Genomic DNA, 72,089 nt, shown 5'->3' with positions numbered 1-72,089 from the left:
TCTTGGTGGGCCTGAAGATTGTTTTGACCCCATACTTGGCCAGAACATTCCCAATACGGTTCGTGACTTTATTAATGATTCCAGTAGGTGACCATTGTTGCTCTGACTTCTGGCTTCTTTTCTTCTTTGATGGAGGGCTCGAACAAATTCCTTGCTGGTATATTCGTTTTTCATGAAGGCTGACCATAGGTGATTTAGTTCATCTTGCAAGCAAGCCGGCTTGCAGATTTTGTTCTCTCTGTCCACCAAGGTTTTCATAACACCTCTTTTTTTGCCTAGGATGATGGTTTGATTCTTTGTGGAGGTATCGATCCATGTGAGTGTTCTTTCTATATACCTTGTGGCCCAGCGTCTCATCCAACTGTTTTATTACCGACACATCCAGGAAACTGAGTTGACCGTTGCTCTCTTTCTCCATCGTAAACTGTATCTTCGGGTTAATACTGTTCAGCTGCACCAAGAAGACATCCAAGCTCATCTTCACCATGAGTCCACACTACACACGTGTCATCAACATAGCAGTACCATTTAGCGGGCTTTTTACTGGCAGTCTGCAGCGCTCGCTGTTTGAAGATCTCCATAAATAAATTGGCAATAGCTAAGCTGAGAGGGCTTCTCATTGCCACCCCAAAAACTCGTCGTCGTACTTAATCAAGAATGATGACACCTTCCTAAGATAGGCATACCATCGGCATCACATGACGAATGGTGGTGCCCTCTATGCGCTCCATAAATGAGAGACAAAACGTTAGGTGGAAATGTTATACATGACCACAGCCTCTCAGCCCGGAAGTTTCAACTGAAGACAAAACCAGCCGTGAAAGCCTACATTGTATGATTAAACGCCTCTACGGGGAGGAAATGTCAGTTTTGGTTTGTCGACTGGAGGGACTGCGCAAGAAGAAAGCTCGAACAATGATGTACGCTTACTTTCCTGCTACACTGCCGAAGTTTCTGAAGGCGAGGAAAATGTTTCACTAGGCGCAAGCAAAATGTATTTACAGCCACATAGAACTAGTGATGCTATGAGAATGAATTCACCAGATGTGGCGAGAACTAGTCGAAACTAGCAGTAAACTGCTATATCTCCATTTATATATCAGTAACATAATGCAGTGTTATGACTGGAATAATGTGGACTGTCTAACGTTCAGGATTATGGAGCACAGTGCAGAAATAGCAACTAGTAGGCAGAAGAGGAAATTCTATGGCCTACAGAAAGGTAGAAGTGAAACATCAGTCACTGGCAACTCTCGAACTGTGGTTAACATGTCTGGGAGAGAATTAACAAAAGAGGAACATTCAGTTCTATCGAAAGGAGGCAACTTTGCAGTCACGCTACTAAAGGTTCCTACGGAGGACATTATAGCGAATGTGGAGGCAGGAATCCTTTTGTTATCATCACATTCTACGGATGAAATCAGGACAGAAACAGCCAGAATATTATACCAAGCGAAACCACCTACCAACAATTTGTCTCAAGCGGAAAGGAGGGTATTGAGGGAGATCAATGCAGATAAGAGCATTATTGTACTTGCAGCTGATAAAGGAAATGCTACGGTTTTGCTGAACACCGAATATTATCATAAGAAGATTAGTGACCTTTTGGATACCACTACATGTAAAAAGCTTCAGAAGGATCCTACAACCAAAATTTTGAGAAATACCAGTCAACTGGTAAAACAATCTTCTCTTTCTTCGGATGATTAAAAACAACTCTGCAAAATGGTAGCTTATCCATCCAGACAATATGGACCCCCAAAGCACTTAAACCACAGGTCCCGTTGAGACCAATTGTGAGTGCTATAGGATCTCCAACACAAGAGGTGGCCAGATATATGCCTGCTTGCTGCAACCATACATTGGCAGGACGGACAGTTACATTTTCAGCAAATTTTATTGAACAACTGAAGGAGATTAACGTCAGCCCAAGTGATATTCTTGTGAGTTTCGATGTAGTGTCATTGTTTACCATGGTGCCTGTAAACGAAGCTATTTCATATATAGCAGATATTTTTCCAACTGACGTAGTGACTTTATTTAAACACTGCCTGACAACAACTTATTTCCAGTACAACAATGAGTTTTACTAACAGATCGACGGGGTGGCGATGGGAAGCCCTCTCAGTCCAGCTGTTGCCAATTTATTTATGGAGATCTTCGAACAGCGAGCGCTGCAGACTGCCGTCAAAAGCCAGCTAAATAGTACCGCTATGTTGATGACACATTTGTAATGTGACTCGTGGTGAAGAAGAGCTGGATTGTCTTCTTGGTGCACCTGAACAGCATTAACTCGAAGATACAGTTTATGATGGAGAAGGAGAGGAACGGTCAACTCAATTTCCTGGATGTGTCGGTAATTAAACGGGTGGATGGGATGCTGGGCCACAAGGTATGTAGAAAGAACACTCACACAGATCGATACCTCCACAAATAATCAAACCATCATCCTAGGCAAAAAATAGGTGTCATGAAAACCTTGGTGGACAGAGAGAACAAAATCTGCGAGCCAGCTTGCTTACAAGATGAACTAAAACACTTATGGTGAGCCTTCATGAAAAACGAATATACCAGCAAGGAATTTCATCAAGCCCTCCATCAAAGAAGAAAAGAAGCCAGATGTCCAGAGCAACAATGGTCACCTACTGGAAAACTTCTCCTACCATTCATTAATAAAGTCACGGACCGTATCGGGAAAGTTCTGGCCAAGTATGGGACCGAAACAATCTTCAGACCCACCAAGAAGATTAAGTAATATTTAAGAACTGCAAAAGATGCCCGACCCCCCTAGCAACACCTGGGGTATACAAAATTCCATGCAGTTGTGGACAATTACATATTGGAACAATGAAAAAGAAGTGTAAACACCCACTTAGCCTGAACATAAAAGAAACTTGCTTAAGACACATCGAATAATCAGCCGTAGCTGAGAATGTTTTTCGAGATGGGAACCACGAAATTAAATTTAATGAGACAAGCGTTTTAGCACGAACATCCATTATCATGCACACATGTATAGAGAAGCAATAGAGATTCACAAACACCATAATAATTTTAATAGAAAAGAGGAAGTTTTGAAGTTGGACAAAATGTGGATGTCGATGTTGCGCCAGCAGAATGACAATCGATTACTCTTAATCAAGAATGATGACACCTTCCAAAGATAGGCATACCGTCGGCATCATGCGATGAATGGTGGTGCGCTCCATAAATGCGAGAGTACCTGGAGCCTCAGTGGCAGTAGCCGGACGACCTCAGAAGATGTCTCCCACAGATGGAGACGAAACGTTAGGTGGAAATTTTATACATATATACGGCCTCTCACCCGGAAGTTTCAACTGAAGATGAAAATTTCTTATTCAGGAGTGGTAAGAAGAGGCAAATAATTTGACAAAGTTATGTACAAAATCTGAAGAGCCACAAAAGGTTGAAGTATGTTACAAGAAGTTTGTTTTTGTGTAGATTTATGAAAAATATTATTGGGGAAGGTGGTGGAGGGAGGGGGGTGTGGGGGGGAAGAGAGATCCGTGTTTAACCTCTTGCCGACAGTGAGATCATTAGAGACTGGCATAGGCTGAGATTGGAGAAGGGTACAGACGGAAATTAGCCTTGCCGTTTTGAAGGATTCATCCCGTCATTTGCCTTAAGTGATTTATGGAAATCGCAGAAAAGCTAAATCAGGATGGTCAGATGCAGGTTTGAACCATCGTCCTCCCAAATGTGAGTCCGGTGTGCCAACCACTGTGCTGCCTCATTCAGTTGGTCGTAAGACAGTGATGCTTGGTTTGTTAAATCATACCTAGCAGAAATCACAATAGTGCATGATTGTGAATAATATACTGCCTGTTGGCTTCTGTCTCAGTTTCTTTGGCCGATGTTCATCTGATGATTTTTCTGACGTTTCACCAGCAAATTTCACCCTCCATTGCTGGTGGTGGATTGGAGCCGACCTCGCGGCTGCCGACTATGTGTACCTGGCATGCAAACGTCCAAGGGCTTCTCTGCAGTCATTTCCAGTGCAGTTCTCCTCTTGCTACCTGCAACAGTTGTTCACTGCAGCACGGGAAGCTAGGATTTGTTTATCTTGAGGTTTTATTCTTTCTTGTTGAAGCTTTTCTCATGTTTGTGTATTTCTATAGCTGTCCGAACAGGTGGGTGTGATGGCCCTTCTCTACAGACAGAACTTTCACGTCGGCGAATTTTACTAGGCGGTTAGTCAGTCACAGTGCATGCTCTGCCACAGCCGATTTCTCCACCTGCCCCAACTTGCAATGACACTTATGTTCTGTGATCCTGGTGGTGATTGATTGTCCACTTATTCCATCACAATCTTTCTTGCATGTGCATGGTATGCATTATATTCCTGACATTGCAAGTGGATTCCTTCTATCCTCTGCCGATCCGACACTCTCTTTGATCTTCTTTGTTGGTTTTTAAGTAGTCTTTATGACGTGTTTGTGCAATATACGGCCAATTCTGTCTGTCACTCTGGGAATGTATGGCAGAAAGACTGTACCTAACATTTCTTTTTTTGATGTGTCACTTTGCCGAGTGTTTGACTCTGTTATATAACTTGTGGAGTATCCATTGTGCCTCAGAATACTTTCCAGGTGTTGCATTTCGCATCTGACGTTCTGCGACTCACATATTCGTCTTGCTCGCATTACGAACTTTCTTTTCTGGCTCAGGTGGTGATTTGACAGTTTGTGTGTGACGGTTTCCGATAAATGCTGTGTCCCATGTTTTCACCAAGCGTTGTGACCAGCACATCTAGAAATGGTAGTTTTTGTGCTTTCCTACTTCAATGGTAAGTTTTAGCATGGAAGCTGTTCTAGTGTCGTAGGAAGTCACTTAGGTGTTCCTTGGAAACTGACACTCATGGACCAATACCTGCACAAACTATTAAATCACCACCTGAGCCAGAAAAGAGGCATGATTAATACGCTTGTAACATGAACAAGACAAATATGTGAACCGCAGCCGCGAGATGCAACACCTGGAAAGTGTTCTGAGGAGCAATGGGTACTCCACAAGTTATATTAAAAGTATAACAGAGTCAAAGACTCGGTGAAGTGACATCAGAAAAAGAAATGTCAGGTGCACCCTTTCTGCCCTACATTCCCACAGTGAAGGACAGAATCAGCCATATATTGCACAAACACGTCATAAAGACTGTTTATAAACCAACAACAAACACGCCATAAAGACTGTTTATAAACCAACAAAGAAGATCAAAGAGTGTCTTAGATCAGCGAAGGATAAAAGGGAACCACTTGCAATGTCGGGAATATGCCGCATACCATGCACATGTGGAAAAGTTTATTTTGGAATGAATGGACAATCAATCAACACCAGGATCACAGAACATAAGTGTTGTTGCAGGTTGGGACAGGTGGAGAAATCGGCCATAGCAGATCACTTGCTGTGGAGACCGATCACATAACAAAATTCGCCAACATGGAAGTTCTGGCTGTAGAAAGGAGCGATCACTCCCGCTTGTTCAGAGAAGCTATAGAAATACGCAAACACGAAAATAGCTTCAACAAGAAAGAAGAAAGGCTCAAGATACACAGAACCTGGCTCCCCATGCTGCAGTGAACGACCATTGCAGGTAGCAACCACACCAGAAATAACTATGGAGAAGCCCTTGGACGTTGGTTTGCCAGGTACATAGAGTCTGCGGTCGCGAGCTTGGCACCAGTCCACCACCAGAAATGGAGGGTGAAACTTTGACAATGTCAGCCACTTGTGCTAGCAAAACACCAAGAAAAATCATAAGACGAATGTCGGCCAAAGAATCTGAGACAGAAGCCAATAGGCAGTTCGTCAAGACGTGGCCACGAAAGCCTTAACAGTTTTGTATGATTGTGAGTGATATACTTCTTTTCCATTGATTAGCAAGCAATTGTGTATGTTAACGATGGTGGTTAAAGACACACGTCATGTGCATAATGCATTCTGAATAGTCACAAGTGGGAGGGGGGGGAATCTCACCAGCATCAATGCCGACAAAGTGAAATTTGACACCAAAAGATATTTATGTATATTGGAAGGGGGGCAGGGGAGGGGGGGGGGGGGGGGGGGGAAGAGAGAGAGAGAGAGAGAGAGAGAGAGAGAGAGAGAGAGAGAGAGAGAGAGAGAGAGAGAGAGCGCTAACAGCCTGTCTGAATAATAGAGTGGATTTTGGACAATAAGTAGGATCCATGGGTGTACCACGTGAAGTTCAGTAAATGTAATTCCTCTTGGACAGCATGTTGTATATTTGACTGAGTGCAGTATTGCTTCGCAGCATTTGGTGCCCAAGAAGCTGTATTCTGTTGACTGCCTTGCCTTAAACATCTATCCAACCCATTAGTGATTAACCCACCATGAGATCAAGCTCTTTGAGATTTGTACCAAATTTTTATCCAGAAAGATAATTGTTTTCTTCTAAACACTTGCACCCCTCAGTTTCTGAACCTTGACTAGAGCCTCCTCTTTCTTTCTGATCTTTTCCAAAAGAAGCAGCAGAGGCAGAGCAGAGGGTTGCCGGTGTATGTCATAACGCACACACTCCAATGAAGCACTGCGAAGAACCCAGCAGAGGTGCACAGCAGGGAGTCAAGCTGGGCAGGCCTCTGACATTGTCCAAGAAGCATAGTTTACCCCCCCCCCCTTTCTCTCTCTCTCTCTCTCTCTCTCTCTCTCTCTCTCTCTCTCTCTCTCTCCCCCCCCCCCCTCCTCTCTCTCTGTCACACCCGTTGTCTGCATTCTCGGTGCGTGTCAGTTGTACTGTCTGAGTGTGCTGAGCTTTCAGAAGCAATGTGTGCGTCTGTAACCACAGTTCACTTTCATTGTTAATATAAAAAGCATTTAATGATGGAATATGTGATTCATTCAGTTAAGGTAACCTAACATTTTATATGATAGCAGTCATCTGTACTACATAAGACGTAAGTTAAAGGAAGAAATATGTTCGAAGATAGCAAAGGAATTGTATTAATTGTTGTTTACTTATTTTATTTGGAACTTTTCAAACTATGAACATAAACAAGACAACCAACTTGGTCATCACTTCAGTATCATTGAGCTTTTTTCCTTTTTTAAAAAAACTGTTAGCTGCCTTTGGACTAACACTTCTAGAATTTTTCTCTCTTGAGAAAAGCTTCAGTGCACTGTACCTATGTTGAGCGTGTGTGAGATGATGCTCAGAACTCAGTGGTCTCATTTCCTCCTCAGCGAAATCACATTATGCATTGTTTTAAGTCCTCAAATAATGACGTAGTACACGTGTAACTGTCACTATTCTATCTTCAGTCCCCAGCTCACATTCAAAGGGTCTTCTTAACAAACGAAATCTGGAGCTCAGTATACCAAATGCACATTCCACTGACAAGCACGAGAAAGCCTGTATTAAAAACTTTATTTTTCCAATTATCAGTGATTTTACATTCAAGGTAGGGTCACAAAGCTTTAAGAATCAAAACCCCTCATCACCTACAAAAATTTAAGGAGAGTTATATTTTGTTGCTCAGAAAGTGGTTTACCATGTGAGGTACACAGGGTCCTATAAGTCATCTGTTTTCCTAATAGAATTTGAAAAATTTTTTGCATCACTAAATCTGCCCATTGAACCCAATTCTATTTAGTAAATGTATAATATAGCCATTATCAACACTGAGTGATGCTATTTATAACAGTGGTTCCCTCACTGAACATTTTTCCCGTCAACATCTCCAAGACAACTGTAAAATTCTCGAAGACAACTGTAAAATTGCAGCTTCCTTTCAAACTCGGAGTGCTGTACTGTGCAAGCACTATGTGCTGAACTGCAGAGGGCCTGCTGCTCTGCCGTGCTTTTCTGCGTGTAGTGTGCAGTGAACCAGAGCTGCTGCTTCTCTTGAGCAGTCCTTTTATCTCCATGTATGAACATCTCTATCTCACTGATCGTGTTTTTAAATGCAATGTTCTCAGTTGTCCCCTCACTTCCTTACCTATGTTTTGCTCTTAAAATGTTTTGTAGAAAAATTTCAGTAGTTCTTTCTTCTCCGCTATTTCTTGTAGAACCATCTCCTTTGTTTATGTCAGCCCAATCTGCTTCTTGTAACTCTCCTCCAGAACCACAATTCTGCACTTTGAGGTGAGTTTAATCTTGAGTTCTTACAAAAAAACACACGAGACTGCTTACATCTCTGAGAAACTATTGTGTGCAATCTTGGTAGCTGCACTGGATCATAAGTTTACTATAGATGAGTTCTTGCACTGCGCCAGAAAGCAAACATTGTGGATATCCTGTGCAGTGTCACAGAAATATTTTCAGCAGTGGAAGAAATGATTGCAGAAGTATGTGGGCTCAAATGGATCCTGAAAACAACCATTACCACCAGTACTGCATGTGTTTGGCAAATAATTTTGTAGCACATTTATTTTCTCCCCTCATCAGGTCTTGTACACAGCATTTTTTCTTTTGCTCGGCATTGGGCAATACCTCGACGTGACATGGACTCAAGTCGGAAATTCCCTGCAGAAGTATTGAGCTATGTTGCCTCTATAGCCATCCATAATTGCAAAAGTGTTGCTGGTGCAGGATTTTGTGCATGAATTAACCTCTCAATTATATCCCATAAATATATTTAATGGGATTCATGTTGGGCCATCTGGGTGGTCAAATCACTCTGTCGAATTGTCCAGAATGTTGTTCAAACCAATCACGAACAGTTGTGGCCTGGTAACATGGTGCATGTCATCCATAAAAATTCCATCGTTATTTAGGAACATGAAGTCCATGAAAGGCTGAAAATGGTCTCCCAAGTAGCCAATTAACTATTTACAGTCAATGATCAGTTCAGTTGAACCAGAGGACCAAGTCCATTCCATGTAAACATAGCCCACACCATTATGGAATCACCACCTGCATAAAGCCTTTGTGACAACTTGGGTCCTTGGCTTCATGGGGTCTGTGCCACACTTGGACACTACCATCAATTCTTACCAATGAAAATCGGGGCTCATCTGACCAGGCCACAGTTTTCCAGTTGTGTAGGATCCCCAATATGGTCAAGAGCCTAGGAGAGGTGCTGCAAGCAATGTGGTATTAACAAAGGCACTCACATCAGTCATCTGTTTATGCAGCCCATTAATGACAAATTTCGCCACACTGTCCTAATGTACAGGTTTGTCGTACATCCCACATCGATTTCCACAGTTATTTCATGCAGTGTTGCTTGTGTGTTAGCACTGACAACTTTACACAAATGCCACTACTCTCAGTTGATAAGTGATGGCCATTGGCCACTATGTTGTTTGTGGTGAGAGCTAATGCCTGAAATCTGGTATTCTCAGCACACCATCTGTATATGTGCATATAGCTATGCCACGACTTTTGTCACAATTAATCCAGTGGTAGTTACACTACACTACATTTTTGGTTTCACTTCTTATAATATTTTACCTCAGATATCTGTGAGTATAACAAAGACAAAAATTTATATTAGTGATTGTTGCCCTGTTCGGACTGAGCTAGAGATTTAATGGAGTGTCTTATTTGTGAAATGACACCTTTTCAAAATATTATCTGTCGCATAATAAATATTGCCTAGGGCTTGGTCTCTTACCAGTATTTGCTTAGTGACATTTAGCCTGTACAAGTTTCAGGGAAGGCAACAGGAATTTGACCTAGTCTGAGGATTTTGAAGACTCCAGAAGCCCAAACAAGACAGACACACGAGAAAAACTGTTTCACAGTATTTATTGCAAATGATTTGATAAAAACCTGAATCATTTTTAAGTGCAGAATTTTGTTTGAATCCTTTTCCTTTATTGAAAATTTCAATGCAGTACTTGCCATTGCTTTTAATCATCATCAGTAACCCATCTAGATGAAGTTGAGACGTAGGTCATGAATAAAAACTGGAAGGTAAGCTGTGTGTGCTTAGTCAAGTCTTTTTTATGGTTTCTTTCTTCAGATTATTGAGTGCACTAATCTGGACAGATCCAGGATTCCTGTAATCACCCAAACTGAAATACAGGTGGAAGTAATGTAACCGCTTGGACCTAGAGTTTAGCTTAGGATTTGTGCAGTTTTGGTCAGCCACAGACTGCATATCTCACATTTTTTCTTTTCTCGATGAATCATGAGATGCTATTGTCCTTTGTGATTATTCTCTTCTGTAAAAGCAAACCAATAAACGCACAATACATTCAGTGTTTAGGACAATCACTTCACATCTTAAATTACTCTCCAAATTGTATGCAGCAGAGCAGGTCTGTTCACTGATCTGCTCATGTGAGCTGGCTCAAGGCAACATATGGTGCAGAAAGGAGTGGCGAGGAGAGGGAGGAATTGCAACATGATAGCTCTGCAATGAGTCTTCAATTCTGCAACCAATAATCTCCATGTTCCACGGAGGTGTATCGCTTCATGGTGGCTCCTTAGTGCGTTTTATAGCAAATGTATTTTCTAAAACTGTTGTATTAATTAGAAATAACAACAAAATGAAGAAACCATTGATATTTCAATGAAGTGAAGAACATGGGGCAGCTAAGTAGGAAACATGGTATTTCTTACAATTGGTGCAGCCTTATGATTAATGTCATTTTAGGATGAAATTTAAATTGACAAACCTGTATTTAATGGGCATTATATTTAAACATTAAACATAGAAACACAGGATGTCAATGAATATTGCTTTTCTACTATTCACTAAAGCATCAATGTCTTGTATCACTTTTTGAACATTATTAAGTTGAAACCTGTCAGTATGCTTCTGTGGGCAGATTCTGTTCTCTTCATTGTGGAAGTAAGTTGCTTGTCAAAGAATGTAAATCAAAACATTGACATAATCGCAGCTACAAACTTCTAAAGTCATAGAAATTTACGTTGAGAAAAATTCTTATAAACATTTTTTGAGACTAATTTCATTAAGGAACTTACAACGCAATATAGGTCCATAAGTTATAGCTATAGCTCAGTTTCCATATCTTTACTATCAAGTGAGAAGACACTGAACTTTTCATTTAATATTTCAAAATCATGAAAATGAATCTCAAATTTGTGGAGATGACCAATGAACATATTTTGATGTTATTTAAAATTTTACTCCTTTTCCCATAGTTAAACATAGCAACTTGGAAAAAAACGAGCTATGATCTCATTACCTTGCTGTCTATTCCACAAACAGAGTTTCATCTTAATGGCCTGAGTCATACATCTTTGAAATTAATACGAGGGTCGTTCAATAAGTAATGCCCCACTTTTTTTAAAAAAAAAATCCATTCATTCATATATACAGAAAGAGCTCCATGATCAGCCTTGCTGACACATAAGTTGCTAACATGGTATCAACTACGATGACTTGCACCAGGCAACCTGTCAACCCAACGGGAGGCTAGCCACACCCAGATTTCATTTATTTCCCTTGCACTACATAATGACACATGGCTGCTCCATTCATGGGTGGCGAGTGAGCACGAGTGCTCTTGTTCGCCTAGATGCATCATCAACAGGCCTGCACTAGGCCTCACTCATATTTATGCAGCATGCCATCTAGGGATGTTGTGTAACACTTCCTAGTGATACGAAATTATGCCTGGGGCTTGAAAGTGGCTAAAGATGACTTCTTTCTCTATTTGGTACAGAAAGTGCCCACACCATTACCTTGTTGGCTACAAATGGATGAACAAGTGACAGGATTCGAAAATCCTCAAGAAGTACTTGCAGGTGTGTCTGGCGGAAGAATATCTCAACACAGGACATTGCCTACAGAATTCTCAAAAACGGTAAGTGCTGTGTCGTCCACAGCGCGGGTAAAAACACCACTGGCACAAAGATGCGAGTTGGTGACAGTGCCATGGAGATTCGCCACTTGTGCGGGTTCCACCAGTGCCATGGGCAGTGCTGATGATGAAGATGTTGACTTCGCCTCAGCCAATTGACGGCCGAGTACAATTTGCCAATGACCGGATGACAATGGGCAGAAGCCTACTCAAAAGATAGAACAGCAGCTCTTGTCCACTTTGTTATAAATAATTGTCCAGGGCTAACTTAGACAGGGAACGTCCTTCAGTGAACTCTTAGAAGTGAACAGACTATTACTGTATATTGCATTTGCTATGTACTGTGGAGTTTACGTAACATTATTTACACTAGCCATTGAGGGTATCTTTTGTGTTATACAGGGTGATTCAAAAAGAATACCACAACTTTAAAAATGTGTATTTAATGAAAGAAACATAATATAACCTTCTGTTATACATCATTACAAAGAGTATTTAAAAAGGTTTTTTTTCCACTCAAAAACAAGTTCAGAGATGTTCAATATGGCCCCCTCCAGACACTCGAGCAATATCAACCCGATACTCCAACTCGTTCCACACTCTCTGTAGCATATCAGGCGTAACAGTTTGGATAGCTGCTGTTATTTCTCGTTTCAAATCATCAATGGTGGCTGGGAGAGGTGGCCGAAACACCATATCCTTAACATACCCCCATAAGAAAAAATCGCAGGGGGTAAGATCAGGGCTTCTTGGAGGCCAGTGATGAAGTGCTCTGTCACGGGCTGCCTGGCGGCCGGTCCATCACCTCGGGTAGTTGACGTTCAGGTTTCATAACTAACCTTTTTCGTAGGACTCTCCATACAGTTGATTGTGGAATTTGCAGCTCTCTGCTAGCTCTGCGAGTCGATTTTCCTGGGCTGCGAACAAATGCAGCAAGCATGTAGCACGCATCCAGCAAGGATGCGTGCTACATTTTCATCACTCGTTCTCGGCCGTCCAGAACTTTTCCCTTTGCACAAACACCCATTCTCTGTAAACTGTTTATACCAACGTTTAATACACCACCTATCAGGAGGTTTAACACCATACTTCGTTTGAAATGCACGCTGAACAACTGTCGTCGATTCACTTCTGCCGTACTCAATAACACAAAAAGCTTTCTGTTGAGTGGTCGCCTACTTAATATCAACTGACGCTGACGCCTAGTCAACAGCGCCTCAAGCGAACAAATGTACAACTAAATGAAACTTTATAGCTCCCTTAATTCGCCGACAGATGGTGCTTAGCTCTGCCTTTTGTCGTTGCAGAGTTTTAAATACCTAAAGTTGTGGTATTCTTTTTGAATCACCCTGTATTACATGCAGTGATGCAGACTTCATTATTCGACAAGTCACAAAGGTAAGTAAACCTTTTTAACTCATTTGTGTGACTTTGTTACTAATTTGTTGGAGTGTTGTAGAACCTTCATTCTCCTATCCTGTTACCTGACGCTGAGGCATAGCTGTGCAATAGTGGCAGGGAGAAACTGTCTTAGCAGTGTACTGCACCATAAGCCATTTCACAAACTCTGCCTACCATAATATAACAGGGGCACCTTGGCCTCCACAGCAGTAGCAATGAGGCCTTTATAAAAGTAGTGACGAGAGTTTGGAAAAATAAGGAACACAGTCTAGCATATTCCCATTTATACGAGGGCAGTTCAATAAGTAATGCAACACATTTTTTTTTCTGAAACAGGGGTTGTTTTATTCAGCATTGAAATACACCAGGTTATTCCCCAATCTTTTAGCTACACAACACTATTTTTCAACGTAATCTCCATTCAATGCTACGGCCTTACGCCCCCTTGAAATGAGGGCCTGTATGCCTGCACGGTACCATTCCACTGGTCGATGTCGGAGCCAACGTCGTACTGCATCAATAACTTCTTCATCATCCGCGTAGTGCCTCCCACGGATTGCGTCCTTCATTGGGCCAAACATGTGGAAATCCGACGGTCCGAGATCGGGGCTGTAGGGTGCATGAGGAAGAACAGTCCACTTAAGTTTTGTGAGCTCCTCTCGGGTGCGAAGACTTGTGTGAGGTCTTGCGTTGTCATGAAGAAGAAGTTCATTCAGATTTTTGTGCCTACAAACACGCTGAAGTCGTTTCTTCAATTTCTGAAGAGTAGCACAATACACTTCAGAGTTGATCGTTTGACCATGGGGAAGGACATCGAACAGAATAACCCCTTCAGCGTCCCAGAAGACTGTAACCATGACTTTACCAGCTGAGAGTATGGCTTTAAACTTTTTATTGGTAGGGGAGTGGGTGTGGCGCCACTCCATTGATTGCCGTTTTGTTTCAGGTTCGAAGTGATGAACCCATGTTTCATCGCCTGTAACAATCTTTGACAAGAAATTGTCACCCTCAGCCACATGACGAGCAAGCAATTCCGCACAGATGGTTCTCCTTTGCTCTTTATGGTGTTTGGTTAGACAACGAGGGACCCAGCGGGAACAAACCTTTGAATATCCCAACTGGTGAACAATTGTGACAGCACTACCAACAGAGATGTCAAGTTGAGCACTGAGTTGTTTGATGGTGATCCGTCGATCATCTCGAACGAGTGTGTTCGCACGCTCCGCCATTGCAGGAGTCACAGCTGTGCACGGCCGGCCCGCACGCGGGAGATCAGACAGTCTTGCTTGACTTTGCGGCGATGATGACACACGCTTTGCCCAACGACTCACCGTGCTTTTGTCCACTGCCAGATCACCGTAGACATTCTGCAAGCGCCTATGAATATCTGAGATGCCCTGGTTTTCCGCCAAAAGAAACTCGATCACTGCCCGTTGTTTGCAACGCACATCCGTTACAGACGCCATTTTAACAGCTCCGTACAGCGCTGCCACCTGTCGGAAGTCAATGAAACTATACGAGACGAAGCGGGAATGTTTGAAAATATTCCACAAGAAATTTCCGGTTTTTTCAACCAAAATTGGCCGAGAAAAGAAATGTGTTGCATTACTTATTGAACTGCCCTCATAAATAGTTCTGCCAACCTGCAGTGGAAAATGTTCAAATTATTTTCATTTGAGGAGTGCCTTTGGGGGGGGGGGGGGGGGAATCTTTATCGCAGACTGTTTCACCTTCAGAAAAATAGCAACTTCTGTCAAAATTTGGTATTATTAGTGTTGTACATCCAACCACTTATGCTAAGTAACCTTATGAATACGATAAGATGGCCAACAACCTCATTTGAGAAATACATCAAATTCCATAAAGGTAAAGATAGCTTTAATCAACCCAAAGGTTGGTTTGAAGACCACAGTGCTTTACTAAGCAAGGTCCTGTGGGAGGTGGTGTTCACTTGGCCTCCTCTGCCTTTGAACTGACTGACCCAGCTGGTTACAGGGGATCTGCAGTGCAACTCTCCAGTTTTCACACTAACAAACATTGCTAGATGTGAAAAAAATGATAAGTGACAGATCCAAATCCTCGAACTGATTTAGATTGAACCCCAAACCTTTGGATCCTCTGAGCCACATCCAGATTTCATGGCAAGTACCATCATTCCTATACATGTAACTTGGTCAGTATATGGATATGGAAGGAGAAAGCACCCCTATGCCAAATGCAAGAACTCAAGACATTATTCTCTTCCAAAGCCACATTCTGACTGACAATTACTGTGTGGAACTCAATCCTTTTCAACTCCAGTGCTAACAGATGTATTGAATGTGATGTATGGAACCATCCTACTTCTAACACCTGCACATTACAAAGTTTCCAATATATTAGATGCCACCTTTTGACTGTTTGTTGTAATGCCATTTTTCAACTTCTATTTGATCATTAATTATAGCATACACTGAATGTTTAATTATTACACCGAATGTAAGTATCTTGCATCTCTATGAAAAATTTCAAATACAGCAACATATGTTTGAAACTGTGCACTTTCCTTTGTTGCTGTGTAGTTACTCTCAAAGGGTAGGATTTCACACACTGTTGTTCAAATAAAATAACTTTGTGATTGGAGTTTGGAGATGGGGAAGAAGGGGCTGTGTTGTTGAGATGCAGCCAACTGCACTTGACAATGTTTAGCATGGGCAACACAACAAGCATGTGGCTAACCAACACACTGAAATGTCAATCACAAATTATTTTTATCACAGCATAAAAATCATATTTGTCAGAACACTGATGCATTATAATTTCTACTTAATTTTTATATTTCAATGTTCAACATTTACACAAAAAAGATCAAGACTAGAGTAAACCTTCTACAAAGATAAATGCACAATTGTCAGGAATAAGACTATTATTGTAAAATAACTGCAGTGAGAAACAGTGATTAGGAATACTCCTGAGTATTTAGTAGTAAATATTTGTACCTTTAAAATACTGTTCCAGGCTACAACAAATGCATATATTGGTTATGCAATCTGAAATTGCACATGTTAGCACAGTAGTTACAAGAATAAAGTTGTGTGCTTTAAATACCCTTCAATCATAAATACAGGAGTTCTGCAGTCAATTTAGTGCCATTTACTCCCAAAATAGAAAATAATTTTTTTTTAACTTTCATTACAAATTACCATTACATACTCTAATGTTTTGACTTGTAATGAGAAAATCAGAGTTTACTTTCATCAACATGCCACTTCAATACTCGTGGTGAAGACTGACATGCTATAAATTGTATTCTCTTGCATATATTTTCTTTCTATAAAAAAAGAAGTCTCACTGATCAATAACAGTTAAAAGATTCTTCCCTCTAACGAATTTTGTAATAATGGAGACTCTTTCTTGCTCCAGATGTTCAGATGTTTTATAAATAATTTGTGCTTTGAAAGAACTGGGGCTGTGTATGAACCCCAGATGTCAGATCATTTGTGTCTTAAGATTACCAATATTTATGTATCACACTGAAAAAATCTTGTGCATGAAAAGGCTTGGCACCATAATTATTTATGCAATGTTCATAAAAACAAATTGTGTCTCAGAAGTTTTTTTGTTTTGTTTAAATATTGAACTATGACTAGCCACGGTAAGATTCCTGCTAGCACCCAGAGTTTTACAGTCAGTATCAACTGACTGAACTTTGGCAACAACTGTTGAGCAATACATAGAACACCACACACCAATCTGCAGGGTTTGTTCACAGGCGAATTCTGAAAGCACTGGAATAAAAGAAAAAAGAACAACTTGTTAACAGCATGTTATGTAAGAATAATGTTGGACTTTACCAGTCACAGTTAATCTATTAATGCTATTTGACATCACATCATAAGATACTGAACTTCCCAGTTCAGACTGTGAAAGAATAAAACTGATCTTTATTAACAGTTACCTGGAATGACCTAAGAATTGTGCAAGAGAATTTCTGTGTGGTTTGGAAAGTAAAAGAGAGGTACTAGTAGAACTGAAACTGTGCAAGTGTGTTGTGAGTTCTGCTCATGAAAATCAAGGTTTTGTACTCCAGTACTGGTCCGTTTCACAATTTTAGTCTGCTGGGAAGTTTCAAAACCGTGCACACTCAACTTCAATGTGAAAGATTCAGTCTGGTTCCTTGAATTAGTTTTGTCTAACGGCCCCAAAAAAATTATGCAGTCAACTTCATACTGGTCTCACTAAGTTATTTTATTGTGCAAAGTCACAAAAAAAGAGACCAGAAGCCCATAAAAAGTAATTTTTATGTATATCTATTCACTAGCAAGCTACTTTACTGTGGTTGTCGGAGGAAATTTCATGTACCATGATCATTTTCCCCTGTTCTGTTCCTCGTGTGAATGGTGCATGGAGAAGACTACCTATTTATAATCTTCCATATGAGCTTCAATTTATTTGACTTTAGTAAGATATATGAGGAAGGAAGTAATTGAGAGGGCTAACCAGAAAGTAACATACGTTTTGAAATAAAAAATTAACACTATGGAAAAACCAAATTTTATTATATACATTTTAAAGATAAGCTCCTAAGCTATTTTTCCATAATTGGCATTCAAATTGAGGCACTATTATACCATGACAAGTTTTTCAATACCCTCCCTACAGAAATCTGCCTCCTGCAATTGCAACCACTGGTTTATATCGACACACAGTTCAGCATCAGCATCAAATGTTGAGGGAAGAGGTGGTAGTCGCTCAGTGCCAAATAATGGCTGTGTGGTGGATGATCAAACACCTCCCACTAAAAACCCCACCAGAGTTCTCAGGTATGATTAGTTGTGTGTTGTCTTGAAGAAACAAAACTTTTACACTCAGTTTTCCCTAATGCTTGGTTTGTATCAACTGCTTTAACTTCGTCAGCGTTCGACAATAGCTGAGTTAATTGTGTGCCATATTCAATGAAATCAACTAGAATCACTCCAGTGGCCTCAATCTTTCTTGCTGATAGCTTTTGCAAACACTTCCATTGTTTCTTGGGAGGATTTATGGGTCCCCATTCCATCGACTGCCTTTTTGTTTCACAACTGACATGCTTCACCTGTGCCTTGTCCCCAGTTATGATACTATCTTTAACTTTATTACCATTTTCTCATTATCTTCGAGGAAGGTCAGTGCTGCAGTGAGTCTCTGTTTTTCGTGGTCTTCTGTTAGGATTTTGGGAACCCAACTAGCACAAAATTTGTTGTAACCAAGCTTCTCCGCCACAATTTCATGCACCAAACTTTGCGATTACAGAACATTCTCCCCAAATTTCACAGTGTGATGACTGTCATAAATTTTGTCCATTTTCATCACCAGTTCAGTCACAAGTCTAGTACCTCCCGCCGGAAGTCGAACACGCACCAGAACAAATTGACGCGGCCAGCCCATAGAGGGCTCCGTGTCCGCGGCGGCTCTTCTGAGCAGCGGCTCTTGCACAGAGAGGGCGCCACCGCTACACCATGTGCAGACCGCGGCCAACAGCCACTCCCTCCGGCTTCATATATAGGGACCTGCTCTGCCCTAGTCCAGTCAGTCTGGTACTCGCTCTGGATTGCGTCTCTATCTCGGCGGTACTGCGTTCTGGTCATTGCTCGTTATTGACATTTGCCTGGCTCTGGTTCCGAGTGGATTTACTGTTGGTGTTTGGTGTTGTGGTTTCTACAAGCCTCCGTTGTTTATCTCTTCCTTGTTGTGTCGGTCATGGTCGGTCGTTGTTGATTGTTGTCAGTTGTCGTTGGTCTGTCGTCCGACTCGCCCTTATGTTTACCCGGTGGTGCGTGCTCCACCACCGGTGGCTTCCCCGCCTGGCGGCTCTGATCCACAGCCCAAGGCGTTCCCGCGGTTGGTTTTGGTTACTACAACAAGGCTAGGCCTACCACTGCGGTCCTCATCAAGAACACTGGTACAGCTATTTTGAAAATCAATGCAACACTGCCTCACTCAGGTTTAACTCATTATGCCTTTTTCCATACACATCACAAAAGGTCATGATAAATTTCAATTATTTTGTAGTTTTATTTTATTTTATTTTTTGCCAACAAAAACCCAATTACAGAATGCATCTCACAATTGGTGGGATTTTCTATTGTCGAGTACATTTTAACATATCACAGAAAGCGAAGTAGTATAGATACAGACTTCATGCTACCACCACTGGATGCCTACTGAGTGTAGGAACATTATGGCTCCCGATGGCTGATTGAATCCCCCCCTCCCACCTTTTTTTGCTATTTAGAAAAAGTAATCTGTGACTTAATACTCAAGAAGTGGCTGGACAATGATTTTTTAAGTGACCTCCTTTGTTAATAGATTAGATTTCCTTAAGATCCTTCCAATAAATTTTAGTCTTGCACCTACTTCTCCTGCAATTTTATGTGGTTATTTAACATTTCATCACTTTAGGTTGTGGTATCATTCTATAGAATTTACCACTGTTTTTCACAAATCTGAGGTCAATTGCAAATACTCTATCTGTCCTAATCGACTGCTTCAGATGATAACTCTGTGTCAAGTATGACAAAAAAATTAAGACCGGTTTTGTTCTGATGTAATATACCAGAGGCTTTTGAGCACTATTTTATATCCTGTGTCCATTTCCATATAGATTTTAACTAGTGTTTACTGCAAGAGCATTCTCTTTCATACATGGTTCCTCTTTGGAAATTATCCCAAACTCTACTAACATATGCCTCTTATTTGCAGTGATATATTAGATTCTGTGGGGACATGTTCCATGAACTAATCCTGCAGATCCTGATATGAGAGCACTGCTTATCTTAATACTGACACTTTTTTTTTTTTAAGGGAAGCCCCTTGAAGTAGTTCAGTCGTAGCCCAATATCAAAATACCTTGATAACTAGTTTTACTTAAAAGATAGTGTTGTTATCATTATTAATTAATCAAAATGCCAGTAACTCTTTTAACTCTTGGCTTAACAAAATCTGATCTCAGTTTCGTATTCCTCTGATCAAATGAATTTGTTTGATGCACATCACAATAATATTGTTTGATTTATGTAAAGAAGACATGTCAAGTTGCAAACAGGCACAATTATAAACTCAAATATAGCTTTCAGCCACAGCCTTCATCAGTAAAAACACACACACACACACACACACACACACACACACACACACACAAGGAATCCCACCTTATGCACACATGATTGCCAACTCCACGTGTGTGTGTGTGTGTGTGTGTGTGTGTGTGTGTGTGTGTGTGTGTGTGTGTGTGTTGAAGGCTGTGGGCTATAAGTGACTGTCTTAATTGTGCCTGTCTGCAACTTGGCGTGTCTTCTTTACAGCGAGTAGCAATCTATCTTTTCCTGCACTGTTGATATTCCTACCTGGAGTTTCCATTGTTTGATTTTTATTTTAGAATTTTTCTAGTGTTTTGTGTGTTTGCATTTTCTTAGCACTTCCTTCAGACTCATTTCAATCAATATATTACAAACACTATTTGCCTGCAAACAGAACCAACACTTTCTGAGGGAGTCCAAAGTATCATTTGAATGTACTGAATTACTGTATAATTGGCCACCAGTAAAAACTTAAAATTACATGAAATTTAATTTTTTTTTCAAAATCCAAGTCTTAATTCTGATGCTGAACTAGTCTGATGTCATGGGAATGGGGTCAGAAGTCACCAGCATAAAAGGCGCAGCCTCAGCTGAAGGGGAGTAGTTGCAGTGAGTCTTGGGACAGTATTGACAGATGTAGCAAAATGACACTTGGACAGTTACAGATGCACATATTTTTCTAGATAGCACTGTACTGTTTTGCTCAGTGTAAATGTGGGAACACTGATGCAATGAGATATTTCAGTGCATCCCACTGAAGACTTTATATGTTTAATGTGATCTTAACTTTATAAATAACAAAATCTATTTGTGGATCTGCAACCCTAGACAAACACAAGATAAGTTAGTAGTTTTCGATCTGAGAGTCTACTGTATTAGTGGGGTCACATGAATGTCATTTCTAATAAATATCAAGATGCATACTCCTAGATATTCAATGGCTTGTGGCTGTAAACAGTCGTCTTCAACCAAACACTAATGGTTCTTTTGGGAAAAAGTACACATTGACCATGCAGGATTAAGACATTATAATTATAATCACTACTAGCTTCAGCCACAAATTGGCCATCTTCAGAGTTTATTCAACATAGGTGGCATTTGGTGGAAAAGGCACATGACAAAAATTATTTCATGAAATGTCATCTACGCGGTATGCAGTAGAATCTGAAGATGCTCAATGTAGTGTTAAAACTGGTGGTGACTGTTGTCATAATTGTGATTATGAGTAATACAGAAAGGAGTATGTAAGAAATGGGCCTTTCTGTCTATTTATGTGCAGTACATTGTGCAAGTTGGCAAACTGCTAGTCACTGTACCAGAATCAATCCCCTGCAGGTCTTCCTCCATTTCAATACATTTTTCTGGTGCTCTACTGTACAACAGCATCATCAGTTAACACCTTCATGGAGTGTTTCTGAAGAGCAAGGATGTGATGCTTACATTTTATAGCGGAGTGATGCAACATTTGATTTTATATTCGATGAGGGCCCAGAGTTGTATTTCAGAACATTGAAAATGTTGTGAGAAGTTCCCACTCAGAGAAAGGGTTTCATATATTGCCTGTTGAAAGACAGTGTGATGAATGGTGGAGGGTAGTTACGAGAACTGAGTGTAAGGTCTGATTTCACTACGCAACCACGACAGGTGCCTAGGAAGGAGGGAGGGGGTGGGGGTGGGGGGAGGGGGGGGGGAGCAAGCACTAGAAAAAGAAAATAAATAATTATTATTATGTAGTGGGCTCAGGCTCAGTGGCATTTAAAAGTAATATGGAATATTTCGGCAGATGGCACTTATATTATTGAAGTGCCCTTCTGCGGCATTTTAATTGCTACAGAGACTTCCTCCATCCACCAAGGGACTGGACTCTGAAGGGATACCTTGAGGCCCATGGAAAGTTGTATCAAATGTCAGAAGTGCTAAAAAGAGTCAGCATTCTTAAGAATCCAATGAGGGGAGTCTAGTGCAGTATCAGTGTGGGAGAGAGAAAATAATCAGGTTGTAATCATTATTACTGAGGTCACTGTAAATCTTCCGCTGAATTTTGGGCAAGACCACAGATCCACATCTGCTCTAATAAACTACCACAGTTAGTGATCTTATGGCTATCCCACAAAGGTGTATGTGCATTAAAATCTCCCAGTAAAAGAAAGGTTGGTTGGTTGGAGAAGGGACCAAACTACACGGTCATCAGTCCCTCCGACCTTAGATTAACTGAAACCAATAAAAATCCCATAAATAAAGCGATAAAAAACCCCCATCACGAATAAAACACATAATGAGATCCACCGCTGAGGCATTGTCAGGCAACACCAAGGGTAGCGAGTCTGGAACATTAAAAGTGCGTTGTAGGGTGGCTAAGTTGGGGCAGTCCAATAAGATTTGAGCCACAGTCAACATCGATCCACAATGACAGAAAGGGGGGTCCATATGACGGAGGAGATAACCGTGAGTCAAAAAAGTATGGCCGATGTGGAGCTGGCATAGGATGACAAGAGGCCTTACGAGAGGCATGTAGGAGGACCGCCATGGAGTTGTAGAATCCTTAATTACCCTGAGCTTGTTCGGTGAAGAAAGAGTGATCCATTCTGCATCCCAAAGGCCCAAAACCTTACAATGTAATTCTGAGCGAAGGTCTATTTCCGGAATGCCAATATCAAGTAATGGCCTGGTAGTAGCTAATTTAGCCAGTCAATCGGCAAGTTCATTGCCAGGCATCCCAACATGGCCTGGGGTCCAAATGAAAACCACTGAGCATCCATGTAGAGTGAGGAGAGAAAGGGAGTCCTGGATAGCGATGACAAACGGGTGGCGAGGAAAGCACTGGCCGATAGCGTGCAAACCGCTCAATGAGTCACTACAGATAGTGAAGGATAACCCTGAGCAGGGGCGGATATGGTCCAGTGCGCGCAACATGGCTACCAATTCTGCAGTAAAAACACTACAGCCATCTGACAAGGACGAAGTTCCTTGCGTCGCTCATAGGTGTGAGCAAAACCAGTGCGGCCAGCAACCATGGAACCATCAATATAGATCACTTCTGAACCCTGAAAAGAACTGAGGAGACAGGAGAACCGGTGGCGAAGAGCCATCGGAGGGACAGAGTCCTTTGAATCGACTGAGAGATCAAGACAGAGCTGTGGCCGAGACATGCACCACGGAGGGGTATGTGCTTGAGTTGAGAAGAGAGGCATTAAAGGCAATTGTGGAACTCAGAAAAGAGTGACTGAATGCGGACAGACGTGGTAAGCCCACATCGTGGCTGCCGCTGCGGCAGGGTGACCTCCGTGCCTGGATAAAGGAGACCGTAATTAGGGTGTTCTGGGGTGCAGCGAATGCAGAGTGCATAAGATATCAGCTGTTGCTGATGCAAAACTCACAGTAGTGGAATCCCCACATCTGTGAGAAGTCTAAGTAAGGGGCTAGTCCGGAAGGCACCAGTCGCAAGTCGGACCCCACAGTGGTGGATGGGGTCTAGTATCTGCAGTGTCGAAGGCGACGCAGACATAGACAGGACTTCCATAGTCTAAACGAGATTGGACCAACTATTGATATAATCGCAGGAGAACAGACGGTTTGCACCCCAGGAGGTATTGTACAGACAGAAAGAGAGGGACACTCAGCACGGAACCCTGTGGAACCCCATTTTCTTGCCAATGGGGAGCTGTAGGAGGAGCCAACTTGGACCTGAAAAGAGCGACAAGAAAGGAAGTTATGGATAAAAACGGGCAGAGCGCCACGAAGGCCCCATTCATGAAGGGTGGTGTGGATGTGATGGCACCAGGTGGTGTCATAGGCTTTATGCAGATCAAAGAAGACTGCAAGGTGTTGCCGATGGGCAAAAGCCGACTGGATAGCAGACTCCAGGTGGACCAAGTTATCCACCGTAGAGCGGCCACAACGAAAACCACTTTGAGTCAATGACAAAAAGTCATGGGATTCAAGAATCCAATACAGCCACCAACTCACCATGCGTTCAAGAAGCTTGCAGATGGTGTTAGTAAGGCTAATTGGACAGTATCTATCCAACTGAAGAGGCAGTTTCCTTGGCTTCAACACCAGAACAAGAATGCTTTCCTGCCACTGGGTATGAAAGACTCCCTCACTCCACAGACAGTTGAAGAGGGTCAGTATATGATGGTGGCCAGCCACTGATAACTCTTGGAGCATTTTGGTTATGTATCCGAGCCGGTCCAGGAGCCATGTCAGGACAAAGGGCGAGGGCACTGGCAAATTCCCACTCACTGAATAGGGCATTATATGGCTCCGAGCAGTGAGAAACAATAGACAAAGGCAGTCGTTCTGAATGCTCTTTCAGGAGAAGGAACGTGGGCAGGTACTGAGCCGATGCCGGAGCTTGAGCAAAGTGTTGAGTGAAATTTTCTGCTACAAAATCCGGATTGGTAAGGACAACACCATGCACAAAAATTCCTGCATCCCCGGTGGGAGGATGGTGACCAAAAATTTGCCTGAGTTTTGCCCAGACTTGTGAAGATGGGGTATTGGGTCCAATGGCAGCTACGTATCGTTCCCAGGAAATCCGTTTCTGAAATTTGATTAGGTAGTGGGCCCAGGCGTGGAGTTGTTTAAAGACCAGAAGAAGAGCAGTAGAAGGGTGCCACTTGAAGTGTTGAAGAGCACGGCAGCGGTCTTTTATGGCTGCAGCAATTTCCGAAGTCCACCAAGGGACCATCTTCCGGCAGGGGGAACCTGAAGAAGGGATTGCTGAAACACCTGCTGAAAGGATGGTGGCAGTCAAAGTCCAAGTAGATTCATCAACACTGTCGTGCGGCAATACAGGGGGGACGGGAGCAGAGGAGAAGGCACCCCAATCAGCCTTAGATATGGCCCACCTGGGAGGGTGGTGGAGCGAGAGACACTGAAGGAAGGTCAAAACAATCGGGTAATGGTCGATGTCACGTAAGTCATCGTGGACGCCCCACTGAATGGAGGGAAGAAGGCTGGGACTGCAGATGGAGAGGTCAATGGTGGAGAAAGTGCCGTGCACCACACTGAAGTGTGTGAGAGCGCCTGTGTTTAGTAAACAAAGGTCAAGCCCTGCCAGAACAGCTTCAACTGACCTGCCCAGGGCAGTAGTCGTTTGACTACTCCAAAGAGGGTTGTGGGCATTAAAGTCTCCTAATAACAGGAAGGGAGTTGTTGAAGAAGGGTGGTGAGGGCATGGGATGTGGGCGGCCTGTCAGGCGGGAGGTAGAGATTACAGATTGTGACTGGAGTGGCCAGATGGACCCTGATAGCAATGGCTTCCAGAGTGGTATGGAGGGGAACCCACTTACTAACAATGTGCTTGCGGGCCAAGGTGCAAACACCACCAGAAGCCCGCAAGGGGCCAATTTGGTTAGGACAGAAAGCATGGAACCCACAAAGGGTGGGTGAGTAAAAATTGGCAAAATGGGTCTCCTGGAGTGCAATATAAGTGGTGAAAAAAAGAGGCTGCAACTCTGGAAGGTGATGCAAACATCCATTACAATTTCACTGGAGGATTCTCAAGTCAGAGTCCAAAGTGGAAGCGAAAGGACCAGAGTCGGTCACATCACCAAGTCGCTATCTGTCATCGATAAGGATTGGATAATATCCATATAGGTGGGGTCAAACTCTGTTGGTTCATTGACTGTAGGAGGGGATGGCTGCATCTTAGGGGTATCAGAGGGGCCTTGCCCTTGTTCCTGCTTCTTCTCTTAGGAAGGAAGAGAAGGGCAGGCTTCAGCGAGGGCAGGCACGGAATTACACCGGGCAATCTTGGTGCCCACCGGCCGTGGATCACGCTGCCGATGTGGAGCAGTAGATTGCCTTTCTGTGGGGTGCTGGGAAGAGGAGTCCCAGGAGGGAGCCCTAGTACCGGCGGCCCCCGAAGGAGGGGAGCACTTCTCCGGTGGGGCAGGGGGAGCAGCACCCGAAGGGGTGGGTATGGGTACTGAGGGGGGGGGGGGGGATGGGAGGAGGAGAAGGCTGAAGGCATTGGGCGAAGAGGGTGGGGCTAGGAAGAGGAGGGGGTAGGAGGGGGAATGGACTAATTGAAGCAAAAGTAGAAGTTATAGACACAGGATGGAGCCCGTCATTTTTGACGAGCCTCAGTGTAGGTGAGCTGATCCAAGGTTTTTTACTCTTGAAGCCTTCTTTCTTTCACAAACACCGGGCATGTAGGTGAGTGTGGAGAATGCCGTCCATTACAATTTACACACATTGGCGAGTGAGCACAGGCACTCCCCTCATGGGCGGGGGCCCCACAGTCACCACGGAGGGGGTCAGTAGTGCAGCTGGAAGACATGTGTCCAAACGGTAAGCATTTAAACACCTCATCAGTGGTGGAGTATAAGGTTTCACATCACACCGATACACCATTACCTTGATATTCTCTGGGAGGACAACCCCCTCGAAGGCCAGGATAAGGGCGCCCGTAGCGATGCGATTGTTTGGAGGGCCTGCACACGGCGGATAAAACAAACCCCTCGCCGCTTGAGGTTAGCACAGAGCTCCTCATCAGTTTGCAAAAGAAGAGCTCAGTGGAAAATAATGCCCTGTACTAAGTTCAAAGATTGGTGGGGCGTGACGAAGACTGGGACGTCACCGAGACGGTCACAAGCACACAGGGTGTCAGACTGAGCAGCAGAAGATGTCTTGATGAGCGAAGCAATGGACCACATTTTACTCATAGATTCAACTTCACCATACTTATCTTCAATCGTCTCCACAAAAAACAAAGGCCTGGTCATGGCAAAACTACCGCCATCCATCCTGGTACAAACCAGGTACCGAAGGAAAGGTTTCAACCCAAGTCGGCGAGCTTGACCCTCCTCCCAGGGGTTGGCCAGGTAGGGGAAGGCCAAAGGATCAGAAGAAGGAGTGTCACATCTGCTACCACTGTTAGAGATGGCCACAGAATGGCCAGGATGGTGACGTTATTGTTGCTTCATGCGCAAGATGTCCGCCCTAGTACCACCCACTCCAATCAGGGGCTCACCCCGTGGGCGCCACCCAGACACAGCAAGGGCCGTCTGGCACCGCAGCTATTGCCGGGAGTTCTGGTGCCCCAAAATGACGAGCATCGACTCATGGGCATACACGAGGCGTTAACAGCTCACGTACTAGTAGTGTGATCCCTGTGGCGTTAGGGGGCTCAGCCAAGTGGGTACTTAACAGCCCCACCACACGGACTGGCTACCGTGCTGGTGACCTAGCAGGAGGGGTGGCCAAGGTGCAAAGCAAAAGGGGAGGGGAGGGGGAGGGGGAGAGAAACCTGCACCATGGAAGCTAGGTAGAGAGTTCATCCCCAAATGGCTCACACTGAACACAAAATTTTGGAAATGGAGGTCAAACCCCAAGAGAACCAAAACAAAGCCAAGAGGATAGCCAGGTCGACATAAAGAAGTCCACTAAGAGGAAACAGAGGAGCAGGGACAAAGGAGCAAGGATAGGGAGGGAGAGGAACAGGGATGGTAATGCAGCCTGGAGAAGAAAGGAAAGGAGACTGCAATAGCTCGGGGCCCCGTGCGTGCCACACACGTACCCACAAAAGGACTGTGGCCCCCCTGGGGGAGTAGAAGAAAGGGCAGGATATAGCTGGAAGATACAATTTAAGAGCTCACGTAATGCTACGTCCCTCTCATGGTGATAGTAAAATAGATGTTGCAAACGGCGAATTCTGCATTACCTGACCAAAAAAGTAAAGCACCCAGAAGACATGGTCAGATGTATTGCAACTTTGTACAGTATACACCACTGGAGAGCATGTACGTGATCAGAGTTACAGTTCTCAGTAACACGTAGGACCAGAATGCATTAGTGTTTCTGTGTTTAGTGTTCTTATCAGGCCTGGCAGAATATTTAAGGGACATGAACAGTGTTAGATGTTGAATGATCACCATGGAGGACACGGAGGTACTGTACTCATGTGAGACAGTGGTATCAGAACCTGATAGAGTTTGAAAGAGGCTACTGTGGATCTCCATTTGAACAACTAGTTCTATCATGTAACATCCAGATTTGTGGGGCATTCAGATGTAACAGTGGCCCAGTGTTGGAATGCATGAGAATGTGATGGCAGGCATACTCGTTAACTTTCTGGTCATCATGTCTGACCATCACAAAGGAGGATCGTACCTAGCACGTCGTAACCACATCTCATCTGTGCCTGCCATTCTACAGCAAGTAACAGACTCCCTGCAACATTTTGTGTCATCCCACACCATTAGTCAGAGATAAGGAGCTCCTCGATTAAGGAATTACTGTCTCACGCATAGGCTTTCGTGAACAACACAAAACAAACTGCTGCATTTTGTTGTGCCATGCCTGGGAAGCATCAACTGCTGATGAATGGTGTCACACTGTGTTGAGTGATAAATCGTGGCTCTCACTATCATGAGTGACAATCAGCAAGCTCAGAGGTAACCTGGGGAGAGGTCAGGCACATTACTTTTGGCGTTATGGTGTGTAAAGTGATCAGGTACGACTTTATGTCACGACTGGTTGTGATTGAAGGAACTGATGATGACAACAGTACATCATGGACATCCTGCATCCTCATGTGTAACTTCCCTTGCAACACTATCATGGTGCCTGTGCCTGCATCCAGGCCATTCTGATAAGTGAGCTCATACTGCCAAGTTCTTTGTACTGGGGTGAATTTTTCCTTCTTTTCTGCTGCTGTTTATTTTGTAAGATTTGTGGTGGGTCTCATACTAGCACTAGTGGGAAGTTGCATCCCTGGCTGATATAACATGGCAATATTTCGCCAACCCCAATACAACTCCAGATGATAGTAGTATTACCTTTATCCTATCTTCTCGGAGTCCGGATCCTTCCTGCCACCTCCCTGTCGATTCAACTAGGGTGAAGATCCCTGGAATGCTTCCGAAAGTTCTCGCTATTGCGCTACTAAATAAATAGCCACACTTCTCGTAAATGGGTATATTTTGACCAACATTTTCATTATTACTTTTCACAACACAACAATTGCTATGGTAATACCACTCTCTTGAGTACATTCAAATGTCTGTACAAGCATACTGTAGGACCTGACATAAAAACAAGAAAATCAACTACCACTCTTAAATTGTTCATTATGCCCATGTTGGTGCATCGTTTACTCCATGGCTCTTGGATTAGGCACTTGCTGCACCATGGCACAAATGACTCCCGGATGACTAGTGGTTGTAATACCATCTTTACTGATCCCCTTCTCACCAGCTCCACCACTGCTCCACATTCACTGCTTATAAGAAAGGAAAACACAGTTTTCCTTTCCCATTGCATTTATCCTTATTCAATTTACTCACAAGCACCGCTTTGTGACAGCTTTCCAATAGTGTGTTGGGATATTTTTATAAACATCCCGAAACACTACAGTACATCTGAGTTGGTTTTTCAATCACTAGAATAAGCATTGCAATAACATCACATACCCTATCAATTACTAAAGTTTCATTTTACTTTTTTCTCCCCTTCTGGATGCTTCACTTTTTTTAATCAGGCAGTATATATTTGTTCATCTCATTACCACCAGTGCTCCACTGGTCATGAAGATCAGCATAAACACCGTCATACTCTTTCACAGTCAATTCCGTTCTTATGTGGCTCAATGATCTTGTAATCATAAGGTACAATTTTCTGCATTCTGCAAAGTGCAACATCTTTTGTTTCTGAATATTTAAACCAAGTTACCAATGTTTGCACCACAATGAAAACTTATCAAGATCTGACTAGATATCTGTGCAACTTTTTCAGGCTTGGGTTAGCAAATTTAAAAAGCAGACTGGATAAGCTGAAGTTAGATATAGCGAAAATTAGTAAAGTTTGGGGGCAGGATGAAAAACACTTCAGGTCAGGGAAGTACAGGGCTATCAATATAAACTCAAATAGGGGTAACACAGGAGAATGTCTAATAATGGATAAGAAAATAGGAATGCAGGTAAGCCATTACGACCAGCATAGTGAATGCATTGTCACAGCCAAGAAGAACATACAGTCAACACCCACAAAAGTAGTGCAAGTTAATATGCCAGTAGATCCACAGATAATGAAGAGATCGAAGAACTGTGTGATGAGGTAATAGAAGTTATTCAGATAGTTAAGGAAGAGGAAAATTTAACTATGATGGGGAGCTGGAATTATATAGTAGGAAAAGGAAGACAAATAAAAGTAGTAGGTGAATATGGACTGGGGAACAGGAATGAAAGAGGAAGTCATCTGGTAGAATTTTGCATGGGTCATAATTTAATTATCACTAATACTTGATTTATGAATCACAAATGAAGGTTGTATACATGGAAGAGACCAGGGGTACCAGAAGGTTTCAGGTCAATTCTGGTACCAGGTTTTAAACTGTACAACATTTGCAGGGGCAGGTATGGACTGACCACAGTAGATTAAAACTGAAGAATCTGAGGAAATTAAAGAGACAGGGCCCGGACAAGTTGAAAGAAATGGGGTTGTTGAGAGTTTCAAAGGGCACATTAAACAATAGTTGAACACAATGGAGGAAAGGAATAGAGAAGAAGATGAATGGATAGTTCTAAGACTTAGAATAATGAAGGCAGCAAAGGATCAAACAGATAGAAAAGGTTAGCAGAAATCCTTGGATATCACAGGGCTTAAATGAGTATCAGGTGCTTAGATGGAAAACTAGTACCATGCAAAGAAGGGAAAGCTGCAAGATGGAAGGAGTATATAGGAGGGGAGGGCTATGCAAGCGACATGAACCTGAAGGCAATATAATAGAAATTGAAAAGATGAGATAGGAGATACGATACTGTGAGAAAATCTGACAGCACTGAAAAACCTGAGTTGAAACAAGGCACCTGGAGTAGATGACATTCTGTCAGAACTACCAATAGCACTGAGAGAGTCAGTTACAACAAAACTCTTCATGCCGGCCGCGGTGGTCTAGTGGTTCTAGGCGCGCAGTCCAGAACCGCGCGACTGCTACAGTCGCAGGTTCGAATCCTGCCTCGGGCATGGATGTGTGTGATGTTCTTAGGTTAGTTAGGTTTAAGTAGTTCTAAGTTCTGGGGGACTGATGACCACAGATGTTAAGTCCCATAGTGCTCAGAGCCATCTGAACCATTTTTGAAAACTCTTCATCTGGTGTGCAAAATGTATGAGGCAAGCAAAATACCTTCAGACTTCAAGAAGAATGTAATAATTCAAATCCCAGTTTGTAATGATTCATATCCCAAAGAAAGCAGGTGCTGAATGATGTGAATATTACCGAACTAAAAGTTTAGTAAGTCACAGTTGCAAAATTCTAACAAATTATTTACCGGAGAATGGTAAAACTGGTAGAAGCCAATCTCGGGGAAGATTAGTTTGGATTCTGGAGAAAGAACATGTGAGGCAATAACGACCCTAATTCTTCTCTTTGAAGATAGGTTAAAGGTAAATCTGTGTCTATAGCATTTGTAGATCTCGAGAAAGCTTATGACAATGTCGATGGAATATACACTGAAATTCGGAAGGTATCCGCAGTAAAATACAGGGATCAAAAGGCTATTTATAACTGAAACTAAATGGCACTTGTAAGAGTTGAGGAGCATGGAAGGGAAGCAGCGGTTGAGAAGGGAGTGAAACAGGGTTGCAGTCTATCCCCAGTGTTAAGCGGTTACCGGAATGGACAGTTATCTAATTAAATCAGGTGATGCTGAGGGAATTGGATTAGGAAATGAGGCACTTTAAGTAGTATGGTCAGGGAGAAAGGAAATATGCAGCACAACTTGACTCAGAGAAGGGATGAGTGGACAAGACACTCTCAGACATAAATGTATCATCTTTTTTTTTTTTTTTTTTTTTTTTTTTTTTTTTGAGTGTGTGTGTGTGTGTGTGTGTGTGTGTGTGTGTGTGTGTGAGAGAGAGAGAGAGAGAGAGAGAGAGAGAGAGAGAGAGAGAGAGAGAGAGAGAGAGAGAGGGGGGGGGGATATGGGGTGGGGGAGGGTATACAACATTAACATCTCATGTCCCAACAGACTTCCCTGAGGCATGCCAGAAGTCACTTTTGCCTCAGTTGACGATCTTCCATCCGATAACATGCTGCATCCTCCCTACCAAGAAATTCTCAGCCGGTCACAAATTTTGGATGATACGCATGATTGTCTTTTAATTACTAATCACCTACGTGTTACTGAATCAAATGATTTTCAGAACTCAAGAAATACTGCATCTACCTGACGGCTCTTACCCCTGGCTTTCAGGATGTCGTGAGAAAAAGGAAAGTTGGGTTTTGTGCAACTTACAGGCTTTCAGGATGTAGTGAGAAAAGTAAAAGTTGGGTTTCGTATGACTGATGTTCGTGGAATTCTGTTTGAAATAAAATCTACAAGAGATTAATGGCAAAGATATTGAAAGTTAGTTTTGTGGATGACTTCTGATACCTTTCTTGTGAACAGTTGTTAACTTTGCTTTCTTTTAACTACTGGGCAAATATTTTTGTAAGGACTTCAAAGAGATCCTTTTCCAGAACAAACAGACAGAGTATTCAGTGTGGATTTGGATGCATTTCCTTTTTAGGTTACAACATGCTTGCAAAATTCCCCACCCGTCCTGTTTCACAAATTTTTCACCTTTCATATTTACTAGCAAAGAAATTTTTAAAACTTCCCAAAGCTGGATTGGGTTTTGCAATGCACCAATTATCACTGTTCAAGCAACTGTTTTAAGTTTATGCGTTATTCATCCCCTACATTTGTCATATATTATGACAAAAGTTTTATATAAATCATTATTTCAATATTATATTGATATATATAGGGGTGCCACAGTTGAACGAAACTTCCTGCCCTTCACACAAAACTGTATTAACACAAAGTCTGAATATCTGCACAATTTTGTTCACATGTCTTCTGGGAACCATTGACAGCACTGTGTGAACTTCAAAGTTTACTAAACATTATACCTACTCCAAGGATACAATGAATAAATTACAATGATACAAGCTGTAATAATATTATTCTACATGGCATGGACCACGTCTACAATATCTCAAATGAGAAACATCACCTCCACGTCCCCAAAAGACACAGATCCTCCTATCCCCATCACTGAAACCAATAAGCAAGCAAGTGAATATGTAACTTACTTGGCAAAATCAGATGATTTTGATATGATGTGCTCAAATTCTGCAAATGACAATGCACCATCATCATCCAAATCAGCTTCTTCTAGGATATTTTGTATAAGGTGCTGCATATCCTGTTCACTTAGCCGTTGTGGCCCTGTCAAACGTTCCACAACCTTTCTTAGATCTGATACTCCCAACATATCATCACCATCAAAATCTGAAAAAAAAAGATTAAAAATCACGAATGCTAAATCTCTGAACACTAAAAGAGCAGTTACCATACACAGCCATTCAAAGATTAGGAGCAAAACAGACTGTCTTTATAATTTGTGTAATAATTGATAATTAAGTCAAGCATATTCAAAACTTCACCATCTCATACATGGCTACCTGATTAGGAAGGGACAATTAGGCAATACTTCATACTTGATCCTAGACTTTCTACAGACCAATTGCTTCAGTCAGATGCTGTAAAATAAATACTTATAACCTGACGGTGGCCTAATTTTAAAATAACACAGCATGGGGACACTATGCATTCCATAAATTGATACTGTCCTTCAGCACCTAACCATATTTCTGGATAGCTGCACCTGCAGAAGCTTTTAAATGTGAAGTAATTATTAATGTATAGACCTGTAGTCCTTGAAAATGTTCCACTTTCACTGATGGACCATCAACGGAATGCAGCTTTGTACGAGAATTCATGACATGCAATGAACTGGAGGGGAAGGGGGACAGCTGACAAATTTCTAGTAAAAGTAAAAGAATATAACAATTATTACAAGCATGTGGACATAGAAATCGAAGACAAAGCTCCACTAGAGGCAGAACTCCTTGCATAAGCACAGGCCCAACATGATGATCTGCAGTTCACTCAAACTGTGAAGCCTGGTGGATAACAGAATAATATATAATACTGAATATTACACACACACACACACACACACGCGCGCAACTACCATTAGTGTCACAGTAGTATTAAACTCTTAAGCACAAGTGAACCACAAAAGAAGGGTTATTATCAATAATCAATAATCACTTGCAGACTGCTACCCATCCTTAAAATTTTGCGTCCATTTTGTATCCTAGACAGAGGTATATCCATAAGCAAATTATTTAAATTATTTCTTTATCTTGTTTTGTGGGCATGCCTATCATAGTTCAACTGAAGCCAATTTACTGCTTGCTATGAACAAAATTATGAAGTAAATTAATAGGCTGTAATATGTTTGAATTTGACATTATAAGGAGTTCATAGCAATATGTTTGTGTACCAATTTCACACAATATTTTTATTGCTTATTTTCTAACAACAAAACATTTAACTGTCCTCAACTACATTCGCTCAGAAGATTATCCCAGGCAATAGCAGAGAGTGAGAATGCTAGCAATTTTGTCTGTTAGTCAAGTTAAGTACAGATTTTTTTGCAAATAAAAGAGTTACTTCGATTTTTTATCTGCTCATAAATGTGTTCATTCCATATTAATTAGTTCATCCAGCAGGAAATATTAGATATGAAGTACCAGCTGAGCTCAAGTTCATTTGTTAAGTAACCTTTGAGATGCATGGAAGAACAATTTATCTGACAAAAAATTGTGGACCAAATGTGGAAGTACGTGGAAAATTGTAACATACTTGGTCCACCAATAGAAGACTATTTAGTGTATACAGTCAATGGGGTGGAGATTAATGGTATAATGGTTTTACCTTTGTTGCAGTCTTTCAGCACACATTATTTGAGTCATAGGGAAACAGAACGAAACAGTAAACATATCTGAACAACACTGCATGTGACTGGAAGTTTGGGAGATGGGGAAACAGTCATAGTTAGCATAAGGCGATGTTGGAGTAGACCATTATGAAAAAGACATGGTTACAATGTGTACTGTGTGATTTGAGAGGATGCTTGAATGACCTGACATACCAAATCTACTCCCCAACACGAAAAATAATGCTGTGTTTGGTGAATGTGAACTCATGTCAACTCTGATGGACTTCTGAAAAGTGCAGCAGTGTCCTAAGCTATGTCCCCATGTGAGGGCATTACATCCTGGTGGTGGTGGTGGTTGTTGGGATGTTTAAGGGGGACTAAACAGCTAAGGTCATCAGTCCCCCATTCCAAAAACAGGCGAGACGAAAATTGGCGGAGCATGTAAAACCCCAAGGGGAAGGAGATTCCCCCCCAGGCACTGAAAGAACACAAATGCGGCAACGAACACTACAGACAAGAAGAGTACAGATGAACACCAGACAGAAAGAAACAGAAGAAAAGAAGATGGTCAGAGACTGGTTGACTGACCACGAGAACAATAAAAAGGGAAAGAGTCAACCATCCGACTACACACCAAAATCTGCAACCAATAATGAGAGACTCGAGGACAAGAGACACAGAAAGGGAAAGATGCAGGACCTCCCTAAATAGAACCATAAAAAGGACTACCAAGGATAAAATTTAAAACGTCTTCAGCCATGGACGCATCGTCGCTTAAAACCAAAGGCAAAGTGCCCGGGAGATTAAAAAACTGCCGGAGGGTGCGCAGTCAGGGACACTCCAACAAAATGTGGGCGACCGTCAGCCGGGACCCACACCGACACAGGGCGGGAGGGGGGGGGGGGGGGATCCTCCTGACGCAAAAGATGGTCGTGCATCAGGTAGGTATGGCCGATGCGGAGCCGACACAGGATGACAGAGTCCCTGCAAGAAGCCCGCAGGGAGGACCACCACACATCGGTCGACTCCTTAACAGCCCGCAGTTTATTCGGGGACGTCAGGCCACGCATCATTCCACATCCTAAGCACCTTACGGTGCAACACCAACTGCAGATCACAAGCCGGGAGGTTGATCTCCAAAGCTGGGGCGTCGATCGCCCCTTTGGCCAGCCTGTCGACACGTTCGTTCCCCGGGATGCCAACGTGACCTGGCGTCCAAACAAAGACCACCGAACGACCATCCAAACAAAGACCACTGAACGACCAGAGCAGGTAATGGCAGAAACAGACTCCTGAATAAATGATACCAGAGGAGAAGAGGTATAGCAGCGGTCGATAGCCTGGAGGCTGCTCAGGGAGTCACTGCAGATGACGATGGACGGACCTGAGCAAGAACGCATATGCTCAAGAGCGCGCAATATGGCCACCAGCTCTGCAGTAAAAATACTGCAGCCAGCCGGCAAGGAGTGCTGTTCAACATGGGCAGCGTGAGCAAAAGTGTAGGCAGTACGACCATCAACCAGGGAACCAACAGTGTAGATAGTCTCACAGCCCGAAAATGAGGCGAGGAGCGCAAGAAAACGGCGACGGAGGACCACAGGACCGAGTCCTTGGGTCCCCGTGCCAAGTCCAGACGGACGGACGGCCGGGGCATACACCAGGGAGGTGTAGGTGCACGGACCCGGAAGGGAGGCAGAAGAGGGAATGACCCCAGTTCCGACAGCAGGGACTGGACGCGGACAGCAATAGAAAGCCCAGACCTAGGTCGCCGTTTGGGCAGATGGAGGAGCATGGCAGGGAAAAGCAGGCAATGATTGGGATGGCCCGGCGAGCAATGCACGTGGACAGCATAGTCGGCGAGCAGTCGATGACGGCGAATCCGCAGCGGGGGAACCCCGGCCTCCACCAGTAGACTATCCACGGGGCTCGTACGGAAAGCACCAGTCGCAAGCCGAACCCCACAGTGGTGTATGGGGTCCAGCAACGTCAACACTGAGGGTGATGCAGACCCACAGGCCAGGCTCCCATAATCAAGCCTGGACTGCACAAGGGCTCTGTACAATCTCAACAGCGTGCAGCGATCTGCACCCCAAGACGTGTGGCTCAGACAGCGGAGGGCGTTGAGGTGCCGCCAGTACTTTTGTTTCAGCTGAGTAATATGAGGAACCCATGTGAGCCGAGCATCAAAGACGAGTCCTAAAAAGCGGCTAGTGTCCACCACTTCAAGGAGATGGCCGTCGAGGTAACGTTCAGGATGAGGGTGGACCGTCCGACGCCTACAGAAGTGCACAACTCGAGTCTTGGCTGCAGAGAACTGAAAACCATGAGTCAGAGCCCATGATGCTGCCTTGCGAACAGCTACTTGCAGCCTGCGTTCAGCGACTCCCGTAGTCGTTGAGCTAAATGAGATGCAGAAGTCGCCAGCATACAAAGGAGACACTGACGACCCCACGGCTGCAGCCACACCATTAATGGCCACTAGAAATAAGGAGACGCTCAACACCGAGCCCTGCGGGACCCCATTTTCCGTTATATAAGATGAACTAGAGGCGGCACCTACTTGCACCCGGAAAGAGCGGCGCAATAAAAAGGTTTGAAGAAAAGCCGGGAGCTGACCACGAAGACCCCACTCATGCAACATAGCAAGGATGTGATGCCTCCATGTGGTGTCATACGCCTTCCGCAGATCAAAAAATACAGCAACGAGATGCTGACGTCGGGCAAAGGCTGTACGGATAGCAGATTCCAGCCGCACCAAATTGTCCGCAGCAGACCGGCCCCAATGAAAGCCACCCTGGGAAGGAGCGAGGAGACCGCGCGACTCAAGGACCCAACACAAACGCCGCCCCACCATACGTTCGAGCAATTTGCACAAAACGTTTGTGAGGGTAATGGGATGATAGCTGTCCACCGCCAGTGGGTCCGCACCGGGCTTCAAGATGGGGGCAATAACACCCTCTCGCCATTGCGACGGGAACACGCCCTCACTCCAAATGCGGTTAAAGATGGTGAGGATGTGTCTGTGGCAGTCCCTGGAGAGATGCTTCAGCATCTGCGCGTGGATGCAGTCTGGTCCAGGTGCTGTATCAGGGCAATCAGTGAGGGCAGCGAGGAATTCCCTCTCGCTGAAAGGGGCATTGTATTTTCCAGAACGACGCGTGTGGAATGATAACGGCGTCTGCTCGGCTCACTCCTTTAGAGAGTGAAAGGTGGGGGGATAAGTTGCAGTTGCAGAGCTCGTAGCAAAGTGCGCGGCAAGGTGTTCAGCAATGGCGGCAGTGTCCGTGCAGACAGCGCCGTCCAGGGAGATCCCAGGGACACCCATAGGGGTCTGGTATCCATAAATCCACCGGATCCGGGACCACACGAGCGAGGGGGAGACACGGGAGCCGAAGGGCACCACCCAGCCAAAGCAACGGGTACCTGGCCAATATCCTGTTGCCCGGAGTCCCCGTGCCCCAGACAAGATGGGCACATACTCCTTGGCATGCGTGGGGAGGAAACAGCTCTGGCATCCATAGTGCGATCCCTGCGTGGTCAGGGGGCTACCACCAAGAGGGTACATGACGACCCCACCACAATGGACTGGCTACCGTGCTGGATTTTAGGTGGTGAAAGGGTCCACAGTTGTCGGGGGCGCTAAGAAGGGGGATTGCGCACAAGACGAGGAGGAGGCAACCCAGAAGACGTTGAGTGTAAATCCCGCCACATGACAATAGGTAGCATGCAAGATGGTGGTGCATGATGGACCAATAGAAAAACACCACATAAGGCGTCCTTCCCCAAATGGCACGCACTAACAACGGAAATTTGGAAAATGGAGGTCAAACCTACGAGGGGACCATCACATTAAGGCCGAAACGTTTGAGACTCCTTTTAGTCACCTCTTACGACAGGCAGGAATACTGCGGGCCTATTCTTACCCCCGAACCCGCAGGGGGGCATCACATCCTGTGTAGACATTCCACATGCCACCAGCAGAGGGACACCGCTCACATTAAGTGTCACACACAGTATCTTTTTAGCTGAAAAGCTAAAATCCCATAGGGTATTCGCAGTTCCTGGAGGAGGGTTTGGGTAACTGTCTTGCAGAGTCTTCTCGAGTTGAGGCCAAAGATGCTTTGTGGGATTCAGATCAGGTGACTTTGGAAGCCATGGAAGGCACTGAATAATATTTTCCCTCCTTTGAAACTAGCTCTGAATCCTAATGCTCGTGTGTGATAGGTGATTATCATGTTAGTAAGTGAGACGTCATTCAGGGTACCAAAGCTGAGGTCCAGGGATGATTACATTTTCAAGAAAATGCTCAAGGCATGCTGAAGTGAACTTGCCTTGGTTACTCTCTAAGGTTTCTGCACCCATGTAAGACATCCAGCCTGAACATTTCACACTTGTGTGTCCACTTCTAGCACGTGTGGCCACGAAGCAAGCGTAATATCATTGCCCATCTGTGTGGTAAACAAGAGCAAAACCTCTGCTCGTGAGCTCAGCTTTAACAAGAGCACTGCTGTTATCAGCAACCTAATGTGGTGGTAAGGTCATGCACAATTAATGGATAAGAAGAAATGAGTTGGGGGCCCATGCTCATCACTCACACGATCACAAAATAGTTTAGGAGTTCTCGTGACAGTAGGAATTGTGCTGTGGGTGGCACTAAAATGCATCTTTATCTTGATTTATTAGGCAGTGGTCTAATTTTATCAGGAATCTCTACTAGTTTTTCTCTACTATATATATTCAAGCTGCACCGTAAGTAATCACCATCTGGCTTGATGGCCATTCCCCAGTGTCCTGGTGCCCCAAAAAGGGCAGGCATCTACTCCACAGCAGGCATGGATAGTTGACAGCTTGGGCATCAACACTGTTATATTGTACTGTCAACAGTCTACAATTTAGAGAACACTTCACAACCCCACAAGTCCAGACTTATTTTGTGTAAGAATTTCTTCTGTGTTATCAATGTTTGAGTGAAGTTTCCTGGAATCTGCACTGGAAGCAACCAATGAGTTGTCTCGATTCAAGAACCCAGACAAGGCAGCTAGTCACCATAAACATGAAGGTATTTTCGTGCAGCTTGTTACAGCAACACTACAACCACCACTCACATAAGTATGGTTGTTTTCTGCTTTTAGGACGATATTGGGATTGCACATCTCCAAGAGTTGGGGAAGTCATCTGACCTCCAAATTTGGTTCAACACAACAGAATGGATTTACATTGCACTTCCCTGAGGTACTGCAACATGGTTTAACAGACCTTATTGTGAACCAGTGCCATAAGCCATTCACCATGCTATATCTAACCCACACATTGCAAAGGGGTAACTAGTTTTTTTGCAGGAACGAAAGTTCCACCTGCCTTTTGTGCAGCAATTTTGTGATGACAGAAGGCTGTTTCGTGACTGGCTATAATGGTCACTTTTGTGAAATGTTCTGCATTACGTGAGCAATGTCTGCTGGGCATGTGTCATCAATTACATCTCTAACTGCAAACCTCTTTTGAAAATACTCTCGATTGTCTTCTATACAAATATGCACTCTGTGAAATGATTTACCATGTTCAGGAATCTGTGACATTATCTATTCTTGCTCTTGCTTATAATTTGGCAGTATCTGCATATCAGTGTCTGATAGACTCTGCAGTAGGTTAGCATTTGGACCTTCACAGAGTTGCATGTCAAGTATTGTTCGTGAAGGACACTCCTCACTTAACCAGTGGACTGTTAGTCTTAATGTGTGGTGTGAAGACTTTGGAAATGGATGCTATAATGGTTTAGTGGAATATGTTTATCAAAATGTGATCATCCATTCATGGACATCATCACAATGTTCACACTGGCTGTACACAGTATAGTTAGTCTGGCTAATTCACATATAGTCCACTGGCTGTACATGGTATAGTTAGTCTGGCTAAGCAATCATTTCCATTGCTTTTTTGAGGCACTGCTCGATCTGCTATATAGGAAAATTGTTACCAGATTGTAAATTTATGACTACATCCCACTGAGCAGTGTCTGCAAGGGCTGGACAGCATATCAAGAGACCAATAGTGTTGAACGTTCCAGCAGCGGTGCTGAAGTACTTGGTAAAGCCATGTTTGCAAGAGAAAGCTTTTGCCTGCATAAGACACTCTGCAGCTCTATCCAGGGGCACGTGGTATTACAACCCCCAAACAGGAAGAGTTGAGGAAGAGAGATCTGGTAATGTTCCTGAGAATGTTGCTTGGGTCTCATTAGTGGGTACGTATAAGAAGCATATGGTTATCTCAGGTAACAATTGCATGGATATGCTTAAAGTTTGCATACTGGTGCTGACAGGAAGAGGAGAAGAATGGTGTTCATACTTGACAAAAATGCCTACAGCACCATTAGTCCGAACCACAATGAGATCTTCTGTGGAAGCTACAGCTCCTAACAAGAGTTTCTTAGTAAGAAGAGCACTTGGGACTCACCTGTGTCAAGGACTTCTTCCAAATAACTCCTAAATCCATTTAGGTATCACTGGAGTAGGGAAGTCATGCTACTGCTGAATTTTTGCTTTGTTCTTTGTACAGCAACTGCTTGGTTGGCTTTTTTTTTAACTTATGTAAGCAATATTTGATGACTGTGTAGAAATTATTATTATTATTATTATTATTATTATTATTATTATTATTATATTTTGTACTGACGGATTTACAGTTGCATTTACAGCTGCAGGTATTCGTATCATCACCATTTGCTAGTTTATATGTAGATGAATACTGTTTGAGAATGTGTTTCTGGTCCCAAAACTCAACACTGACAAAAACTGGAGTAGAAAACAGAATATCATGACTTTTTTTAAAAAAACGAAAGAAAGAAAGAAATCTGCACATTCTACATTATCTGCTCTATCCATGTTGACGTTCATTACGTCCCTTCCTGACATGGGAGTTTATCATAGTAGGAAAGCATCTCATGGAACTGGAGACAATGTTATACTTTAAGACAAAACAATTCAGGTTTTATGCACTCTGGTAAAACAGCTGAGTTGAAGTTCAGAATAAGAGGGGTTGAGCTGCCACTACTCAATGCACAAGAGATCTGTAAGTGTAGATTGCATGTTCCTGTTATTAAATGTCCCAACTGCCAATCATCTTTTTGTTTTATTCACATGTTCAGTTACAAGTCATTCCCACATGTAGAAAGTGTTTATGCCAAGGACAGCCACAGTATTATAATAAGCACCTGAGAATGACATAAATGTTTGAAAAACAGTTATGTGAATAACACTACAAAGTAATTAGCAACTGGAGTTTGATGTCAATAAGCTTTTGATGCCACTGACTGTTCATGAATGGACTTCAAATTTCAGATCTGAGTTTTTTTCAGATTCCTACACTCAAGTCATCCCTTGCAAAATTTTATGTATGTGAAGGATGCTTCACTTTTTCATATGTCACTTATTCTTTCTTCTGTCAAAATGGGAAACTGTTTTGAAAAACCTCACATGGATGCATGCAGTCACTGTCATTAATTCAATGATTCACGTCACAGTTTCAATCATATGGTCACAAGTCCCACATCCGTGTTTTCACATACGTGAATTTCTCTGCAGAACTACTACATTAATAACAGTAGTCTTAAGCATAAATTGAAGCATACTAGTCTGTTTTGCTATCTGACATGCTACATTTCTATAAATGATGTATTAGAGACAAGTTACACTTAAGAGAAAAATCACTTACCAAATATGCGAAAGGCATGCTCTGCCTTTACAGCCTTTGGAGCTTCATCGCTAAATACAGACATCATATCAAGAAAATCCTCAAAAGTACAATCACCATCATGACTTGAACTAAATATTCGACAAATTCTATCACCAAATGGATTAACTCTCAACTCTGGATACTGCAAAATTTTACTCATTGGTAACTTTGCATTCTTATTATGGCCAACTTTCTCTGGAGCAAGGGATTTAAATTTCTGATGAGCACTGCAAATAAAAAACAAATAATGACAAAGATGCAGGTTATTTTCACCTGACGTAAAATTTTAGCTTAATGCAATGAGAATTTCAATAACGGTACCAGTTCAAGGAATTACGGAACTTGAGAAGGTAGATGTGTAGGTAGGTGTGTGTGTGTGTGTGTGTGTGTGTGTGTGTGTGTGTGTGTGTGAGAGAGAGAGAGAGAGAGAGAGAGAGAGAGAGAGAGAGAGAGAGAGAGAGAGATTATTTTCCATCACTGCTTCCGATCTGAGAAGCAATCGGTAGAGGGAACTGATGTTTAACCATAAACATTATTTAAAAATTTGGCTATACTTACTACAAAACCTCCTTCTTTGTGAAGTATGTCAGATCCTGCAACAAAAATAATTCTAAAGGTAAAAAAAAGATACAGAAAATGCTTTGTGTGTATTGTGCCTTTTCTAAGATTTTTTTAACCAACAAGCAACTATAAAATTAATTAAAACCTAATAGAGAACAAGGTGATTTGACAGACATTTTATTTAGCAAGCCAGTTTAATAAATTAGTACAAACTAAGAAACAAACATTTGAGTCATTTAGACTATGATAAACTGCTCGTGTGAGATGAAGAAAGGCAAAAAAAGTAAGTTTGTCCAGTAACAGCCCCCAACACATGAGAATTTTAAGGTGTCAAAGACAAACAGTAAAAACATTTACTAAAAAAAAAGGTGTGCGTTAAGCATTCCTGAAAAGCAGCAAAGGACATACAGGTATTTCATTCATTCCATGCCAAGTGGTTCCCAATCTATCACTTCACATACCATTCATAATTGGTGTGTAGTTACCTATGCACATTACAGGTAATTCCATAAATCCTCAGCTCACAATATTAAATATTTGGAATCGAGCAGCCCCTTAAATCATGGTTGTTGAAATTTTGTGATAAGGATGCATATGTTTTTGTTATTTCTTTGAATGCATAACCTACATGTCTGCAAGTTGGTACACTAGTTCAATGGTTTGCATGTGTAAGCTACACAAGTTTAGAGTTTTGATATAGAGATATTTACTTTGAGTAAAGTCAAGAAATTTCATGTAACAAAACATGTTCAAAGCTCAGGTAGAATTATTTCTTGACATAACTGTTATAGAAAGTTACGCTTTTAGAAATTTGTTCTCTATTAGTTTGTCAGATATGTAAAATTTATCTTTCTGGGTGGACGATTCTTGGGATAACTGGAGGCAAATTTTTCTCCAGAAATGGTTTTTCTTGATATTTAGGCAATTTTAAACGCTTTATATCTTAGAGAGGCCACTTCTAATGCAGTTCAGTCAACATTAGCTTTATCAGCAAAGAGCCTTAATTTCATTCTCGTACGTTTCAGGTATTTCCAAAATTATGTAATGTACATTCACACAAAATTTCGTAAATGGGTAAACACAACAGTTTGTTGACTAATTATAAAATACATTTTGCTGGCAGCATAATCCCATAATATCATTCTGAGCTCTTATCCAAACTTACAACGAAACTGCACTTCAAGTCATAATGAAAAAATTCATATTTTGACACTGGCATCCAACAGTTGGCCTTCCAGAAGGACAGCTACAGTATTAGAGGTTTCTCAGATAATTGTGAAAAAGTCAGAAATCAAAAATTGATATCTGTATTTGGCTACACTAGGAAAAAAGTCTGAGCAAGGTTTTGCCTCTACTGCAAAAAACTGTGTGAGCTTTTCAGTATGGGGAATTTAAGAGGCTTTATCCAGGAGTGAAAGAATGTTAAAATTGATGGGATAAAACTAAAAGTGAATACTAAACAATTTAAAAAGAGACATTTATTGCTTATTGGAATTAGTTTGGCCCTGAAATTAGATTTTACAAATTCTGACACCTCAGATCTACATGGTGTGCAGTGGCAGGATTACCCAATATGCACGCTGGGTGAGTTTGTGCCATCCATCAAAATGTGAAATTAATGCTTACTAGTAGCACTTTCCAAAGAGATTACACATTTTAATGGACCTGATCAGAAAGAAGAAGAGACAATGAGTACAGTCAGTAAGTGCGAACTGATTTTACACCATAAGAGGGTATTTTTCACTGAGAAGTATTTTATTGAGACAGTGCATCATGGATAAATAGCTGATTACATAGTGGAATTGTCCACAAAAAAGCATTGACTTTAAAATTCATTATCTCATTTCAATAAAATTAGATTTGATATCTTAAGATTCTGATAGAAAATGTGAAGCCTGGCAAAGAAATAGCTCTGTTAACAATCCACTGAAAATTATTTAACCGATTAGAATTGTGTGTATTGTTTCTGTTGGAAACAGAAGCACACCGCTGTGCAATTCTACAGCGATTTATTTTCTTGAAAATGAACAAATACAGTGCAAAAGTATCTGCAGTATAAGTGACAGCCTAAGGAACAACACAGTACTGCATTGCAGAAAAGTATGTACTTTTGTGTTGGATCTGTTACCCAGTACAATTTTAAAAACTTTATCAAGGAACAGTCAAACAACTGGTCTCAAGGACTGAACCAGCTTACAACACCCAAATGAATCACATAATTCAATTTGTAGGTGTTTTGTCAGCAAAATATCACAAAAATTAAATTATTTTCCATTGACAATGCCCAATGAGAATCATAATGATAAGCTAATAAGAAACACATTTTTATGCATTCAAACAATGGAAAATCCAGGATGGAATGTAACAATATTATGAAAAGAAAAGTTGCTACTAACCATAAAGCAGAGATGCTGAAGTCGCAGATAGACACAACAAAAAGACTGTCACAAATAAGCTTTTGGCCATTGGGGCCTTTGTCAATTGAAACCATTGTGGTTTCAGTTGCCTGAGACTGCAGTCGTGTGTGTGAGCTGCATTTGCATGAGAAAAGAGAGAGAGAGAGAGAGAGAGAGAGAGAGAGAGAGAGAGAGAGAGAGAGAGAGTGTTCATAATATTTTTGGAACGAAGTTCAACATTTTATAGCAAGCAGATGGGGACTTAAGATTTCTGCCCATGAATAAAGAAAAATATTCGAGGAAATTATCCTTAACAGACAGTTCAGTTCAGACATCTATCAAAGACAAATTTGTAGTTGGTAAATTGTTTTTATCTCTTCATGAAGAGAATTAAGTCGATTATCCTTCCAATAATGATTCCAAATGCAGATTAGATTAAAAGACAAACAGAGAGGTCTATATGTCAAAGTTATCATGATAGTGGCTGAATGTATCTCAGTGCACATACGGTACATAGTTGCTTACATAAGAAAATTTACTGTTATTTGCATATCAGGCATCTAAACTCAACAGATATAAACAAACATATACCACTTCTATTCCATGTGGCTCTTTTTTGTGTCATCAGTCTTTTGAATGGTAGGATGGTGTCCTACCATGACTCCCTCTACCCTGCCAATTTCTTAGCTCCTCAATTTGTGGAAGGCATTCCACTACATGTTTCCCCCTACTGTTTTTATACTCATCAGCTTCATCTACTATCACCAAAGTTATTAACTGATGTCTTAGTATGTCCTATCATCTTTTCCATTTTTCTTGTCAGTGTTCTCCATATACTTCCTTCCTTGCCAATTCTGCAGAGAACCTTCTCATTCTTATCTTACCAATCCACCTTTTTTTACAATCCTTCATAGCACCACATCTCAAATGCTTCAGTTCTCTTCTTCCACAGATTCTCCGCTGCCCACACCTAACTTTGAAACACTGCTGTAGTCCAAACATACGTACAAAGAAACTTCTTCTACAAATTAAGGCTGATGGTTGGTACTAGTAGACTTCTTTTGGACAGGAATGGCTTGTTTGCCTGTGCTTGTCTGCTTTATTGCTTCTAATGCAACAGAATTCCTTCATCTACTTTGTGGTCTCCAACTTTGATATTAATTTTATCCCTAATCTCATTTCTGCTACTCCTCATTTTTGACTTTCTTCAGTTTACTTTCAATCTTTATTCTGTGCTGATGAGACTGTTCCATTCAAATGATATTTTAATTTATCTTTACTTTCAATGAGGACAGCAATGTCATTAGCAAATCGTGTCACTGATACCCTTTCACCATAAATTTTAAACCCAAACCTAAACATTTCTTTTATTTCTGTCATTGCTTCTTCAATATATAGATTGAATAGCAGGGACAGAAGGCAGCGTCCCTAGAATGAAATTTTCACTCTACAGCGGAGTGTGCGCTGATATGAAACTTCCTGGCAGATTAAAACTGTGTGCTGGACCGAGAGCTGCTGAGAGAGTTTGGAAGGTAGGAGATGAGGTACTGGCGGAATTAAAACTGTTGTGCTTGGGTAGCTCAGTCGGTTGACAACTTGCCCGCGAAAGGCAAAGGTCCCGAGATCGAGTCTCGGTCCGGCACACAGTTTTAATCTGCCAGGAAGTTTCATGACAGCGTCCCTGTTTTACGCCCTTTTTAACCTGACAACTTCCTTCTTGGTCTTTCATTCTTACTATTCCCTCTTGGTTCTTGTACATACTGTGTAATATTTGTTGGTCAATTTGGGGGAGGGGATCAAACAGCAGTCACCGGTCCCATCACATTAGGGAAGGAAGTCAGCTGTGCTCTTTCAAAGGAACCATCCTGGCATTTGCCTGAAGTGATTTACCGAAATCATGGAAAACCTAAATCAGGATGGCCGGACGCAGGTTTGGACTGTTATCCTTCCGAATATGAGTCCGCTGTGCTAGGGCAGCTTGCTCGGTGTGTAATATTTGTCTTTTCCCACACTTTAACTCATTTTCCTGAAAGTTTTGAACATTTTACACCACTCCACATTGTTAAATGCTTTTTTAGGTTGAAAAATCCATGGAATGTGCAGTGATTTGTCTTAAATTATCAAACACAGTTTGAAAACTGTACTTTTGGCACCATTCCTTCCCTCCAAGCTGGTTGTCAACTAACATACTCTTGATTTTTTTCCCATTCTTCTGTAGACTATTCTTGTCGGCAACATGGATGAATGAGCTATTAAGCTAACTTTTCCATAGTCCCTACATTTAGATACCATCACTATCTCTGGGATTGTACAGATGATATTTTTTTGAAAGTCTTAAGTTGTGTATAAAGTTTCATATATTCTGTACACCAACTTGAACAGTCATCTGATTTCCACAGCACAGAATGATCTTGTATATTTCAAGGGAATATTATCTATGCCTTCTACTTTGACTGTGAGACTTCCAAACAAATGTTATACTCTGACTACTCCTGGATCCCCTTTGTCTTTTGAACAGACTCCCATCTCTTTTTCTAAAACGTTATCAGATCATTCCTCCATCTGGTATGGACCTTCACTATACTGTTTCCACCTATCTGCTCTCTCCTCCATGTTTAAAAATGGAATTGCACTGTTAACACTGCAATTTTTCCTTTTAATTTCACCAGAGGTTGTTTTGACATTTCTGTAGGACTATGCTGAATCTATCCTAACAACCAATTCTTTTTTGGATTCTTTATATTTTACTTGCAGCCATTTTGCTTTTGCTTCATGCACTTCTTATTTATATCATTCCTAAAGACATATACTGGTGTATTTTCATTATTTTCTGAGCATTTTTGTACAATCCAATACCTGATTTCCTTATTAGGATGCAATTATGAAATGTAGTCATAGGTAGGCCTAAATTCATATCAATCTATACTTTTCATAATATTATTGTTATTCCACCCCATGGACTTTCCATTGTTTGAAATACCATATTAGGAATACAAAAAAATGTGTGAAGCTAAATGCACTATTGAAAAGGATATGAACAGAAAAGAGGGCTAAAAATCAACATTTGGTTTATAGTGCAGCATAAACGAATATATACATAATTTAGGATGGTTTCAACTTTCAAATCATACAGTAATTTCTCATGCCAAACAGCATATAGTAAGATGACAGACATACTAATTTCATCTGGAATAGTTCTGATTGAGGGCACTTTGTTACTTGTATCCAGCTATGTTTTGACCCCAACAGTAAGATTCCCAACAAGAATAGAAGGGCATGGTGCAACAGCAACTGATAATATATTTCAAAAGTCAACTGTCTTCCATTAAATAAATGTGAGCCCCATAATAAATGGCTTATATGACCACAATGGTCAAATGGCAACAATAAAGCACCCTTATAAATCAAGTACAGGCCTAACTAAGAAAGGAAACTTCAAATTACAAGAAATTGTAAATGATTACTCTATTACATTATTTGGGGAGAATTTATAGGAGAAAAAGTGGGAAGAAGTGCACCAACGACACACAGTAGATGATAAATTTAATTATTTCCTAAAACTATGTTTCCAACATAATGAACACAGTTTTCATTTACAACAGGAACATTTACAGTGGAAGCCAAGAAAAATGATGAACAGCTTTTGGGATTAAAATTCTTACAAGTAGTAGAGAGGGAGCTCAGTTTATAACAGAATCACCATTTAAAAATTCATTACAAGCAATAGTTCAATTCTTTCAGCATGCCAGCAAAAACATACAAACCATATATAACGCATAAAAAAGTCTAAGAACAGAATAAGAACAATCTGGGGCCTAATTAGGTACAAACATACCCAATAAGGCAAGCGACATTCAACTACCAGATGACAGAATAGCAAGGGCGATGATACGGAATTCAAATCATTGGCTATTAAGTCAACTTTTCCTAACAGTAGCTGAAAACAGGAGGACAAAAAATTGGTCCATCAAAAGCAGATCAATTAAACGTGTTTAGGCAGGCAATGCATACTCCACAATCCTTACATCACTAAAAAGAAGAAACTCTTCTAGCAATTATTGTATCTTAGGCAAAATAGGCCTAGTAAAATCTTATGCTGATTCACAAGTGTGACCCCTAAGTCACAAACAATGAGTCAAGATGATTTCCTGAAAGACTGGAGATGCAGAAGTAGTACCAATGTACAGAAGTGGAGACAACCATGTGATCTCTCCCCTCGTTGTGCTCTCTCTTTCCCCCCCCCCCCCCCCCCCCCCAAAATTTAGCTTACAACAAAATACTGTAACATTTCTGGGCACAATCTTAGGGAGTTCACTTTGGCTTCCATAAAGGCTTCTCCACTGAGATGGCAATACATGAACTTACTGACTCCATACTAGTTGAGCTAAACAAGTAAAATTACACTGCTAGCATTTTGGGCGAACTTACAGGTCCTTTGACTGTGTGGATAATAAAATGTGGTATGATATTATGGGTCTTTCCCTTGTATAGGTGGTATCTTAACAGAAAACAGAGGGTCACATTAACAAATGACATGACAAACAAGATTAGATTTTGAAGTGGGAAACCCTTAAAGATGGTGTGCTGCAAGTTTTGGTGCTGCTTCTTCCTGTTACTGGTCTACAAAAATTATGTACTTGGTATGGAGAAGGTTCAAAAGCTGTAACATTTTCCAACACGAATAAAGAAAAATAAATAAATAAATAAAAATCAAATTCACTACCGAGGCAGCCAGGAGAACAATGTAACAGGCTTACAACTGGTCCACAGCCAACAGCATAATCCTTAATAAATCTTGTGCAGTTCCAGACTTATAAAAGTGACAAGTACCATAGGTAGATTTTTAGATTAATCATGTGGCAACTACAAATCACTTTAGAAATACAAATACAATATAATATATACATAATTAACAAATTTACAGACATACTATTCATATAATTTATCATATCTGCTTTAGTATCCAAGAAGTCTGAGGGGTTTCCTGGGTGCCAATTTGGAGGGCACTCTTCCACACTGTGCCTTACAACCAATCTCAGAAAGCCACAGGTGTACTCTGCAGTGGTAGTCTTTCTCAACCTGGACAGTAGGTCAACTGCATCTCCTGTGGTTGTTCCAGATTCTGTCCTCTGGGGCAGATCAGATTCCAGTGATTTGTTGTTGTCATGGAGGAAGCTGTGGGGGAATATTATTATAGCACTCTTTCCTCCAAACATTGTTGAGATCAAATTTATGGTCAACCAGGTTGCTAGCTGTTCTGAGTAGGGATGCCTGCAGAGGAGCATGTTGCAGATTTTCTTATGCTCTCTGAGAAGGTTATCCTTTCTTCTTAGGTTAGGTGGTGGAATGCGACTCAGATCAGGTAGCCAGAATACTGGAGTGGATTTGATTGTGGCAGTAACAATATGCATTATTTGATTTAGTTGTGTGCCTACCCATAGGTGCCCATATGATTGTGTGTGTGTGTGTGTGTGTGTGTGTGTGTGTGTGTGTGTGTGTGTGTGTGGTGGGGGAATTAGACTTGCAGCATTTTTAATGTTTTGGAAGATGAATGGTGACCTGTAAGTATCCATAAAAAGAATTTCCAGTTATGACCCCATTAGGAACCTACGTAATACCAACTTTTAAACCAATTTCTTGAAAGAAAAGCACCTGACTACACTAATTTTTTTTTTCATTTGCCTAAGAGCTGAGGGGGAGGGGGGGGGGGGGCACAGCAAGATCCCTCACCACCTTGCTCCTGGGCATGGACATCCTTGTATCTGTCAGCTTCATGTGGCTGCTGTTTACCCAGACAATGCTGCAATATTCTGCCACTGAGTAGACAAGGCCAAGGATGGATGATCATAAGGCTGAAGCGGCTCAACCCTGTATTGTACCACATAACTTCTGCAGATCATTTCTCAACCTCAATTTAGCAACAGTCTTTGTTAGACACTGTTTAAGCATAACTCCAAAGTACCATGGATATTTGTTATGGGCCAGACATTTACCTTCAAAAAGTAAATCTAGTTCTTGGTGGGCTACTATATTACTCAGATGAAAGCAATGATATTCAGTTTTGTTAGGTTTCAGTTAACATCCTCATTTACAAAAGTACTGTCCTACTCTACTTAGATCTTTTTTTAATTTGTGTGTGGTAAACTTGATTTGTTTGTGCTGTGTTGCTATCACCCATATCATAAGCATGAAACTTCAAAACTTCCTGGGCCGAGTGGCTGACAGATCTGCAATATATAAGCTAATTAGTAGTGGGGGTAAGGCTGTGCCTTGAGGTAGGCCATTGTTGAGGGTCTCCTAGTTACCAGTTGTGTTAACTGAAATGGTCTGTCAGTCAGAATATTGCTAAACAGTTGTGATTTTCTTCTGATGGGTAACTACATAACGCATCTAATAGAAGACACCCTACATCCACACAGTATCATAAGCTGCAGACAGATCAATAAATACAGTAGAAGTTTTTAATTATTTCTGTGAGTCAGATTCTATTTAAATTAGTAGTGAAAGCACTTGGTCCATACAGTTTCGAAATCTGGCCAGTTCAACAGGAATCTTTGTAAGTATTCTGCTATGTATTCTGTTATACAGCAGTGATTTTTATGCCACACTCAGGACAATAACACTAAGTTTGAGGTTTACTGTTGGGTTTATGTTGTTGTAAGATGCCAATGATTCTAATCTGTTTCACAAGTTTTTGAATGGGTCCTGTTTGTAGAATGTTGGAGAAAAAATGTGTTAGCCTTGTTTTAGCATAAGGTAATTATCACAGTGAAGGAGGAGTTCTGGATGCATATTGTCAAAATCTGGAGCTTTATCTGATCCACAGTCAGGGGACTTTAAATGCTGTTTGGAAAATGACCAAAGATTTTTGTGGCAGCATAATTCACCCCTTTCACAGTCAGATTTAACCCACAACAGTGAAGATCATCTTCTTCTAGAGTTGTAACTATGTATTTTGCTATTATTTATGAATTGGGATGGGTTATTAATAAAAAAAAAATTCATAGGCAAATATACGTATTGCGAAGGTACTGTGAATATACTAAGTTCCTTAAGTAAATGTCGGCAAGGTGATCTTGGGCCCTCCCAGGGGACACCACCTTATAGTAGGCACCTTCAGTGCCAGGTGGGAGGGTCTGCATGCTTCGTTGAAGTCGAGAGCTATGCCAGCAGTAGCATAGCCACTGGCAGGGTCACCCGAGCTGGATTGGTCTCGACAGAGGAGCAAGACAAAGTGTGTCCCACAACATAGGGCAGGGAGGGCTCTAGAAGCGTAGTGAAGCCAGCTTCCCTAGAGGAGTAAACCTTATACAACTTATACAAATCTTGGTCCTCCAGGTTGGGGGTTGGGCATGGGGTTAATAACCCCAAACTGTAAAAAAAAAAAATAAATAAATAAATAAATAAATAAAAGAGAATATTATGAAAATTCAACAGAAGCCTCGGAAACTGGACGGAAAGCATGTATCACGACCCCAGCAAAGGAAACTGATAAAGGATCTAACAGTAGCATTATGGAATGTGAGGACAATGTTTCAGCCTGGAAAAATGAAAGAAATAGCCAATGAAATTTTAAAATTCAAATATGATATCGTAGGGCTACAGGAAATAAGATGGCAAGGGAATGGGCAGATAGATAAACCTGAGTACTCATTGGTATATAGTGGACCAGAAGAAAGAACAGGCCAACTTGGAACAGGGTTTATAACAACTAGGGAATTTAGGAAAAGCCTTCTAGAATATGAACCGATAAATGAAAGGATGTGCAGACTCAGACTACGAGGGAAATTTAGGAATATATCAATAGGTAATGGACATGCACCAACAGAGGAAAAAGATAATATAATTTAAGAACATTTCTACGAAGACTTGGAAAAAGTATTCTGCACAGTACCTAAATATGACCTGATGCTAGTAATAGGAGATTTTAATACAAAAATAGGGAGGAATGAACATCCATATGGAGTTTCTGAAAAATATTCACTACATGAAGAAAACAATGAGAACAGATACTTACTATACCAATTTGCAGAGAGGAATAATATGATTATTAAAAGTACCTGCTCTGCTTTCCACACAAAAGGATCCACCTGGGTACTTGGAAGTCTGCAGCCAATGGAGTGGTCAATCAGATTGACCATATTTTAGTGACTGCACACCACTCCATGTCGGTTACAGAAGTACGGAGCTGCAGAGGACCGAACTGATTCAGACCACTTTGTGATAAAATCAGTCTTGAGAGAGAAACAGCCATTAACAAATGACAACAAAATAGGACAATATAGAGAATTAAGAAGAGCTAACAGAGTGTGCAAGAGAAAGAAAAGAGAGTGGAATAAGAAGAAATTTCGAGAACTAGAAGAATTAAAGGAGCAGAGCAAAATAAGAAAGTTCTATCATGCCATAGGGAAAATGAAGAATAGATTCCAACTAAAAACAATGGCCTGTTCCAGTAAAGATGGGAAAATGATAAGGGAGGAAGAACAGATAGTGGGCAGAGTATTTCAAAGAGACACTAAGCACCAGTTATAAGATGAAGAGACAGATGCATAGGAGGAAAGAGTGGAGCTGGAAGTAGACAATGAAACCAATGAGGCAAGAAAGCCAACGCTACAAGAGGTCTCCCAGGCTCTGCACAAGTCAAAAAACAATTGAGCCCCTGGGGAAGACAGCATAATTGCTGAATTTATAAAAACTGGTGGTGAGGTTGTAATAAAGGAACTGCACACATTAATATCAGATATATGGGAAACAGAAACTATGCCAGATAATTGGAATAATAATTCCCATTTATAAGAAAGGGGACAGAACAGCATGTGAAAACTATTGAGGTATAACACTCCTTAGCACAGCTTATAAGATCTTCACAAGTATATTAAATGAAAGGATACAGAAGTGTGCAGAAGGCATACTAGGGGAATATCAGTGTGGCTTTTGACCAGACAGAGGAACGAACAACTGATCAGATATCTGTGATAAGACAAATGATGGAAAAGTTCTATGAATATGATATAGATCTGCATTTCATATTCATCAACTTCAAACAAGCCTTTGACAGCATAAATCGGCAAGAACTATACAGAGTACTGAAAGAAGTTGGTATATGTACTGAACTAATAAGACTAATCAGAATGACAATGACAAGAGCAAAAGTAAAGGTCTTTAGCAGAACAAGTGAAAGCTTTGACTTTAATAAAGGAGTAAAGCAAGGTGACAGTGTCTCCACTGTCCTATTAAATATAGCCCTCCATAGTGTAGTAAATAAAATAAACAAAAGAGGCACCATATTTATGAAAACTAGCCAGATATGTGCATCCACTGATGACATTGCTATAGTACGAAGAAATACCAATACACTCCTAGAAAGATACTGGCCGCTGGAAACAGAAGCCTTAAAAATTGGCCCCATAGTAAATGAAAACAAAACAAAATATATGGTAATGTAACAACCTGAGGCCAGAAGAACCCCTAAAAACCTAAACATCAATGGGAAATGCTTCAAAGGAGTGTCCTCTTTTAACTACTTGGGAGCCCAAATAACAAATGATAACAGTATGGGAAAGGCTATAAGGGAAAAAATACAAACAGGAAACAGAGCTTACTTTGCAAATATGCAACTTTTCAAAAATAGCCTTGTTACAAGAAAAACTAAACTGCTAATATATAATTCCCTAGTCCGTCCAGTTATCACATACGGGTCAGAGGTATGGACATTGACAGGACACGATAAAAATGCACTAAGAACCACTGAGCGGAAAATACTACGGAAAATCTATGGGCCAATAAGGGAGGAAGAAGGCTGGAGAATATGCTACAATGCCAAGTTAATACAACGCAGGGACACAGTAAAATTTGTGAAAGCACAGCGAATACGATGGCTAGGACACTTTGAGAGAATGGCAGAGGATAGAATTCCAAAGAAGATGATGAAAGGTGTGATCCATTCAGTTAGGCATAAAGGGAGACCTAGAAGAAGATGGATCAATAAGGTGATAATGGATATCACCAGTATGGGAGTCCGGGAGTGGAAAACAGCTGCAAATAACTGAGAACTGTGAAGGAAGATTGTTGAAAAAGCCAAGGCTCACTAAAGGCTGTAGCGCTACCGAAGAAAGGGTAATCTTGGGTAGGCTCCAGCTATTATTCAGATTACATGCTTTCATGCAATGAATACTTTTTCTCTTAATGATGAATCACCCCAAAATATGACGGCATACGAAAACAATGTATGAAAATATGAATAGCAGGCTAATTTACTGTTATATTTAGGACCAAAATTTGCAACAGCCCTAATAGCATATGTACCTGAACCTAATTGTTTCAGCAGATCATCAATGTGTTTCTTCCAATTTAATTTCTTATCTGTGCACAAACCCAGAAAGTTGAAATATTTTGCATTAGCAACAGACTTCTGTTCGAAGTACATTTGCCAATTGTGTTATGCCATTTACTGTACAGAATTGTATATACTGATATCAATATAATAGAGGGAAACATTTCACGTGGGAAAAATATATCTAAAAACAAAGATGATGTGACTTACCGAACGAAAGCGCTGGCAGGTCGATAGACACACAAACAAACACACAGAATTCTAGCTTTCGCAACAAACGGTTGCTTCGTCAGGAAAGAGGGATGGAGAGGGAAAGACGAAAGGAAGTGGGTTTTAAGGGAGAGGGTAAGGAGTCATTCCCTTCGTCAGGAAAGAGGGATGGAGAGGGAAAGACGAAAGGAAGTGGGTTTTAAGGGAGAGGGTAAGGAGTCATTCCAAGGGAATGACTCCTTACCCTCTCCCTTAAAACCCACTTCCTTTCATCTTTCCCTCTCCATCCCTCTTTCCTGACGAAGCAACCGTTTGTTGCGAAAGCTAGAATTCTGTGTGTATGTTTGTGTTTGTTTGTGTGTCTATCGACCTGCCAGCACTTTCGTTCGGTAAGTCACATCATCTTTGTTTTTTGAATTGTATATACTAATATATATATGAAACAAATATGCTGTAACTTACCAAACGAGAAAGGGCTGGTGTGTTGATAGACAAATAAAAAACAGACAAACACACACACAAATATTCAAGCTTTCGCAACCCAAGCTTGCTTTATCAGGAAAGAGGGAAGGAGAGGGAAAGACGAATGAAGCAACCTTGGGTTGCGAAAGCTTGAATATTTGTGTGTGTGTTTGTGTGTTTTTTATTGTGTCTATCAACATATCAGCGCTTTCTCGTTTGGTAAGTTACAACATTTTTGTTTTTTGTCCTATAGCATTTTCTGTTGAAAAGCCGTTTTTAAAAGCAAACTGACATTTTGTCAGTACTTAATTTTTACAAATATGTGAAGCTATTCTTGAATACATTACTTTTTCAAGAATTTTGGAAAAAATTTTCAGACATGATAGTGGGTGGTAGTTTTAGCATCAGACCTATCCCCTTTTTTAAGTAATAGTTCAACAATAGCATATTTTAGTTTGTCTGGAAAAATGCCCTGTTTCAGTGAGCTAGTACACATATGGCTGAGAATCCTACTGGCTGAGAACAAGCTTTCAGTACTCTGTTGGAAATGCCATCAATTTCATGTAAATTTTTACTTTTGAGTGAATGCATTACTTTCCTAATTTCAGTAGAAGAGGTGGGTTGAATTTCAATTTTATCAAATTGCGTAGGCACTGCCTCTTCCGTATACAGTCTTGCATTTTATAATGAGTAGCTGGATCCTACTTCCTTTACAACACTTAAAAATGATTATTAAAAATATATTTTTACTTCTGACTTTTTGTTAACTAACTTTTCATTGAGTCTGATAGAAATACAGTCTTCCTGCGCTCTAAGTCACCCAGCTTCCCTTTTAATAATATTCCAAATTGTTTTAATTTTATGATCAGATGTGCTAATCACAGACATAATACACATACTTCTGGACTTTTGCATAATTTTTCTTCATACGGTGTAGTAGTTTCTATAAGGTTTGTTTCTGGATGATTACTCCTAGTTATATTTCCCTTTTCTGTTTACAATATTTTTTATCCCTTTAGTAAGTCATGGCATTTTAGATGTTTTCTTATAATTATGTTTCACTGTTTTCTTAGGGAACCTTTTCAAATATACTTACAAAGGTATCAAGAAATAGGGTAAATTTTAAATTGGCATTGTGTTCCTTGTACATCTCATCCCAGTCTAAATGTTGCAAGTTTTCCCTAAAATTTGAAATTGTTAAATCATTAATTTAACACTATTTTGGAGGACTGTTTTGTGTTATTGTATGGAGTTATGTCATACACTGTAACTAGAGCCTGTGCATCATGATTAGACTGACCATTCTTAATAGGAAAAGCTTTTATTTGATTAAATTTATCTTGGACTATAAAAACATTATCTAGATCAGTGTTCTGCTTTCCTGTACCACCCAAAAACCAAAATCAACAACAGATGTCAAACTGAAAGAACTTAGTAATATTTATCATACTTTCTATTGGAATGTTCTAGAAAATCTACATTGAAATCCCTGCAAACTATAATCTGCTTCCATATGTCTACAGTTAGTATAAAAAAGAATCCAAGCTTTTCAAAAACAACTGAATATTTCCCAATAGGGACCTACATACAGTTACAATTATAAAAGTACCATTATTTGGCTTAGTTTGTTTTATTCTTTTACATTTATTTTCCACTGCCGGTTTCGAATAACCTGGCGATTTATCATTATATGATACATTGCTAACCGATTCGAAACTGGCAATAGAAAATAAAAAATTGAAGAAGGTAACAAAAGGCGACTGGTTGCAGTAATTTGCGGGAACCTTCTGTCGTCAGAGTCACAGTGTTCACACCCACAATAAAAATTTTCAAATGAAAGAATACTGCGTTATGCCCTCCTATCACAATTTCTAAGTGTACGTTGACTCGGAAAAGTACATTCCGCGTTAACGCCATGACAAAAGCTCTTGGCATATCCAGTAGGGCCTACACAATATAAACAGCTGATAATTAATAGCTGATGGAAAAAAAAAAAACAGCAGCCGAGTACGACAGGAGTGGTAGTCTTGTTGTTTTTTTCCAAAGTAGTTTTTTTTCCTAACATACAATTACCAAGTAATTTAGAATTACCATACAGTCACCAATCTGAACACATTAGCGCTCGTCGTAATTTGTTGTTAGCATGTCTTATGTAATTCAACAATCATTGTTTCCCCATGTTAATGCATAACTTGATTCGTTCCACATTCGTGTAAGCCCTTCTTCGCGACGGGATTTATAGAAGATGAATGAAAGAAAGGAATGAGTTACTTAAAACTGTGCACATTTATCACAACACCGCTCAGCGTATCTGAACTTTTTTTTGTCCCATACTGAATTTTTTACCTGATAATCTTGCAATTCTTCTTCTGTGAACTGGCTTTTCCCCTGCCCCATCCTCACATCCACCGAAAAACCACACCTTTCTCCTGTACCACGTACCTGTCAACACATGCTTTCTAATTGTTTTCACCTCAAATTCAAAGACACTACTACAGTTGTTGACAGCAAACCAAAGATCTTATCGTGGTAACAAACAGGTACTACACAGCATTGTGTTTATTTTTCAAGTATTTTCGTATTACTTCTGTATGAGAGGACATTATTATAGCCCATACTCATGAAGCTAAATTTTACGCTAAAGATTATCAGGAAATAAAATTTAAAAAATTCAAATGTGATCACAATAACAGCAATACCAACAAGAATGAGGCACTGTTCCATTTGCTACCGTGTGGCGTTGCTGGGCCGCTATGAATTAATGTTAAAATCTTTATAAAGTGCTTAAAATAATTTCGTTTCTTTATTGATCATCCAGTATGCTGTCTGCAAAATAAATTCAAGGGCACGCAGCCACGTGCTAACACAACATTTGGATGATGTATCTCATCGCCATTAGTAGGAGTTCTGAAGCTACTGAGGTGTCAGATTTTTTTAATGTCATTTTTTTTGCTGATGAGCTTTATTCGACCACTTAAAAAATCCCACCTCCCTCGGGGGAAAGAAGGTAGCCCACTGTAGAGGATTAGCTCGGATGTGTTACTGAGGGTTTCCAACTTATTTCGGTTTATTGTATTGCCGCTGAAAGTAATTTTTACCTTTGCTTCTAGATGCATCGAATATACAACATACAATTTCAATATGCTTTATAATATGAGTTGTTTCAAACTTGACGAAAGGGATGGAATGGAACTTCAAAACATTCCAAAATATATTTCAAATGGCTATATTCACACAGCCCGTCAACGGGATGGAACGGGTCATCAGCGTTAATGGTTCTTGCTGAGAGAGTTTTACGATGACGTTGATGAAATGAGCGGTGCCGTCGCATGTTAACATCGGAAGTTAACCTGTTTTCATCGTACTCGCACATGTAATAGTAGAGGCTTTAGCGCTATTGCGTCTTTTAAGTCTTTATTTTAATTTTCTGCTTTGTTTTCGTGACACACTGCAAATGTTCCATAACAACTTGGACTTTTTTCCATTCAGTCTTCTTCCATAACAGAGGCCAGATATTTGAAAGCGAAAAATGATTTAGGTTTTACAATAACTGGATGCAGAAAAGCACACACTGTGTTTGAATGAGAACAAAAATCGATATAGCAATTTTCATTGAACAACCTCTTTACAGCAATGAAGAATTCAGGTTATTGATGGAAAAATGTGGTTATTTTTGTCATTATTCGGTACATAGAAAAAAAACACAATGTATAGTCCTAAAAATACAGTGTGACGTGTTTGAACATATATATTTTCGTTAGCAAATAAATGTCGATGTTTGGAAATGTTGGACGACTTTTTCTTCTTGTTTCACTTCTCAGCACTTTAACACAAAAACTTAATCAAGAACTGCCCTTATGAAGTTCGCCTCTGTCATTAACAAATTTTATTATTGCTCGTTCCACAATTCTGATATTATATTCCGACTTTAGCATCATGGAAGGTGACTCATAACCACACTTTCACAATTCGTTACAGGGCTAATCAAAGTGATATTGTGTTGACGATCCATCAAGTGTGAACACACCATTATTTGACAGTGATGTTGCATGCCACTTCATTCCCTTTTGTTAATTGCTACATGAATCAGTCCTTAGTCTTAACCATAGATTAAAGAGTTAATAAATTTAATTTTTAGAGTGAACATGTGTTAGTTTCAGGAGGGTAAAAATTAATTTTTTAATACTTTCCATTCTCTGGGTAGAGCAGACTATTTGAGAAATGACCGATGTGGATCAAGGATTGTGAGGTTGATTCACACTTAACGGAAATGGATGGAATGCAACCTTGAAACATTCCACAATATTTTTCAAATGGCGGCATTCACACATGCTGTTAACAGAATGGGATGTCAATGTAAAGGTTTCACTGAAAGAAAATTTTGATGTTGATGTTAGGGGAGAGACAATGCCATTGTCTACTAATACTGAAAGATAATCTACTTTCGGCTAACTCACCAGTGTTATAACAGTGGGTTTTATTCTGTTGCATCTTCCTAGACTCTTTTTAATTATTTTGCTTCAACATATTGAAAATTTTCCCCACTGATTTCCATATTTTGCCATAACTATTCTTCAGCAAGAGAGGCCAGACGTTTAAAAGCGAAAAATCATTTAAGATTTACTATACCAGAACAGAGAAAAAGCCTGCTCTGTCCATAAATAAAAACATAAATGTTGATGAAGCAACTTTCATTAAATAAACTTCTTTTAAAAGTTTTCACAACTCTGTTTACGGAGAGATATACACAAATACGAATCATGTTAGAACATTGTTCAAGCGAGTAGGATCTGTAAAAAATAGGACCAACAGATGATACTGAACATATTGAAATAAGGCTGGAACAACTGCTGACAGGTTGTGTTACCCATGAAGAATGCTGTGGAGGTGATGAAGAATCTGAATGGGTGGATACTTGAAGATATCCTGAGAAAGTCTACTTACAACTTACCAAGAATCAGATTGACCTCATGAATCTACGAATATGCTACAAGAGCATGTATATCACTACCATAGGAACCGTGAGGATAAGATTAAACTAATTAGAATGCACAGAGAGGCGCTTAAAAAATCAATTCTTCCTGTGCTGGATACCTGAATGGAATGGGGAAGAGGCCTAATAATTGATACATTGGGAAGGAATCTTTGAGACACACTTTACAGTGGTTAATAGGGTGTAAATGTAAATCTGAATGTAAATGTAGGAACCATTTTGTAAGAGAACTATATCAAGGCTGCCTTTCATTTAGGAATACATGGAATTGGGGGTTAATTTGGAATCTTTTTCCAGTGGAGAGACTATCACAACAAATTTTCAATTAGAGGCTTCATGGATGTCATTCAGATGGATTGTTCAATATGCCTTGGACAAATATGGGCAAGGTTGTGAGGGTTGGGAAAGATGCATTATGGTTCAGTAGTCATGTCAGAACATTTCAGAAAATTTGTTATGAAAGCAACAAGAGCTTCATCATAGATTTGAGCGAATTAAAAGCCTTCTTGACAAACAAAATCCGAATGATGGTAAAATGAACTCAAAAAGACCAGAACAAAAAATTTCAATTAAACTGAATATAAAATTTTGCTAACCGATGTGATTAAATCTCCTAAGAATTGTTAGTCGTCTGTAAAATCACTATGCAGATCTAAGTCCTCTATGCAGTCGCTCAGTAACCACAGTGGCACAAAAACAGAATACAACAGTGAGAAGGCTGAAAAAATAAATTGAGTCTTCTGAAATTGTTTCACAGTGAAAGATTGTAATACTGTTTCTGGTTTCAATCACTGCAAGAAGTTGAAATAGCAGCTATTGAGATAAGTGACAGCAGGTGAAAGCAGCAATGATCAGCAAAACAACGAAAACACATCTGGACTTGATGAGATATGTGTGAGATTCTACAGAGAATGTGTGAAAGAACTTGCTCCCCTTATAGCAGCAGTTTACTGTAGTTGCTGGAGCCATGAAGGATACCAAAGGATTGGAAGAAAACCGCAGGTCATTTCTATTTCGTAGGATAGACGCACATTGCCTGTTTCACTGGCATCAAACTTTTGTTGAAGTACAAAATATGTTTTACGCTCACGTGTGATGAATTTTATCGAAAATGAAAAATTTCCTCCAAAAACCAAGAAGGATTTTGCAGAGATCTGTGAGATAGAGAGCAGCCTAGACAACGGTGTCTAGGTTGATGCAGTGTCCCACGACTTTCGAAAGTGTTTGACACAGTTTGAGCCTTATCCAGAAGCTTAGTTGTGAGAATGAGTGTTGAACAATATATGCAGAAACCTCGTAGATAGGGCAGCCACAGCTATGAGTAATCACTGCTTTAGCTGTTAGTAAATCCTATATTTCTAGATCACTGTCTGCTTCATGGAACTCATCTTCAGGTGAGCAAATAATTAGAACATTAGAGCTAAAAAAATCTTGGGTATTAATAAACAGTTTCAGTTGTATTCAATCTGAAATCTAGTCTAATTATTTTTACTGAACACTAACCTACAGAATTTTCCCTGAGAAAGAAAAGTCAAACTTAACCTATTCATTTACTGCTCAAAATATACAAGCCTAATACAATCTGACTGCTATACATTGGCAACATGACTTCAAATAATTAACAGAAAAGAATGTCCTTGAATTGCTAGAAATCCTAACAAAAACACAAATCCAAAAAACATGAAATTAAAGAAATAAGAAACTACCTCCAACCTCTGTTAATTGCCTACACTCATGTTGTTGTTGTTGTGGTCTTCAGTCCTGAGACTGGTTTGATGCAGCTCTCCATGCTACTCTATCCTGTGCAAGCGTCTTCCTCTCCCAGTACCTACTGCAACCTACATCCTTCTGAATCTGCTTAGTGTATTCATCTCTTGGTCTCCCTCTACGATTTTTACCCTCCACGCTGCCCTCCAATGCTAAATTTGTGATCCCTTGATGCCTCAAAACATGTCCTACCAACCGATCCCTTCTTCTAGTCAAGTTGAGCCACAAACTTCTCTTCTCCCCAATCCTATTCAATACCTCCTCATTAGTTATGTGATCTACCCACCTTATCTTCAGCATTCTTCTGTAGCACCACATTTCAAAAGCTTCTATTCTCTTCTTGTCCAAACTGGTTATCGTCCATGTTTCACTTCCATACATGGCTACACTCCATACAAATACTTTCCGAAACGACTTCCTGACACTTAAATCTATACTCGATGTTAACAAATTTCTCTTCTTCAGAAACGATTTCCTTGCCATTGCCAGTCTACATTTTATATCCTCTCTACTTCGACCATCATCAGTTATTTTACTCCCTAAATAGCAAAACTCCTTTACTATTTTAAGTGTCTCATTTCCTAATCTAATCCCCTCAGCATCACCCGATTTACTTTGACTGCATTCCATTATCCTCGTTTTGCTTTTGTTGATGTTCATCTTATATCCTCCTTTCAAGACACTGTCCATTCCGTTCAACTGCTCTTCCAAGTCCTTTGCTGTCTCTGACAGAATTACAATGTCATCAGCGAACCTCAAAGTTTTTACTTCTTCTCCATGAATTTTAATACCTACTTCGAATTTTTCTTTTGTTTCCTTTACTGCTTGCTCAATATACAGATTGAATAACATCGGGGAGAGGCTACAACCCTGTCTCACTCCTTTCCCAACCACTGCTTCCCTTTCATTCCCCTCGACTCTTATAACTGCCATCTGGTTTCTGTACAAATTGTAAATAGCCTTTCGCTCCCTGTATTTTACCCCTGCCACCTTCAGAATTTGAAAGAGAGTATTACAGTTAACGTTGTCAAAAGCTTTCTCTAAGTCTACAAATGCTAGAAACGTAGTTTTGCCTTTCTTAATCTTTCTTCTAAGATAAGTCGTAAGGTTAGTATTGCCTCACGTGTTCCAACATTTCTACGGAATCCAAACTGATCTTCCCCGAGGTCCGCTTCTACCAGCTTTTCCATTCGTCTGTAAAGAATTCGCGTTAGTATTTTGCAGCTGTGACTTATTAAACTGATAGTTCGGTAATTTTCACATCTGTCAACACCTGCTTTCTTTGGGATTGGAATTATTATATTCTTCTTGAAGTCTGTGGGTATTTCGCCTGTCTCATACATCTTGCTCACCAGATGGTAGAGTTTTGTCATGACTGGCTCTCCCAAGGCCATCAGTAGTTCTAATGGAATGTTGTCTACTCCCGGGGCCTTGTTTCGACTCAGGTCTTTCAGTGCTCTGTCAAACTCTTCATGCAGTATCTTATCTCTCATTTCATCTTCATTTACATCCTCTTCCATTTCCATAATATTGTCCTCAAGTACATCACCCTTGTATAAACCCTCTATATACTCCTTCCACCTTTCTGCCTTTCCTTCTTTGCTTTGAACTGGGTTGCCATCTGAGCTCTTGATATTCATACAAGTGGTTCTCTTCTCTCCAAAGGTCTCTTTAATTTTCCTTAGGCAGTATCTATCTTACCCCTAGTGAGACAAGCCTCTACATCCTTACATTTGTCCACTAGCCATCCCTGCTTAGCCATTTTGCACTTCCTGTCGATCTCGTTTTTGAGACGTTTGTATTCCTTTTTGTCTGCTTCATTTACTGCATTTTTATATTTTCTCCTTTCATCAATTAACTTCAATATTTCTTCTGTTACCCAAGGATTTCTATTAGCCCTCGTCTTTTTACCTACTTGATCCTCTGCTGCCTTCACTACTTCATCCCTCAGAGCTACCCATTCTTCTTCTACTGTATTTCTTTCCCCCATTCCTGTCAATTGTTCCATTATGCTCTCCCTGAAACACTCTACAACCTCTGGTTCTTTCAGTTTATCCAGGTCCCATCTCCTCAAATTCCCACCTTTTTGCAGTTTCTTCCTGTTTAATTGTAAATGTAAATGTGAGCTCATGTGTTGTAATCTGACGACATCCATACAATATTTATTGTTCCATGGATGAATAAATAAATAAATAAAAAAAATTTGCAGTTCATAACCAATAGATTGTGGTCAGAATCCACATCTGCCCCTGGAAATGTCTTACAATTTAAAACCTGGTTCCTAAATCTCTGTCTTACCATTATATAATCTATCTGATACCTTTTAGTATCTCCAGGATTCTTCCAGGTATACAACCTTCTTTTATGATTCTTGAACCAAGTGTTAGCTATGATTAAGTTATGCTCTGTGCAAAATTCTACAAGGCGGCTTCCTCTTTCATTTCTTCCCCCCAATCCATATTCACCTACTATGTTTCCTTCTCTCCCTTTTCCTACTCTCGAATTCCAGTCACCCATGACTATTAAATTTTCGTCTCCCTTCACTACCTGAATAATTTCTTTTATCTCATCATACATTTCATCAATTTCTTCATCATCTGCAGAGCTAGTTGGCATATAAACTTGTACTACTGTAGTAGGCATGGGCTTTGTGTCTATCTTGGCCACAATAATGCGTTCACTATGCTGTTTGTAGTAGCTAACCCGCAATCCTATTTTTTTACTCATTATTAAACCTACTCCTGCATTACCCCTATTTGATTTTGTATTTATAACCCTGTAATCACCTGACCAAAGTCTTGTTCCTCCTGCCACCGAACTTCACTAATTCCCACTATATCTAACTTTAACCTATCCATTTCCCTTTTTAAATTTTCTAATCTACCTGCCCGATTAAGGGATCTGACATTCCACGCTCCGATCCGTAGAACGCCAGTTTTCTTTCTCCTGATAACGACGTCCTCTTGAGTAGTCCTCGCCTGGAGATCCGAATGGGGGACTATTTTACCTCCGGAATATTTTACGCAAGAGGACCCCATCATCATTTAATCATACAGTAAAGCTGCATTTCCTCGGGAAAATTTACGGCTATAGTTTCCCCCTGCTTTCAGCCGTTCGCAGTACCAGCACAGCAAGGCCGTTTTGGTTAATGTTACAAGGCCAGATCAGTCAATCATCCAGACTGTAGCCCCTGCAACTACTGAAAAGGCTGCTGCCCCTCTTCAGGAACCACATGTTTGTCTGGCCTCTCAACAGATACCCCTCCATTGTCGTTGCACCTATGGTACAGCCATCTGTATCGCTGAGGCACTCAAGCCTCCCCACCAACGGCAAGGTCCGTGGTTCATGGGGGGGCCTACACTCATATCAATCACAAATCCTGATAGTGGAAACCCCATTCTTTTTTTATAAGTTACTTACCTCACAGAAAATCTTCATAACATGAACTAAAGCAATTACAGCAAGTAGCAACAATAACCAGCTAAATAAAAAGATATGAACTACTATATATTCTAGCTACTAAGAGGCATATGGTTAGGAAAAGAAAGATTTTATTGAAGAGCAAACAACGTATTTAGAAAATTTTACCTTAATCATGTAACCTCCAGTTCCAAAAATTATGTAATTGTCAGTAATTCCACTACCCAAACATTATCAATAACATCCATCACCTTACATTTCCTTGCATATTTTCTTATAAACACATCATTTCATCTTACTTTATATTCCGTGTCCTACCAATCCAGTGTCTCCATTAAGAAAATCATGTCCATATACTTCCCTATCCACTCGCTAACTTCTAGTCTGTCCAACCACAGAACCCCTTGTGGAGGGCGCAGAGCGCTGTTAGTGATATTAACACAGTCTACAGCGCTGCCAACAAACAAACAGGTTACTTACAAATCTTTTATTTTTAGGTAACTAATGGATCATGATGCTAAGAGCCATATCTTCAGGTGAACATATATTAGACCTAAAAACTTGGAGCCAATGACCCAACATTCGCTGTTCAGTAAGAGACATTATGCAATCACTTACCCTGTTCTGCAACTGTGTACAGTCTGAAGAAAAGGCTCTGTACACAGTATTGGACTGGAATCCATGCATGCGGCTGTTTTATTCAATGAGGTTCCAAATTCCGAGCATTTTAGCCCTATCATTGTAGTTAAATGATCACCTGATGACGTGGCTGTTAGTACCATGAAACTGGTAGTAATCTAAAAATAAAAGATTAAAGGCAGCTGAAGCAGCTTATTAATACCCAAGATAAACATTATCTACCTGCTTACCTGTCTGTCTTGTTGGTGTGTGAGGCTATGCTCAGGAACGAACATAAACTGTGCAGCGATTCACCTTAACATTACAGCTGCTGCCATCAAGCAAATCTACTAGCTAAAGGTAATTTAAGCCAGGGAAGGTGATTGTCAAGCCTACCAGCAAGAACAGAACCAAAAATTTTACAGTTTATCATGGAGATCTGGTGACCACTAAATTCCTGGCTTGACAAATGATATTATCGCTTCGACATAGTGTGTGCCTCGCACCATATCGTAAGAAGCCAACGTGGAAAACCATACCATTTCTTGGGTGTTCTGCATGAAGTTATGGAAAACAAGATCTGAAACTTACTCGTACTAATATCACTCTGTAAACGTTTTTTCTCAGCCATGCAGACCTCGAAATATAGCAATTCGAACACTTTAACTACCAGAAAAGAGTACACTGACCCAAAGGCGCCCATACTAAATTTTGTAGGAGAGGGGGGGCTAGAACTGGGTGTAGGGTACATTATTAAAATTTTGGAAGGCGAATGGCGACTTCTAAGTAGCTATAAAAATTTTCAGATCCGACCATGTTAAAAACTTATGCAATACTGATTTTCAAATCGTTTTGTTGAAACAGAAAACCTCATTTCCCCGAGGGTTAGGGGGCGGCCGCCCATAGGTATGGGGGCCTTTACAGTGGGTGAAACAGCGTGAGAATAATACTCTGATGATCCATAACATTATGATGATCTGTTTAATAGCCTGTTTGTCCGTCTTTGGAACGAAATACATCACTGATTCTGCGTACCAAGTATCTGACAGTTCGTTAGTGGGTTTGTGGAGGTATGAGGCATTAGATATTTCGCATAAATAATGAGCCCCTGATGTGTGAACGCGGTGATGGCGCCCGATAGCGGCCCGGATGAGTTCCATAGAATTTACGTTAGGAAAATGTGGCCACGTGTAGTGACCGCACGGTTAGACGCGCCATGTCACGGATTGCGCGGCCCCTCCCGCCGGAGATTCGAGTTCTCCCTTGGGCATGGGTGTGTGTGTTGGTGTTAGTGTAAGTTAGTTTAAGTAAGTTTAAGTAGTGTGTAAGTCTAGGGACGATGACCTCAACAGTGTGGTCCCTTAGGAATTCAGACACGCACACACACACACACCTTAGGAGCATGTGGTCTCAGAGACATCAACGTGAGTTCACTATAATGCTCCTCAAACCACTGTAGCACCTTTCTGGCTCCGAGACATGGACAATTAGACTGCTGGAAGGTGACATGGCCATCGGGGAAGACAACAAGTGTGAAGGGATGCAAGTGGTTCGCTGCTGTCAGCGTGTCTTCGATTGCTAACACAGGTCCCATGCATGCGCAAGAGAATGTCTCCCTTAGCACAATACTGCTCCCATCAGCCTGTGTCCGTGTCGCGCTGCACGTTTCGAGTCGCTGTTCACCTCGATGACGACGCAGAGTGTAGCAAAAACGTGAATCACCCGAAGAGCCGAGATGTTTCCATTGGTCGACGGTCGAATCGCGATGGCCCCGTGCCCACTGCAATAGTAATTGATGATGTCGTTGGGTAAACATGTGAACACATATGGATGGTCTGCTGCAGAGCTCCATGTTCAACAATGCAGTATGAACGGTAAGCTCTGAAACACTCTGCGTGCACCAACAATGTGTTCTTTTGCCAGAGATGCCACAGATCACCATCTTCCCGTAGATGCTCACGACAGCATTTCGTTAACATTCGACCAACTTCGTCGTTTTCGAGATACGCGTTCACGGGCCTTGTGTAATAATAATCTGTCCTTTGTAAAAGTCTCTCATCTCAATGGATTTCCCCTTTTGCAGCCCATATCTTCGCTAGGATGATCCCTCGTCCGTGTCTGCTCTGCTTACATACCTTGCCCGTAGCGCCACCAGGCGATCACCAACGTCGCAGCGGGCAGTGGTCATAATGTTTCGGCTGATCAGTGTGTTACGCATTCAGAGGGCGCACTGTACTCTTACCGTCTAGTCATAAATGGTGAAAATTCTTCTTCTTGTTATTATTCTTCTTCTTTTTATTTGCGTTGTCCCATTTCTCCGCGAGGTCGGTAAGTTATATGGGTTGTAGCAATGTTAAGTAGTTCGTGGCCGGGGGCACTTACGTCACTTCTCCCCTGGGAATGGAATTTGTATCTCCCATCTGTCTCTGTCTGGAGTAAATCTCACGTTCAAGTGTGGGACTGCATTCTACATGTTGACATATCGTGTATCTAAGGTAGGATGTCGGTACCAGTCTGGTATTTGCCTAGGTAGATGTGGGAAATTGCTTAAAACCATAACCAGGCAGACCGACACACCAGGTTCCGTCGAAAACGCGGGGCCGGCTTGTCTCCCCGTCTCCCGGAAGCGGGTGGTATAACGCACTCCGCTTTTCGGGCGGGCCACCAACGGTAAAGACACTGACACTGAAGAAAAACGACGTAAGCCAAAGTGTATAGCTATGCGTACTGTCTTTGTTAAGAGGAAGAAGTCTTCAATGTGCAGTTCCATTTCTAGCCATATTATTCGCTTTTTCATAATATACTGTAAACAAAACAAAACTCGCGAACTGAATCTAAAAGCTAAAGGCTATTCACCCTTTGAACTTGAGCAATGATACGGCGTGCTTGTTGAAACAACTGCTGCATAATCTGCGCAGCCACTTGCCCAAACTCAATGGCAATTCCCCTCCCCCCCCCCCCCTCCCCCCCTCCACGAAGGCGTCTTTCATCATTCTGCATTACTGCCTCAGATATAAGTTTAGATGTTTCTAACATCTTTCTCAGATTTCAAAACCTCCAAATGAAGTTATCACAGGGTTTAAACACACAAGTTAGATGGACGTTTCTATTCGGTTGGCTGAGAGATCCATAATACTTCTACAGACCTAAGTCCACCTACTTGGAAGTTTTTGAATCTTCTTGAAGCTCATATATCCCTTCCACGTGACCACCTTCCACTCACACACTGAGTGGGTCTCTCTTCCTCCTCCAGCGGTTCCCCTCTTACGTCATAAACATACATGGTTTCTGCTCTTTCGGACACATACCGGAAGAACGGACACCATTTTGATCCAGCAGCCATTATGAATGCAGACACAAAGGAATTATATATATCGGCTGCTTTCAATGGGGAAAGCTGAAAATTTGAGCATCAGAGCATGGGCTGCTGATTGTTACTTAGGAGAGGAAGAACTTCTTAGTCGAGATCTCTATAAAAAGCTTTATTGTAGATAACCGATTTCGGTAAATCTAAGTTACCATCTTCAGATCTTCAAAAAGGTAATCACAAACATCTTGTGCCAGCTACAGACAAAATCTTTCCTTTGAATTTCCAGGTATGTAAAAAATGAAATGAGCGATGCGTTGCCACGTCAAAATTAAAACTACTGTGTACATCACAGTTTGCCAAAACATCTTTCCCATCAGGCGGGACAGCCAATACTATCTTCAGGGCATATGCACACCAGGCCATTATGGGAATCGGCGAAATGCCGCTAGTAATGAGGATAATGGGCAAGTGGTGCTACATTTGTAGTGTGGGGATAGGTTGAGAATTTGGGTCTGCCAGGAGGTGAGCTAGGGTAGTCCACGCAGTTGCAGTGATTACTGTGTCTGGGTGGCTTAGTAAGCAGGAAATCCGGGTTCAAATCCCTGTTTGGCACAAATTTTCAACTTTCCCCATTGAACAATTTTAATAAACATTTTTGGAACAGCGACCAAAAAATTTTTAAAATTTTTCTTTTTAAAATTCAGTCTTGATCGCGCCACGTATGCTACAAGAACATAGGTGACCAGTTTCGGTCATATCACATGACCATCATCAGACCTCACATACAGGTCTGATGATGGTCATGTGATTAAAATTCAGTCTTGATCTCACCACGTATGCTACAAGAACATAGGTGACCAGTTTCGGTCATATCACATGACCATCATCAGACCTCACATACAGGTCTGATGATGGTCATGTGACATGACCGAAACTGGTCACCTATGCTCTTGTAGCATACGTGGTGCGATCAAGACTGAATTTTAAAAAGAAAAATTTCCCCATTGACTTCAATCAGCGCCTGCTCATAGCCAATGTCTGTAATTTCTTTGTGTCTTATGTCACATTCTGAACTCTATCACATTGCTAAAGACGAGCACAAAAATGGCTTCCCGCGCACTTTCTTGCGTTAAGGAGTGTGTAATGGATTTTGGTCCAAAATAGATTTTTTCAAAAATGTTACTTTCTCGATCTACACAGTTTAATCTATTTTGTGCGTGGATTTTTTCGTGATAACAACTTTAGAAATGCCTTTAAA

At 41.1% G+C, this 72,089-nt stretch overlaps 1 protein-coding gene across 1 annotated transcript; it reads right to left on the bottom strand.

Annotated features, from left to right (window-relative positions):
* Window positions 1–15,953: 15,953 nt before the first annotated feature.
* On the bottom strand, window positions 15,954–59,207 carry LOC126483865 (calcium and integrin-binding protein 1-like). The gene is made up of 5 exons (XM_050107088.1): window positions 59,070–59,207; window positions 43,320–43,354; window positions 42,741–42,988; window positions 33,337–33,535; window positions 15,954–16,922 (listed from the first exon to the last, which is right to left on the bottom strand). The coding sequence occupies exons 1-5, from the start codon at window positions 59,118–59,120 to the stop codon at window positions 16,901–16,903; spliced, it is 555 nt and encodes a 184-aa protein (XP_049963045.1). The 5' UTR covers window positions 59,121–59,207; the 3' UTR covers window positions 15,954–16,900.
* Between the last annotated feature and the right edge of the window lie 12,882 nt (window positions 59,208–72,089).

The sequence above is a fragment of the Schistocerca serialis genome, chromosome 6 (assembly GCF_023864345.2).
Source record: "Schistocerca serialis cubense isolate TAMUIC-IGC-003099 chromosome 6, iqSchSeri2.2, whole genome shotgun sequence".
NCBI lineage: Eukaryota > Metazoa > Arthropoda > Insecta > Orthoptera > Acrididae > Schistocerca > Schistocerca serialis.
The sequence above is the reverse complement of the archived record's forward strand: the minus strand, read 5'-3'. Positions and strand labels throughout refer to the sequence as shown.

What these genes read in the sequence shown, in the direction of transcription:
- LOC126483865 (XM_050107088.1), bottom strand. Translation starts at nt 59,120, where the DNA reads ATGGGGCAGGGGAAAAGCCAGTTCACAGAAGAAGAATTGCAAGATTAT. An exon ending in AAGAATTGCAAGATTATCAG is followed by an intron (nt 43,355 to 59,069) that starts GTAAAAAATTCA and finishes TTTTTGTTGCAG; the next exon opens with GATCTGACATACTTCACAAA. An exon ending in AAATCATCTGATTTTGCCAA is followed by an intron (nt 16,923 to 33,336) that starts GTAAGTTACATA and finishes CTTTTATTCCAG; the next exon opens with TGCTTTCAGAATTCGCCTGT.